This window comes from Quercus suber, unplaced genomic scaffold, assembly GCF_002906115.3.
Source record: "Quercus suber isolate HL8 unplaced genomic scaffold, Cork oak 2.0 scaffold_431, whole genome shotgun sequence".
NCBI lineage: Eukaryota > Viridiplantae > Streptophyta > Magnoliopsida > Fagales > Fagaceae > Quercus > Quercus suber.
In genome coordinates, this window is record NW_027069882.1 from 182,308 (window position 1) to 253,465 (window position 71,158).

Below are 71,158 nucleotides of genomic sequence, written 5' to 3' on the forward strand. Positions count from 1 at the left end.
GGAGAAAAATTACAAGCTACTCTAGCTAAGTTATGGGCGACTTTGTTACCCTGTCTTCAAGTGTGCCTAAACACCACTTGCTTGAAACGAGTAGCTAGGGCCTTTATGTCTGAAAGGAAATGACCGAAGCTTGTAGCTGAGTAAACATCACTCGTCATAGCATGGATGGCAATGTTAGAGTCACCCTTCAGGATGATGTGATCAAAGGTGAGCTCTTTTGCGAAGATAAGAGCCTTCCTCGCTGCCAACACTTCCACCATCTCCAACAAAGTGGGCAGAGGAATAACTTGTGTTAATGCAGCCATAACTAGACCATGGTCGTCGCAGATGATGATAACCAAACCTGCTTCATTCTTTTCCTGAAAGACGACGCCATCAAAATTGATTTTGAACCAATCCATGGGGGAAGGCTTCCATTTAGTTTGGGGACGAGTAGAAAGATGGGAAGGTTCAACCGTATGAGCATGCTGAAATTCCTGAAAAGCTTCGCGCACCAAAGAGTTAAGTAGACGCAAGTCGGGCACTTTTTCACCCATCCTTAGCTTGTTCCTTCTAAGCCAGACTTGAGATGTTAACATAGCCAGCAAATCCGAGGGGAGGCCGTTCTCCATGCACATTTTAAATGCTTCCAGGAAAGTCACACACTCTTTCGCTTCATCCCTTAGTGAACTGAAATGCACATTCCAGACCCTATGCAAATTCAGACAAGACCAAAGGGCATGTAATGTAGACTCCTGCCCAAGCCCACAAAGTTGACAGGTAGCATCAATGAGGACTTTCCTCTTTACTAGGTTGAGCCGAGTTGGAAGAGCATTCGAGAGAGCACGCCATATTAGCGTTTTAGTTCTACTGGGGACTTTCAGTTTCCAGAGCCCCCTCCATGTGCTCTTCGGATGGGAGGGAGGTAGTGGACTAACACTAGGGAATTGTGCATCATCAACCAGGAATCTGTAGCCAGCCTTGACCGTATAGGCCCCATCCACCACGCTCGGCTAGTACAACTTGTCTTCTTCATCAGTGAAACACAAGGGGATAGATTTGATCATCCTAGCTTCGTGCGGTATGAAGTTGTTGTCCACTGCATCTTCAATCTAGTAGCATCTTTCCCTATCAATCAGCACTGACACCTGCGCATCACAACCAAAGAAGAGGGGGGGAGATTGAATATTAGTGTATTAGGGAGTTGGCAGCCACCTATCCTAGCAGATGAGGATATTCTTGCCATTTCCAACCCTCCAATTGGCTCCCTTTTTGATGACCTCTCTTCCTTTGAGGATGCTTTTCCACGCAAATGAGCCACTACCTTCCTTTGCAGTAAAAATATTCCCATTTGGAAAAAAAAAATTTCCTTGAAGAAACGGTGAAACAAAGAGTTTTTATTCTCTAATAGCCTCCACACTTGCTTTGCCAACATGGCATCGTTAAATTTCTGTAATTCCTTGAACCCCAAACCACCACGTTCCTTAAGGAGGCAAAGTGTGCTCCACTTTGACCAATGAATTTTCCTTTGGTTCCCTCGATGGCCCCACCAGAATTTTTGGATTTGCTGCTCAATGTCATTGCACAGAGTGACGAGAAGTTTGAAGCAACTCATGGCGAACGTTGGAATAGCCCGCACTACCGCCTTTAACAACACCTCCTGCCCCGCTTGAGAGAGAAGTTGTCCCTTCCATCCTTGCAACTTGGCCCAAACTCTTTCTTTGATGAACATAAGGTTGGTTTTTTTGTTTCTACCCACTAGGGTCGGCAGGCTGAGGTATTTTTCGTACTGTTTGACCTCTTGAACCCCAAGGAAATTAGTGATCTGATCAATGGATTCCGTAGAGGTTGATTTGCTGAAGAAGAGGGAGGTTTTGGACCTGTTTAATTGTTGGCCAGAAGCTCTTTCATAGCTACACAAAAGATCTTGAATCTTATGGCATTCCACTAAAGACGCTCTACAGAAGAGCAAGCTGTCATCAGCGAAAAAGAGGTGAGTCAGCCGAGGACCTTTCTTACAAATGGAGACACCCCTAATTTGACCCGAAGCTGCAGCACGTTGAATAAGACTATGGAGACCTTCCGTACAAAAAAGAAATAGGAAAGGGGAGAGTGGGTCACCTTGCCTGAGGCCTCTGGCTGGGTGAATGATGGAAGAGGGCTCACCGTTAATGCAGATCGAGTAAATGACCGTGGAGATACACTCCATCATTAAGGCCACCCAACTGTCTGCAAAACCCATTCGCTTCATCACAAGTTCCAAAAAATTTCATTCGACACGGTCATATGCCTTGCTCATGTTGAGCTTCAAGGCCATGAAACCCGAATTGCTAGTTTGGTGATGCTTCATGTAGTGTAATGTTTCAAAAGCCATTATGATGTTATCTGTGATTACTCTACCGGCCTGGAAAGCACTCTGGTTTTCTGAAATTACTGAGGGGAGAATACTCTTAAGCCTGTTTGCTAAAACTTTAGACACCAGTTTATAGATTACAGTACGTAAGCTTATAGGACGGTATTCAGTAATTCTTCCTGGAGATTTAATTTTTGGAATTAAAACAATATGAGTACAGTTTATATCAATTGGAATCTTACAGTTTTGCAAGCAGTTAAGGATGGCAGAGCAGACATCCTCACCCACAGTGCTCCAGAAGGACTAGTAGAAAAGGGGAGGCATGCCATCCGAGCCCAGGCCTGTGATGGGCCCCATTTGCTTCATAACTGCTTCTACCTCCTCCCTGTCGATTTGTCAGAGCAACATTGAGTTCATATCCTCGGTCACTAAAGCATTGTAATGTACATGGATTTTAAGTAATTGTACATGGATCATTGAAAGTTTGAAACCATGAAAATTAGCTAGTCAATCAGTAATTATTTACTTTTAATTATATAAAGGCAAAAAGTCAGTAAAAATCATTGTATAGCTAACACCCTAGGAATTAGCATTTGAGTTAAAAACTTACTGTTAAAGTTTGATTTTAAGTAATTGTACATGGATCATTGAAATTTTGAAACCATGAAGATTAGCTAGTCAATCGGAAATTATATCCTGTCAATTTTGAATATGATGTAAAAGGATTCGTGAAAATGAAATTCCATTTATTCCATATTAAACATTGTAAACGCATAACATTTAGCACCAACTAAAGTTGGAGACCAAAGACAGGCAATAAATACATTTGACTCAGTACAAGGAAGCATTGTAATGCTTTTCTTGTTTCATATCAATATCGTGGCGGATTAAATGTCTCACCAATTCAAGCCTCTCTGGACTGCAACCATGATGTAATTTGCTTGAAATATTTCAAAATAGAGCCATTGAAAACAATTTAGTGACAATAGACAATTTGCTTGAAAGATTCCAAGTAGAGCTAATTTTGAACACAATTTAGTGACGAGACAATTTCTACCAACTTCATCTGCCCCCTCCTTGACAATTCTCATGATGCCATGCCATTGTGTCCTTTTTCCCGGAGCTCGTTTGTGAGAATTTATTTGCATTGAATTATTGGATTAGAAAAATAAGTTTAAGCAAAAATATAGTTCTACTTAGAAAAAGTAAAAGTTTAAAGTTGTATATAACTAGATAAGTTGAAATTTTCAGGCAAGAGATTGTAGCACTCAATATATATATGCTAGGCTGTTTTGACTGGTCAAGAAAATGACCACTTGTAATTACATTTTGCACTTCTAAGTACATCTTGTACCATAGTAAACAATGAGAATACCATTATTTAACTTACAAAAAGGGTATTCCCCTTGCTCTTCCCTGACTAGCAGAGTCAGTTTATTTTATTTTATTTTGAGGAAGCTTTGTTAAAGACGAGTAAACTGTACAAAGTGAGAATTTTAAGATATGCTAAATTGAAATAAGACTAGTGCATCAAACACTGAGCTTAGGGTGGAAATCAGAGCTGACAAATGGTGCGGTGAACTCATCCAAACAAGCCATCCGGATGCGTTCGGGTGTTGCAGGATTATCCAGAGGAAACCAGTCATTACAACCCACTTCTGCTCTTGCAGCTGTAATGGCATCTTTGATAGCAAAAAAGACAGCTGAGGCCAGAAAAAATGGAGGCTCACCAACAGCTTTAGATGAATGGATGGCCTTCACATTTGGATGACCCTGTCGATTGACAGATGCCATGCCATTGTGTCCTTTTTCCCGGAGCTCGTTTGTGAGAATTTATTTGCATTGAATTATTGGATTAGAAAAATAAGTTTAAGCAAAAATATAGTTCTACTTAGAAAAAGTAAAAGTTTAAAGTTGTATATAACTAGATAAGTTGAAATTTTCAGGCAAGAGATTGTAGCACTAGTTCTACTTAGAAAAAGTACAAGTTTAAAGTTGTATATAACTAGATAAGTTGAAATTTTCAGGCAAGAGATTGTAGCACTCAATATATATATGCTAGGCTGTTTTGACTGGTCAAGAAAATGACTACTTGTAATTACATTTTGCACTTCTAAGTACATCTTGTACCATAGTAAACAATGAGAATACCATTATTTAACTTACAAAAAGGGTATTCCCCTTGCTCTTCCCTGACTAGCAGAGTCAGTTTATTTTATTTTATTTTGAGGAAGCTTTGTTAAAGACGAGTAAACTGTACAAAGTGAGAATTTTAAGATATGCTAAATTGAAATAAGACTAGTGCATCAAACACTGAGCTTAGGGTGGAAATCAGAGCTGACAAATGGTGCGGTGAACTCATCCAAACAAGCCATCCGGATGCGTTCGGGTGTTGCAGGATTATCCAGAGGAAACCAGTCATTACAACCCACTTCTGCTCTTGCAGCTGTAATGGCATCTTTGATAGCAAAAAAGACAGCTGAGGCCAGAAAAAATGGAGGCTCACCAACAGCTTTAGATGAATGGATGGCCTTCACATTTGGATGACCCTGTCGATTGACACAAAAACACATGAGCCAGGGAAGTAAAATGTAAGTTGGTACAGATTTAAGTGAATACCAATAGCAAACTCTAGAAAAGCAAGGGAAGACAATAATTTACTTTTGACATAAAAATAACAATACAAAAAGTTAAATCCCTAATAAGTTACAGCCAAAGTTAATAGCTTAATATTATATACTTAATTTACCAAATGGGAAGTCATCATTATAATGGAGGCAATGCAAACATGGTTTGAAGGCTAGGTAACAAGCAGTCTAGCATTCACTTGGTTTATTGGATTATGGTCTTTGGTTTAAGAATATGGTCTTCTATAGTCTATCTAGGGTTTTCTTATAAATAACTAATGTTCATAATATAACAAGGGAGCGTTTTCTTGAGGTTCAATTCAAAACAATTTACTATGGATTCAGTAGTTCCATACTGGTTAAATAATTGATGTAGGAGCACAACTAGAAATTGTTTCAATATTTTATTTTGGATTTTCATTGGATTATTTCAAACTTTAAGTTTTTACTGTTTAATTATTTAGTTTTGAGTTATGATAACGCCCAAGGGTTACCATGTGACTGTTCTAGATGGTGAAGCTGCATCAATAACTAGATTCATCCTTTCCTAACAACTTAAACTTTTGGTACAAGTGATAATTTATAAATGTTTAAGTTGAATCGTTAATAAATTTGAGTGTTACTCTTCTTGTTCTTCTTTTTTCTATTGCAATCTTGCACCATTGATTTTAAACGAGCCAACACAATAGATTAATCAAAATGACATCACAAAATCACAGTTCTACAACCTTCCCTTGGACACCTTACCCATCCCTAAAGTGAAAGATAAGCCATGCCATAATAGCATCTCATTTTCTCTCTTTGTATTAAGATGCAGTAAGTTCAACACCTATTTTTGTGTTGTTCACATCATGTAAATAACCGTGAGCATTCTCATGTCTCAACTCATTTTTAAATCAAAATATCATTTCTTGTTAAATTTTTAATATTCATCCAAATCTCTATGTTCAAATAGGTTCTTCATTATAGAGGTGATTCTAAATCAAATAAAAAATAAAAAACACAACCCAGCCCACTCCCAACTCCCTAACTTCATTCCCAAAGGCATTTGAGAAGCAATTAGTTGAGTGTACCTTCAGAAGTGAAACATTGAATTTGAAGGGGACATCATTCATAGAGGGAATTTTGTAACTTCCAGGTCCGCATGTGTAAAGGCATCCTGGTGGGATCCACTTATGAGCTGCATCTCCCCACTTTAGTTCTTCTAGGGCTACCCAACCTAAACCTTGTGTAAAAGCTCCTTCAATCTGTTAGAAAAATCAAAGCATACACCAACTCATCAGAATATAAATTAAGACCATATTGGTTTCAAGTGTAACAAAATCCAACAGAAGAAATGTTCAAAGTGCAAATAATGATCATAAAAATGTCCACACAGCAGACAGAATATACGAATAATATCAGCAACTATCAAATAAATGGCACTGGAGTTCAAACATTAGTTTCCCAAGTTTACAAGACTATAACATATGAAGCAGGACTGGCATTCACCTCAAAGTCCAGAACAAAAGGATTTCAGTACATATATTTAAATGACTTAAGTATTAGGAGGCTGAGGAACCGATATATATATACATATATATACACAATTTAAAATATAATATAGGAGAAAATGAAAAAAGGAAAGTAATAACAAAAAGAAAAGAAAAGAAGAGTCTATCCAAGGAAAAGCACCTGTCCAACATCAATTGCTGGATTGAGAGAATATCCAAGATCCAAGATGACATTTGCCGCCCTTGTGTGAAAATCTCCAGTCAATGTGTCAATTTCAACCTCAGCAAATGCAGCACCATATGTGAAATACTTGAATGGGTTTCCTTTACCAGTCTTCCAATCAAAGTCAAGTTCAGGGGTGATATAAAATCCATGCGCTGAAAGGTCTATTCGTGCCATATAGCATGCATTCGCCAGCTGAGAATAAATGAAAACACAACATAATTTTCTCATCAGACTGCCCATGAGAACAAAGGCTCTCAATAGCAAAGAACATTCATACATCTAAAATAGCATTCATGTTAAATAACATATACTACTTTTTAAAATTTTGTTTGTTTCCTTAAAGAAAATATAGAACTCATTCAATCTGTAAAACAAATAGATCATACATTTGATGATTTGATCATCCAAAGGATTAAGGCAGTTATACAAAACTATGAAAACAAAGGTACCTTAGCAAACGAGTCAAAATTATCTTCTGAAGCAATAGGCGCCATACGTGCCTTTATTTGCTCGCATGCATCCAAAACTGCTGATCCATATATATCAGAACTTGCAGAAGCAGCTGTTGGTGATGAATTAGGGACCTGATTTGGCAGCACGACAAAAACAACATACATATATGTTTATAACTTTATACTGTATATGCATACATGCATGCAAGTATACATTTATCATTTATGTATGAAGAATAAGATGATTCAATACCATTATTTAATACAAAAGAAATCCGCGATCTATTTCTAGCTTTCACACAGAATCTTGGATGGTTTCATTTCCACTTTAATGTTAAGAAATGTTACCATTCCATGATTCTAATGGAGACTGATGAAAGAAAACATTCCAGGTTGAACCACTGGCAATATAGAGAGTTTAAGAATCAATTAAAAAGGCCAAGCACTTCTTTTTCTTTTTTCTTTTTTGAATTATTTGGAAAAGGAAAAACAGAACAAGTGGAAGGGGCTACTCCTCTCTAAATATGGGTTGCAGAAGATATTTTATGATGCTTGTTACTGACTATGAAGCACAGGTGCGTTTCCGGATTCGGGTGCGGGTGCGGGTGCAGCGGAGTGCGGCGATTAAAAAATTATTAAAAATATTTTTATTTATATTTTCTATATATTTTTACTATTAAAATATTCTTAAAAAATACATTACTATGCCTTGATTCACAAAACAAAGAAAGAAGAAGACAAGAAACCCAAAATAAAAAAGAAAACACAAAAGAAGTAACAAATATTCAAAATAAAATTGAGGAAGGACAGATTTAGGATGTGCCTCATTTAAAGCCGATTTCGGCTATTCCAGCATGATTCAAGGCCGATTTCAGCCTGTTTTGGCCGTTTCGGTCGCCGCCGATACGACCCAATTCAGCCAATATGGCTTGATTCTGGCCGAATCTGCCCAGTTCGGCATGAATCCATGAAAAAAAAAAAAAAAAAGAAGCACTCAAATGCGGCACCGACACGCGGGCAGCTGCATCAGACGCTGCACCCCGCATCGGACTCTGGTGTGGCACCTCCCAGCCACATCCGTGCTTCATAGGTTACTGATACAGCTGTCACACGTCAGATAAGTAATTATGCGGAAATCACATGTTTGATACCCTTATCATCTCACATTAGTCAATGTTTTTAAATATATATATATATATATATAAGGACAAGTATTTTACAAAACTTCCATTTTATTCATTTTTTCTAGCACTTTTGATAAAAGGATACAGCCATGCCAAGTCCCACCAGTGATACCAATGATTATTTTCTGCTGAACATGGTCTGGAGTAAATAACTAAACAAGACGTAAAACCTTTAACAAAACATCACTTATTACCTTGTCAGTACTTGTCTCAGAAATAAAGACAGAACTGAGAGGGATATTGAAGGCAGAAGCAGCAATCTGAGCAATTTTTGTGTGTAAACCTTGCCCCATCTCAACACCTCCATGTGTAACTAATACATTTCCATCGGTATAAACATGAACAAGAGCACCAGCCTACCGTCATTAGGCAGATTTACATAATCAGGATCTGATGACATGATTCTAGAATAAACATAAAATGCAAACCTCATAGCCCAAAAGCAAGAACGTCATAACAAATTCAACCAGTAATAATAGTTCAGCAATCTATAAATTTTCAAAACTGATGGAGTACCATGAAAGCAACCACTATAGACATATATACAGGGCATCCCAAAACAAATTCTAATATCCAAACATTAATTTGGCACATGTCAGATAATGCCAAGGGTACTTCAGTTTGGGCTCAGCAGTAATTTAGTCATCTATTTATATGGATGTAATGCTTTCTCTTCAAAGGAACAGAGTAATTTTTTTAATTTTCAGAAACAAAGAAGCTTTCTATTCAATGGTAAAATGTTAGTTTCAATTAATCCTAATTCTTTTCTCAAAAAAAAAAAAAAAAAATTCCTAACTGTGCCACCTCTTGCACAACTACTATTCATTTATGTAGTTCAAGCAGCTAGGAATAACTGAAACAATGGGGAGAATAAAAATGTAGAAAGGAATTTGCAGTGCGTCACCCTCTGTGGGAAGAGAAAATATTGAAGCAAAATTTTGGAGCAGTAGCTACTCATCTCCCAGTTCATATCCAAGGGAGTTTAATCTTGTTGTGCTGGCAGAGTTTACATAAACTAAGTTACAAATATTGGAACTTCACCCTAGAATTATCCCTGAAAACCACTCCCCTCCTCCCTTGCAGCAGGAACATAATCTCCCAAGTTCATATTACTTCTTTCAGAGCACAAACCAAACTGATCCTCAAAATGCCAGTAAAGTCCATATAGGCTAATCAATATTGTAGAATCAATTACACATACAGAAAACATGTTACCTGGTTCATGAACTTTGCCGTAAAGGATATGCCAAATTTGGTCGGAACAATAGCAATTCCACGCTTCCTCCACCGGTTATTAACATTGAACTGGTTAACTTCTTTATGAGCATTCAGAAAGTCACAAGATATTTTCAATTCATTCCAGACCTGGGACAATGTACAGTGTTGAAGTTGTTGGCCATAGTGCAGCACTGAACCTTCGCCTTGAAAATTAATTTCCTAAAAATAATTTCAAATGATGAATTTAATAGGAAGAACAATAACAACAGCAAGGGTAGCAATAATAAACTGAAGCCATAACAAAAGAAAATCAAGTTGAGAAGATAGTGTAACTTACCTTTATCTCTTCTGGGCTTTTCTTGAGTTCTACTGCAATTCTTTGAATCCAATTTTCAGCAATAAGCATACCTTGAGGACCACCAAATCCTCTAAAGGCAGTGTTACTGGGGTAATTAGTGAAGCAAACCCTTCCAACAATCCTCACATTTGGTATCTCATAGACATTATCAGAGTGAAACATAGCACGTTCGAGGACAGCAAGAGAAAGGTCCATTGAATTTCCAGCATTATTGTAAATTTCAAGATCCAGTGCAAGCACTTTCCCCTCATTTGTGAACCCAACCTAAGCCAAGTAATGACCTTTCATCATTTTTTTGTTCCATCACATAAACTTTCAAAGAAAAGTTGATGAGTGCAATCATAAAATACCCATTAAATCAACAGGAAAATTTTATAAGACAACTATACCACCAGCTATGCCATGGTATTAAAGATTGGAATATTAAGAAGCAATACTTCATAAAATGAGTGTAGCAAAAAACAAGAACTTAGATGAGTGGAAACTAGAGATACTTCTTTTTTTTTTTTTTTTGAGTGGAAACTAGAGATACTTAAAAAGATAGGTTGATGTTGGAAAGTATGTCACTTTACAAAAACTAAAGACAAAATCACGGAATTAATTGCTTGGAGTAAATCAAGGGATTGAATGAATCAATTATGTTGATATGAAATTCAAATTCAAAATACATGTAATAACTTGATAGTTGGCCTAATTTCAAATTCTATAAATCCCATTATAAGTCTAGGTTCCTTTGAAATGTGTTATCAATCAATCAAGCTCTTAGGCATTTGATGTTGGGGACATAGGTCTTAGTGACCAGTTCTCTTTATGTTTCATAATATTTCAAAATTTGACAATAAAAATAAGAATGATGTTGTAAACCCCTTAGGTGAAAATAAATAATATGGAAGAGTCACTTAAGATGGTTTGTATAGGTAAAAGTAAAACAAAGACCAAAAGGTGGCAGTGAGAACAGGTAGAAGGAAGCTTAAAACAACACGAGTAAAAATGTTGAAAAAAGTGCTAAGGAGGTCACGAGCAGCATGCTATTGCAAAGCCTAAAAAGACAGAAGCTTTCATTTTCCATACCCAGTTTGGTTGGAAATAATCCTAGTTACATTGAGATAATTACCTTAATGAAAAGGTTTAAAAAAACAAAAACAAAAAATACCATAGGAAAAAAAAAAACTGAAAAGAATTGGAGTAACAGAAGTGTATGATAAATTGAAGAAGTGAAGGAGGTAAATCCTTTCTTTACTTCCCTCTTCTTCTCCATTCTCTTCCCTTGAACCTAAAAAACTAAAACAAAACCGAAAATTTCAGCACATATCTTGCTTAGAAGGCACCTTAAACATTATATCAAGTGGGCTCGTGGCAATATAACTAAATTGCCAAACTTAAGTATACTGAAATATAGCTAATCCAATTAGAGTACCAAATATAATACCTTGTACTTTCCAAGAAAGCTATGCCGCTGTCCAGTTATCATCATGTCTATATCCCTGTCTAACGTTATTTTCACCGGTCGACTCAACAGATATGATGGAACAGAAGCTGCAGCAGCAAGGAAAGCTGATCTTGTCTCCTTCCCACCAAATCCACCACCAATTCTCTTGGTTTTACAAACCACTTTTGACATTGGAAGACCAAGAACATGTGCAATGTACTTCTGGTGCTTCTGAGGGGCCTGCACAAAGCATCTCATTGTAATCTTAGAATAGAAAAATGTCATGCCATAAGACTAACAAGCATCTAGGCAGTGAAGTTTGCAACTGATAGGTCACCATTTGTTTCAAAAGCTTGATCATTGTTCTAATACCATGATAGATTACCACTTATTTCAAAAGCTTAAGCTGATAGAAAATAGTAAAAAATGGATTAGTCGACCCAGTCTATGAATCTATTCTAACTATCAACTAATTCCTCAAATTTTAAGTGAAATGGGGATTGTTATTCTTTTCTTTTCTTTTTTTACAAGTAATAAAAATATATTATAAAAAGAAGTACTTTGTCCCTGAACAGTATACAGTGAAATGGGGATTGTAATTCTTTCTAACTGTCGATTATAATGACATGTCAAGGGGCCCAACTAGAAGGAATTGTCAGAGAAATTTGTGTTATATATGGAAATTTTTCATATATCCAAATCATGATATAAAACTATACTAAAAATATTGTACCAAGAGCACAAAGCTACCACTTCTATCTGGTCTGGTAAATTTGAATGGTAGGTAGACTTACCCCCAATTTCATTTTAGAGGGGGTAGATTCCTAGACAAGATACGGAACTTAACTATTTGTGTAAAAGGGGGGAGAGTGAGAGGATTTCTACTCTGACTCTCCAACGCTAGTTAATACATGCCGATGAATTTTTAGTCCCTATGTATGTACAGATATATGAATATTCAATCAACTGCAGTATAGAACAGACATGAGAGATGTTTTCATTTTAAAGTGATAACTAGGAGCAGTAAACAGCATGACATCCAGTAAGATTAAGGGAGATATCAGATGGATGTATACAGAAAAAAGGATTGGACCAACAAAGACCATTACATCAACCCATGTTAAACTGACACCAAATTATAATTCACCACGTGCATTGCAAAGAAAATTCTGTTGTGCCCAATTAGTCCAACTCACAAATTCAGTAATCGCAATTTTGATATCTTATTTATGCTTCACATATCCGATCCTAAATAAAAAAAACCTCATCTCATATAAAATCCCTTACTTTCCATAAGAACCATAAATATTCCCAATGGCTAAATATATCCAAAAATTTATATAAAAAACAGTAAAAAGTGGCTGAATTCATATCTATTTCACTTTACATTCAATACTCCTATTAAATCTAAATTGGTGTGGAGAAGCCCATGGCTAGGATAAGCATGCAGGAGAGGTGGCAAGCTAACTTACTTGAGTGGATGAGATCATATGAACCTCGTTGCCACAATCCATTGTCCATATCAAGCTGCTATTTGGCTCCAAGTAAAAGTGCTCCTGACCTCCCACTTGAACCTCCCCCTCCAAGATCTTGTCACATTGCCCTGATTGAAAACAAAGATCCACATTCCCTTTTCTCAAACACTTCTCCGTGTTAGGATGGAAACTTTTAGCATTAATGGCATCCTGTATTGATAATATGGCTGGGAGCTCTTCATAGTCAATATGGACTTTTCTGGCTGCTAGTTTTGCATTTTCATGCGTATCACCAACAACCACTCCTATAACCTGAATAAATTATACACACATAATTCCATGGATTTAGAAGGAAAAGAGTGAGGAGAACTGAAACATCCTACAGAAGGAAAAAGGGCAAGCATGCCAATGAAAAAAAATATTGTAGATTAAAAATTTTACAGTAAACTACATACCTGACCCACACAAGTGACAAATTCTGTAGCAAATAGTTCCTCATCTTCAATAACTGGTCCAATTTTATTATCACCAGGCACATCTTTGGCTAGAAATATGCCTGCAAACCCAGGTGAAGCTTTGGCTTCCGAGTCATCTATTGAAAGTATACGGGCATGAGCTTTTCTGCTCAATATTAATGCAGCATGCAAACTTCTAGGAGGAATTGGTACGTCATCAGTGTATTCTGCCTCTCCTGTAACCTAGAAACAGTCATGATGTTAACAATAATATCATGATGATACTCTTGGGGACCAAAAACAACTAGGAATAAGCATACAACAAATAATAATAAACAAGTTCAACATTTTAAACATATTGAAGATTAAGATGACTGCAGCCAATTAACATATGACAATATAATCTCCACATACACAGTCCAAATGTCCATTAGTGATATGGGAAGATAGCAAAGTAAAAGTTATGCTACCTAACAACAACAAGAACAACAATCATAGTCCCAAAAGCTATGCTACCTTGATAACTTTAAATTTTAAATTTCTAATATAAAATCAATAAAATCCAAAAAACAATGCACATAATTTTATATATCAGCAAGGATAAAACTCAATCAACTGTTACTCTTCCTACGTAAATACCTGAAGTCTTGACGAAAGATGAACCTCAGGAGAACCCACAGCAGTCCCATGTTTTATAACTTCATAATCCTGGCTTCCTATAACAGGTGGGCGGTGGAATGATTGTATAGCAGATAGATGTGATAATTCTATGCTCTCAACAGATTTCTTCCCATCCATTTGATGAGAAACCCATAGGAAAAATTTGAAGAAGAAACTAAGAGTTAAAGATTTCCGAAACTCAACCATCCCACCAGGAGCGTCTTCCTTTATGATGATATCCTTTTGTAAGATTTTCAGAGCATCCTGCAAGAGCTCCTGGTTCCAACACTTCCCAATGAGAAAATCTTTTGTTTTAAGTGCAGAAAGAGAGAGTGGAGCAACCCCACCATAAACAATGGATGCATCTGAAATCACCCACTTTTCACCTTTTTCCTCAAGATGAACACGCATTCCAGCATTTACTATTGCAATATCATCCTCTCGACGGTGAGCCTGCTTAAATTCTTTCACAAACTCAAAGGACCTAGTCCACGGTAAGAATACAGAAAGTAAGATTTCACCCTGTGTGAGATTCACCTTACGGTAACCCAGGAAGAAATTTTCAGCCAGGACTGTCCTGATGTTCCCTTTGCAATCAATAATTTGAAACTTTGCACCAGCAGCCATCCAGAGAGGGTTCAAGTCTGATATTGGACTTGCAGTACATACATTCCCACCAACAGATGCAACATTTTTAATCTGTGTTCCAGCAAACCACTTCAACTGTTCAATGAAGGCCTTACAAGAATAAGTTTCATCAACATCACGCTCTTTCACAACCCTTCTAAGAAAATTCAAGAGTTCAGAGAGCTTTACTGCAGCACCTATCTCTAAGCCATCATCCTTCACACTCAACACATTAAGTTCAGGCACATGTGTAATAGAGATCAAAACCTTATATTGCATTCTCTTCAACCGCATTTCAATTCCTACTTCAGTATTGCCTACCAATAACTTTGCATCTGGGTATTTCATTTTTAACTCTAGGACTTGTTGAAGTCTTAAAGGTCGATACCATTTAAGCGCACCAAAACCACTCAATTTTAAATAAGTTGATTTTCTCAATAATAGCTCAGGGGGGAAAATAAGTTCTTTGTCTGTATATCTGCTTCCATCTACCTCACTGTAAGAGACAGGTTCATACCTATCCCCACAAGTGACACTTTGTTTGTTGGTGTCTCTACCGCTTAGACTTTTTGATCCACATGAACAAGGCTTCCCAGTTGAAGGACAAATAATATTACCTCCTTGAAGGCTTAGTGAAGAGTCAGTGTACAGAACATCATTTGTTTTGGCAAAGACACGAAATGCATCAGCAATTGGTCTGTATCCTGTGCATCGACACAAATTTCCTGCAAGGCATTCTTCAATCAGCTCTTCACTAGGTGGTGTTTGACATGACCTCAGCAAGGCATACATGGACATGATAAAACCCGGAGTACAAAACCCACATTGCGAGCCATGAGATTGTGCCAATGATTCCTGCAGAAAATTTTGGAAACATACTTGAGGACCACAGTTAGACAAACTCAGCACCACAGAAAGTGGCTATAATAAATACAAGTAAACTACTGCAATCTCCAAAGCAGAGCAGCTTGATCAACTAAAATATTAGTTGATAGGCTTTCCTTTTTTATTATCTGGATCTAGCTACTAGGTTTACAAGATCTGAATAACTTGATCCAGAGAAGAATAATTGTCCGTTGAGGTGAAGAGCTAGGTTTTGCAGTTATATCAGGATGAATTGTCAAATTTATCATATCTTTAGCTAAAATTTATAAGCATTACATTCCGTTTTGATAATAATCATGCACATATATACTCAGTAACATATATACTTAGTTACTGCACATATTCAGATTTAATTCCACACGACTAGGGGAAAAAATGATATATTTTCACAGTGTATTATTTGTTTAGAGAACATTGAAAAAAGGGAAGTTCTAGACGATATCTAAAAAGATTAAGCTGATTGCTGGAATGAAGAACAAGTTGCGCAAAGCCACATTAGATATTAAGGGGAGAACATTTATTTTTTGCAATTATTATAGACAAGAAAAAGATTTGCCTTCCAAAAGGTAATCAAAACAGGGAAAAAGAACCAAGTGTTGACACCCATGGTAGAACATATAGATACTTCCTTGCCCCTCCAAAATTATTTTTGAAATTTACCACAAGAACCATGACCATAATTTTACTAACAAACTCAACAAAATACTAGAACCATAAAAGGCAAAATATATTACTTGAATTGGGTGCAAGCCATGTCTGCGGTTTCCTACTCCCTCCACTGTAATTACATGCATCCCTTCTACAGAATAAAGAGGAGCCAAGCATGCATTGATAGCGTAGTGCCTGAAAGAGGTTTGTCAGAGCTACATTTAAATTTCTGATAATTTTATGGGACACACCTCAGAGGAAGTAGGAAGCAGGAAGCAAGAGGCACTAATGAAGAAGTAGAGAGCAAACAAGAGAAAGAGACTCACATGCATTTCTTCAAATTTTTATCATAATGAGAAACCATAACAGTGCAAGCTCCACAACCACCTTCCCCACAGCCAAGCTTTGTCCCCGTCAGACCAATATCTTTATTGCCAAAATTACAAAAGTATATTAGATCAGAATTTTCCCATAAGGGATGAGGAAGTAGATACTTAAACATTTTGGCCAATAACAAATCAATGTATCTTCAACGAATTTAAAGGAACAACAAACAATCAAGGGTTAAGAGAGGAAAAGACCAAGCAATTAAGGGATGAGAGAGATCCAAAAAGGATTTAAAAACAAGACAAAACAAAAAACATTTAAGAAAATCTAAGATTTAACATATCCACAGCCAAAAACCTTTAACTCAACATTTGAAAGGCATATGAGTATATGACATAATGAGCTTAAGCCAGAACAATCAGACATGAAATTCAATGATACTAGAAAAAAATCTCTTTCAAAAGAAATACTGGTCACCATTATGAACAAATTCTTGTGGTAATGCAATTTCAGCTACCACATTTTAAGATTTTGACCTCAATCTAGTAGGAAATTAAAGACAAAAGACCACAATACATTAAAAATTGTTACACGATTATAACAAATGGATGTGGTTTGGGTCCAGTGATCTGGTGCACTGGACCCAAGCCTTGCCCATAACAAATATCATTAAAAAAATATCTAAACAGAAAATAAAGGAAAATTATTAATGACATGTTCCTTATCTTATATTAATAATTTGCTAGTCTATTGTGGATAAGTTGTGGGAAAAGTAGAAGATTGTTAAATCCAAAAAATATACTTTTTTTAGTATTGATGCATTGCGATTCAAAATTTCTTTTTTATTTAACTCCCTTCTTTTATCTTGCCAGAAACTAGAGGCAAACAAATCAACAACAAATTAAAAAAAAAAAAAAAAAAAAGTTCCTTTTCTCACATTTCTTAGCAACCAAAAAAAATAATATGATTCTAAATTAAATTCTGAAGAAAAGCAAAAGCAGAGGTTTAAGTTCACCAATAATAAACAGAACCCAGAAACAAATATCACTAACACATAATATTGAGCCTAATTAAGGCCAATGAACTCTATCCAACTGGCACCTCCTCCCCTTATAAGTTCGGGGGGGTGGGGGGGTGGTGGTGGTTACATCATGGATTCAAGACCTACTAGGGGAGTGTATAATAATAAGGTGAGTTGAGCTTCAAGAATGTCTTTCCCTCTCATTACTCTCTCCAATTTTCTTGGCAACAAAACAAACCAACTTCCAAGAACCCAATTCAAACCACAAAGAATTGAGTAATAAAGATAAATAAACAATAATAATATTAAGCCTAGTTAAAGTTGGGTCAAGCTTCAAACTTTCTCTTCCTCTATCTCTTTAGTTTCATTTTTTTCTGGGCAACCAAATAAAAAAAACTTCAAACTCGCGTTTTATCAAACAGTCAAAACTCATATTTTTCTCTCTTTTCGTTTCCTCTAATTTCTAAAGCAACCAAACAAACTAAACAAAACCCAAATCACAAAAAGTGTCAGAGAAAAAAACCAAACAATCATAGATTGAGAAAAACCATGTCGTTTGTACCTCTGAGATACTCAAGAAGAGTCATGTGGGCCAACCCATCAGGCAAAACTTTACGAACTCCATTGACATACAGTATCGCCTCCTCTACCACCGGTTCCAGCTCTTCCTCTTGGTTTTTCAACGACCCCATTTGCTATATTCGAATTTCAATCAGATCCAACTGGTTATTACTATCACTGCGATTGTTATGCGATTGTCAAAGCTAATCAAGAACAAGCTTAAAAAAAAGAAAATTATTTCTATTTTAGTCTCTGGATATAAAATAGAAACTTGAAATGGACAGGTTTGGAGGAGAATGAGTTAAATATACAGTATTATTTTATAGATTCGGTTCCTTGAGTATCTTTTCTTCTACTTTTCTACTTGCACCATTTTCGTACTTTCATTTTCAGACTTTTTGTGAACTCTATTAAGATTTTCAAGTCTGTGTGATCTTTATAGTGTACGTTACCATGAGATTCTGTGAAAGTAAAAGTTTTAAGATTTTTTTGGATTTATATTCATTTTCATTTCCCAAAACAAACCTTTTTTTTTATGAACCCCAAAACAAGGCTTTTTTTTTTTTTTTTTGAATAACACTAATTTTTAAATAATTTTGTTAGTTATAACGTTTTTAAAATTATTTAAAAAACTAACAACTTAAGTACAATAAACTCGATTTTGGAATGCCAAACTCAAGTTCGTCAGACTCATTTTCTGTCAAATTGAAATCAAGCCTTACAAACTCGATTTCGATACTCACTTAACAAAAACAACGAAGAGAAACAACCAAAAAAATCTTCTTCTCAAACAATCAAACACAACAACCCATTTCCAAAAGCTCTTCTTCTCCAACAATCAAACACAACAACCAAAGAGAAACAACGAAATCAACAAACCCAAGCAAACCCAAGACCCACCTAGGGTTTTGCTCGAATCGGATCAAATCTGGGTTTTGCTGGAGTTTGTTAAAGGTAAGAACTGAAGTTGAATTCTGAAATTTAAACGAAATCAAGTCCAATAGGCTCGAGTTCTATGACAGTCCAATGTTGAAATCGAGTTCATTGTACTTGATTTAGAACACTGAAATTGAGTTTATTGCACTCGAGATATTAGTTTCCTAAATAATTTTGAAAACATGTTAACTAACAAAATTGTTTAAAAATCGGTGTTATTTTGAAAAAAAAAATCCCCCAAAACAAACCTTTTTGATTCCATATTCTATATTTAGGTATCTCTATATATGTGTCATAACTTTTACCTTTTCTATTACAGGAAATCTATATTGCGAATATTTATATGGGTAACTTTTATCACATTTTGACATAGTCGATTGCTTTCGGATGGACTCACAATGTTTTCTCCACCATTCAAAACACTAGCAAATGCGATTTCAAAATTAAATCTATATTAAGAATATTTGTGTTGTAACTTTTATCACAATTTTGACATAGTCGATCACTTTCGAATGAACTTACAATTTTTTCTCCACCACTCAAAACGCTATTAAATGTGATTCCAAAATTAGAGCAAGTATTAAGTCCTTGGATTCATATTATTTTCTACTTGTTAGGAGGCAACATTATTTGACATGATCTGTGAACACAACACAAAGTTAGCTAATTAGGATTTAGGTTTTAACAAATTCATGTCAATATGAATTGACTTGTTTAATAAATAATTTAATTTAAGGAATCTCAATTGTAACTAGACTAGGTTTTTTGGAGTGTGGTGTATATGTGGTTAGCACTTTTCTCTGTTCATATAGAATATTTACTAGGTAGGATTCTTGTACTACAAATATGAAAATAGTAAACTATAACACAAATAGCTCTTCCTCCTACAATAATGGGATGAACAGTGAAGTTGTGGGTTTAAGACTCATTAGGTGCGTGTATAATTCTATAATATAAAAAGAAAAAGAGTGAATATGTTTGTAATCTATATATATATATATATATATAAACCAAAGTCTCTGCTGGCACCACAATTCCAATACTTATCTTCTTCTTTTTTGGATAAAACCCAATATTTTAAGCTGAATTTAATCTAAAGATGATTATTTTTTATTTTTTAAAATCTGCAATAAAAAGATAAGTATCCGATTGTAGGGACTCAATTTGGAAAAGCCCTTATAAATCAAAAGGAAATTCATTTCCCATAAGCCCAAACAATACATTTTTAGAAGGTGGGTTCAAGAACTAGGCCCTAACAAACGGACAACGCCCAAAACAGGACTTCCACCAGTTGAAGGTCGGCACACTAAGGTTACTCATCAAGGTTTCTCCTCGGCGTCGATCCGAGGATCCTACTCGAGGTCCCCCTTCACTGTTCTGTTGGTTCCCCTTATATAGCCCTCTTCTCACCATCTCTTTCTTCCACCTGTTGATCATCCATGCGCTTCCCTTCTAACCGTCTATCCCATCAGCTGTGTTATCAGTAATCATGTGATTTGTAGTGGCCAAGGTTGCCCTGTTCAAGAGTCACATCTCCATTAGTGCGGTCAGAAGATTAGGTGAGCGCATTTATTGTGGAGGTAACAACCTGTCCTGGGCTTGTTCCCCCACTTGGTGTTGTCCTCGATCCACCGAGGACAGGGTCATCCTCGGCGGGGTCCCTACAGCTCAGGCCTTTATACAACGTCCTCGGGCGATTTTCTATCCTCGGCATGGGCCTTGGGCCGGGTGTAAAATGGGCCGAGGCTATCAGACTTTCAGGCCCCACACCGATTTATTGCAATAAGCCCGAAAACAAAGTTAATTAATTTTTTAAAAACCCTACAACCAAACTTCTTGAACTCTACATTATAGAGTATAATTTTTTTATTTCAAAATCTTTTGATTATGCCTTAATTTAGTTTCTGCTAATATATATTAGATAACAACAAAAAATTAAATATATATTAACATATGCCGCACCCACACATACCATTATGTCCTAATGCTATTCAAACTCATAAATTTATTTGGGACTTGTAAGGTCCGTTTTTGTAGCCCAAAAGATATGGGTTCCATAGGCCCAACGAACCCAGAACAATGAATTTGTAGAGAGTGGATCGAAGGTTTAGACGCTCGCCAGCGTTCATGAAGCATTAACTACTTTTCTTTTATTGAAAGATACTAAGACCAATTTACAACTGGGGGATGCTCCTCGGCCCATGGCCGAGGAGGTTTTTCCTTCCCAAACTCTCGTCCCCACTTACTGAGTTCCTCCCCTCTTTCTTATATCCTCCTCCTTTCTTTCTGCTGATCATCCATTGGCCTCCTCTCTGACCCTCCGTCCCATCAGCGGTCTTGTCCGTACTCAAGTGGCTCACCAAGGTCGATGTTGCCCTGCCAAGGGGTTACATCCCCATTAATGCGGCCAGGAGAGTTAGATGAGCACATTCAATGCAAAAGTGACAGTTCACCTCAGGCTTGCTCCTTCGCCGTTCTCCTATCGCCGACGCGTGGCATTGGGCCCTCTCCTCCTCGGATATTCAAAGCGTTCTCTGGTGGAATGGCCCTCGTGTTCCCCCGAGGTCTCGGATGCCCGAGGACGGGCGCTCCTCGGATATGGTCCTCGGGAGTCGTCTTCGCGCTTTCATCCTCGGACCATTCATGAATCCTCGGCGTGGGCCTTTTGGGCCTGGCTTGGAGTGGGCCGAGGCCGCCCAATATTCTGGCCCCACAATAGCCCCTCAAAATCTTGCTGCACGTATCCTCGGGCGGGGAGAAGGATTTTGACATCCTTGGCCATACCCCCCGTCAGCACTGGGGTCCACTCATCTGTCCAAAGCACGTCCCTGACGTTTCGGAGCGCGTAACGTGCCCGTCATTAAATTCAGGCGGCTCTGTGCTCCCCACGTCCAATGAGGCATTACCAATCCAACAGTGCAGGTTTGTCTCGCATTTATAGGCGGGAAAACCCTCATGGCTCCTCGATTTGGGGTATAAATATCCGTACGAACCGCTTCTTCCTGTTCCTTACTTGTGATCAAGAATTCTCGTGCGTCCTTCCTAAGTTCAGCTACAATCTCATTTACATCTCCAGCACAAAAAGCCTGTCCGAGAAGCTCCTCCTCTTTCCAGTAAGTCGCTCTGTGTCTCTCTGACCTCTCTTTCTCTTTACCCTTTTTTCTACTTCGCCTGTTCTTTCTTAGTTCTTTTAGGCATCAACTGGGATGGGTAGGTTTAAGAAATACGTTGATAATGCGGAGGCGATGGAGAAATTCATCACCGACCACAGAATTCCTGGCAATGTAGGTCTGAGATATTGTGAGGATAGGGATTGACGTATACATAGGTAGGAGGGTGAGGTGGTAATTCCCATCGTCGCCTTCCTTGAAGGGGGGATGACGATTCCCATGGGACCGGTGATGAGGGACTACCTCACGCACTTCTGGTTGGCCCCTACCTAGTGTGGGATAAACGTCTTTAGGATTTTGGGCTGTGTGGATGCCCTGAATGAGAAGATGGGGCTTAGGTTGACCCACCACGACGTGAACTGTTGCTACAACCTTCAGCTTCTCAAGGGCAAGTCTTATTACCTAAAGACGAGGGATGACAGGGTGCAGCTCATCCAGTGCCTCCCTGAGTCCAGCAAGGGGCTGAATGAGGACTTCCTCATCGTGTTAGGGGAGTGACACGATGGCCTTCACTGCCCAACAACAGAGGGAATACCAGGTGGGGCGATAGGAGTAGGAGGGGTCTCAAGTTCTTTTGCCCCCTTTTTTTTTACATCCCTTTTTCCTTTTGCTAACATGGTGGTATTTTCCCCTTGCAGACCCGCACGCCTTTGAACACCACTTCCATTTGGTCAACCGAGAAGATTTGCAGAAGGCCCTGAGGGCGTCAGTTTATATAAACGAAGACGACAATCAGGTTAGGGCTGCCTACATAATTTTGGGGTATAAACCTGCCCAGAAGTCGTTTCCGGTTCCAAAGCACGTTATCCAAGCCAACGATCCTCGGCTTCAGAGGATTATTGTGACCGAGGACGGATTTTCGTTCCCCGAGGAGCCCTCCGACCAGGAAGCTGTCACGCTAGCCGTCCCCTCCTCTTCCCAACCATTCGCCGAGGCCGCCGAGAAAGGTCCAAAGAGGGAAAGGGACGCGTTTGACGTTTTCGCTCAGCTCAATCAGTTCGAGGACCCTCCTAGGGACTTGGGTGATCCTAATTTGACCGAAGCAGACCTTCTTGCTTCAGAAGCACCTCCTTGGCCGAGAATGGGTTACAAGAGGAAGCCCTCCACCAACTTGCTGGACCTGATTGAGGGCCAGCCGGGGGAGTCCCAACAGAAACTTCCTACTCCACCTCCGAAGACTAGGTTAACTTTCGCTCAGCAGAAGCTCCCTCCTCCTCCTTCTCAGACGCGCTCACCCTCTGGGTCCGTGCCTGCCGGCCCTAAAAAGAAAAAAGATAAGGGTAAAAGGCCTGTGGAGGATAAGACGGTGTCCTCGCAGGAGGAGGACACTCCTCTGCGGCCGTCTAAGCAGCTCAAAATAGGCGACAAAAATCAGGAGAGGCAGGTAGTCGACACCACTTCTTCCGAGGCCCAAGCCTGGCTCCCAGCCCCGATGCTCCGTGGGGAGCCCTTGAGGGATAACGCCTCCCTCAGGGACTTTAATGAGGGCGAAGGTGCGCGCGTGGCCGACGCGCTGGAGAGGAGCCTGCTGCTCCCGGCAGACATGGCCGAGCTTAACTCTTTGACGAGCGAGCAGGTCTTCCTCAGCCTCAAGCGATATGTGGGGATGGTAAGGGCTATAACTTCGACTCTTCTCCCACTCTTTTTCTTTTATTAGGCTTATAGCGCATTGGTTATTCTGACAGGCTGTCCAGGCTATCTTTATGTTAGAGGGGGCGGCGAACGACCAGAGGGATGCCCTCAAACAAGAGCGTGATTAGCGCTTTCGAGCCACCGGGGCTCTGAAGAATTCTGAGGCTGACCTCGCCAAGGCCCGAGAGAATTTGAAGGCGGTGACTAGGGAGCTGGACAGTGCACTGTCTGGTCTTGAGGGTGCCCAGAACCAGGCCAAGGAGCAGACGAGGCGCCTGGGCGAGGCGGAGGAGCAGCTGCAGGTCGCGAGGGATCTGATTGCAGACTTGCAGGCTAAGGTGACAAAGGCCGAAGGGGTCCAAAGGGAGGCAGAATGGGCCAGAGAGCAGGCTCGGCGGGCTAAGGACGAGGCTGACTATGGCAGGGAGATGGCCCTGAGTGCCAAAGAGGAGGCTGAGACCGCAGCCTACGCTGATGGGGTGGCTGCGGTAGAAGCCCTCTACAAAGGTCAAGTCCTGGGGGTGTGTAGGCGATACTGTTCCCAGGTCTGGGCTGAGGCCCTCAAACAAGCTGGGGTGGAGGCCACGTCCGACCTATGGAAGGCGGAGAGCGTGTATTACCCCCCCGCTATTCGTGAGGCCGCCCCGGAGGGCACTAAGGCCGGAGAGATTGTTGAAGAGATGGGGGCTGCTGACCTAAGGGAGCATTCGAGCGAGGGAGTGCCCCAAAAGATAGTGGAGGTCCCGTCCGATGATCAAACCCCCACCACCGAGGAAGCAACTGCTCTTGCCTCACCCTTGCAGGCCGTCCCCTCAGGTCAGGGCTCGGAGGGGTCAGGGGTTGCCCCTGTCCAGCCTGAGTAGAAGGAGTAGACTCCCCGGCGTCTCGGCTCGTCCTACTTTCACGTCGTTTTATTTTATTTTGTTGTGCTTCTCCTCTATGTACTGTGGCTCTTGCCATGCAATTTTTACGGACTCATTATTGTAATACGAATTTAATTTCCCTTTCTATTTATTTCAATTGCTTATTTGTGCACACGCTGCCTGCTTTTCCTCTTTTCCTTCGATCTGCACGATTTTAGCTCGAATTGTATGTCGGCCAATTGCACCAGTAACGATGATAAGGAGAGAGAACGTATGTATGGGCAGCCCTTTTGTGTCTCAAGGGCTAGGTGGGGCTTGATCCTTTCCTAACTTGTGACATTTTATAGCTAGTCTCCCTGTAGGCCTGAGTCCGAGGACTGTGTAATGCCCCTGTTCTGTTTAGCACTCAGGTGTAGTTGTGTGATTAGTTTCCCCATAGGCTTGAGTCCGAGGACCATGCAATGCCTTAGTTCTGTCTAACGCTTCCATTTCTCTGTAAGTATCTAGTTTCCCCATAGTTTGAGTCCGAGGACCATGCAATACCTTGGTTCTGTCTAGTACTTAGGTATAGCTGAGCGGTTAGTTTCCCCATAGGCTTGAGTTCGAGGACCATGCAATGCCTTGGTTCTGTCTAACGCTTCCATTTCTCTGTAAGTATCTAGTTTCCCCATAGGTTTGAGTCCGAGGACCATGCAATACCTTGGTTCTGTCTAGTACCCAGGTATAGCTGAGCGGTTAGTTTCCCCATAGGCTTGAGTCCGAGGACTATGCAATGTCTTGGTTCTGTCTAACGCTTCCATTTCTCTGCAAGTAGGGGTTTATCCTCGGACCGCTTTATTGGAGACGATTCCTCCTTGGGTCGGACTATGATCTTACACGTGGCGTTGACCTCGCCTCCAGCTCGAGTCCCCCATCTTTTTCATTTACGAGGCGTCCCTTAGCCGTTCGCGCTCCGCGCTTAACATTTCGGTGTGCGAGACGCGCCTTCATTAATGTCCTGGTGAATTAATACAAATCCAACGGTCTATGGTCCCCTTGGAATTTGGTAGCTTCGTGATTAGCATTGCTGATAATTCTCTTTTCGAATTCTGTGTGGATTAATTCCTACCAGTCTTCCTCCTTTGTATAAGGCTTTTCCGGGGGGAAGGTTTCTCCACACTCCATGAACTTCCCAACGCAGTTAGAAACACGTCCCTTCAATTCCCCCAGCACCTTCAATAACCTCGCCAGGATTGTGACCAGAGTTGGTAGATATGAGGCGGCTTTGGGCGGGTGTGAGGACACCCGGGCCAGGGGCCGTTGTGGCCTCAGCCCCCACTGGGCTTCCGACGCGGCAAAGTCTAGGCGTAACACTGATAGTGCCATGTCCGGTGGCCAGGAAGGATGTCGCTGAAGTACCTAATGTCTTTCCCCAAAGCGCACCCCCGACAGAGGAGACACGCGAACACATGTCATGGATGGTGCCCGAGTGTTGCCGTCTCCAACGGCCAACGCTCATGAGGATTGGAGAGAATCAAGAGAACATCACAGGGGAGGGCATCTCGGTGCCCCTGCATCTGCTCCTCGCTTTGTTCAAGCTCCGCCGCACCGAGATTGGAGTTGTTGGTGGCCTTGAAGCAAGCCAGCTTCAGCCCCCTTTCCCCCAGCTAGTCTTAGAACAAGCCCACCTGAGCCTCCGTTTATAGGATTAGCTTGTAAGAGTAGTGCTTTAAAGCACGCCTGCCTGAGCCTCCGTCTGTACATTGTAACTTTTTGTTTAATAAAGTAATGTGCAGTTTCTTTCCATTTCTGTTGAATCTTCTATTTCGAACTTTTATCTTTCTGCAATGTTTGTTTGGTAGTTTTTTTTTTTTTTTTGCATAACCACCAATCTTCCTTAGAATGATTACTTAGAACGATCGCCTGTTGCGCCGGCTAGCGCACTAATCCTTTCCTACAGACGGCGCCAATTGTAAGGTCCGTTTTTGTAGCCTAAAAGATATGGGTTCCACAGGCCCAATGAATTTGTAGAGAGTGGATCGAAGGTTTAGGCGCTCGCCGGCGTTCATGAAGCATCAACTACTTTTTTTTTTATTGAAAGATACTAAGACCAATTTACAACTGGGGGATGCTCATCGGCCCATAGCCGAGGAGGTTTTTCCTTCCCAAACTCTCGTCCCCACTTACTGAGTTCCTCCCTTCTTTCTTATATCCTCCTCCTTTCTTTCTGCTGATCATCCATTGGCCTCCTCTCTGACCCTCCGTCCCATCAGCGGTCTTGTCTGTACTCAAGTGGCTCACCAAGGTCGATGTTGCCCTGCCAAGGGGTTACATCTCCATTAATGCGGCCAAGAGAGTTAGGTGAGCGCATTCAATGCAGAAGTGACAGTTCACCTTAGGCTTGCTCCTTCGCCGTTCTCCTATCGCCGACGCGTGGCACTGAACCCTCTCCTCCTCGGATATTCAAAGCGTTCTCTGGTGGGATGGCCCTCGTGTTCCCCCGAGGTCTCGGATGCCCGAGGACGGGCGCTCCTCGGATATGGTCCTCGGGAGTCAGTCTTCGCGCTTTCATCCTCGGACCATTCATGAATCCTCGGCGTGGGCCTTTTGGGCCTGGCTTGGAGTGGGCCGAGGCCGCCCAATATTCTGGCCCCACAAGACTCTAATTCTATTGTTTAATATTTTTATATAATATAATTTTCTATCATATATATATATATATCAAACTATTCCTACCGTCAACTTTTTATCTTCAGCAATAGTTAAGATAATTTACAACAATCTCTTTTTATTTATTATGTCAATTGATAAAAAGTTACTGCAATTTATATATCTATATATATAATAGTTGAAACTGAGAGAAAATCCAATTAGATTTCGATTGAATTCTCAATTTTATGTCACGTGTCTTTTTTTTTTTTTTTTTTTGAGTTACTGCATAATTAAAAGTTTTATTGATTTTGCTGTCAAATTGTGAAAACCAAAGAGACTACAATTTTTATACCGAAGAAATGTGTCGGCTCCTCTCTCGTTTGGAATTTTTTTCCAAATAATATTAAATATCAAAAAATTTAGTTAGTTGTCACGTTCCAAAACAATGTTGTAAACTAGCATCTCGAATGTCCAAAACTCGAGTTTCAAGATAAAACTCGAGTTTTTAAGTCTCGATTTGTAAGTGGTGGGAGTTGAAGTGGAAGAAAATCCACGTACTCGAGTTTTTAAGACTTGAGTTTCACTTTTAAGACACAAGTTTCACCATTTTAATTACTTCTTCTTTCTCGCATTCTTTTGAGTTTTGAACCAGCGTTCTTCTTTGTGCAAATCTGAAGACCAAATCGTCCAATCGCCCACCTTGCGTTCAATCATCCAATCGAAGCTCTAGCGTTCTTGGTTTTTCCTCTGTTCTTCGTCAGATCATTCCTCTATTCTTCATCGACAGATCATTCTTCTTGTTCTTCTTTAGGTCTGTTGTTCTTCAAGAACCAAAATTGAGTCTTAGAGACTCAATTTTGCTTTTTAGAACTTGAGTCTATAATACTCAAGATCTATCTGGCATCATATTTCCAACTTACCACGTGGGAATCAAGTCTTTAATTCTTGAGTTTTAGACTAAAATCAAATCTATAAAACTCAAAGATGCTAGTTTGCAATTTTCTTCCGACCTCATGTTAACTTATGATTTTCTTTCTTCACACTCTGCTAGTCTACAAATTCCCTCCTCCTGTCTGTTATTCTTCAATTCTCTCCCCTTTTAATATGGATGAATGCCGTGGAAATAAAACAATCCAAACGCCAAAAAAGGAAGCCACAAAATTCTCGCTTTACTTTCTCCACTCTCTCCGTCACTTCACCTCCTTTCTCTGATTATCTCTCTTTATCGCTCTCTCTATCTCTCCAAACGGACCAAACCTGAGCATCAGACTATTAGAGGGCATCAAAACAAAAAGGAACAACGGATATGAGTTTTGTGATTGCGATTTTATCATTTTTGGCAGGAGTGGTCCGATTAGGTTCCTCCTAAGAGAAGGTGGAGTTTAAGGATAAGGATAGTAATCTCTCACATCCACCTTGAAAATAGAGATCTTTCACTTCTTTTTGGTCTCTTCAAGCACTGATCTTCTCCATCCAGCAAGCTCTGATCTTGGTGCTGACTCCGCTTTATATAAAAAAATGATCAAATAAAAAATTGGATGAGAATGGGGAGAGAGTCTTAAAGGGCACTATGAGGGAGAGAAAAGGTCAACAAGGCAAAGAGAGATTTGAAGGCCACCACCATGTCAGACCGTCATCTACTTTCAGCCCAGGCTCCCGCCACCGTTATATTCCACCTGAAACACTACCAGTAGAGGTATTATTAAACAACAAAAAATGATATCAAATATGGTTTAGCTTTTGTTATTTTGGGTTGATTGTTATTAATTTAGGTATTTGGGTTATTGGTTTTGAAGGAGGTTGAGTGATGAAGAAAAGAAGGGCACCATCGAAGATATCTAAAACCCATTTTAGCTCAGATTTGACAGCCATTAAAGGTATTACCTCTCTCTATTTCTCTTGCCTTCGTTTTCTTTATTTTATGGTTGGATTTACGACCATGGAAGGAACTCTCTTTCTTTGTATTATTCTGCTCTTTTTTCATTTGTTTAAATTTTGTTTTGTTGCCGAGAAACAAGGAGTTTTCTTTTGCTTAAACGTTGTTTGGTTGTCGATAAAACAGGATGAGAAAAATTGAGCATTTATATTTTTTGTTTGGGTCATTATTTTAGCTTTCTTCTATTGGTTGAAGTCTGGTTGGCTGGTTGCCGAGAAAACAGAGAAGAGAAATGGGGATTTTTTTTTTTTTTTTTTTTTTTTAATAAATCTATCAAAATACAACCCCAAAATATAGCACAACATTTGATCCCAGGAACTTAAGAACAAATGAATTCAAACCCAAGAACTTAAGAACAAATGAATTCAAATCAAGCATGTATACAATCCCAGGAACTTAAGAACAAATGGATTCAAACCCAGATGTATATTTGAAACCCCAATTTCAAATCCAGACTTCTCAAACCCAGAAAAATTAGATGGTAGAAAACGTGACCCGCGGTCAACCAAAGAGAAGAAATGAATCAAGTTGAGTCAGTTGTCCACAGTGGCAGATTGGTTTCAGTTGAAACTGGGAGCAACGGCGATGAAGAGAGATGCAGGAAAACTTGTCGGAGATCACGAAATCTCCACCTGGTCGAAGATCAAGAGATCTCCACCAATCTGGGCAGTGATTTGGATGGAGATGGGTTTTCACAGTCGGATCGAGTCAAGTTTGATTTTGGAGGAGACCCACCACTTGACCTGTCGTTGTTGAGTTTGGACACCCACCATCGACAGCCAATGTCGTCGGATCAGGCGTAGGCGTAGGTTGAGTTGGATCAACCAATATCCTCTCTATCCTTTCCCCCAGCTTCGTCTTTCACCAGAGGCCATTGGATCTCATCGGCGACACGGGCGAGGACAGCGACGACGTCATCGCCCTGGCGGAGATGGACGACTATGAGATTGACGGGGATCTTGATGAGGACCTCTTCGATGGCCTTCAGCGGAGCCGTGGGTGAAGTTTGGTGGTCGACTGTGGGTTCCGGGAAGAGGTTACTGGCGAGATCAATTGGGCTATTTGGAATTTTGAACAACAGTATAACGTGTATAACGTAAAAAGATCACACATAAAAAAAGAAAAAAGAAAAAAAGAAAACTGGGCCTTATTTGTTGTGAGAGTGTTTATTGTTATGTCTTTAGTTTTTAGTCTTTAGTCTTTATTTTAGATTAGCTTTATTTTTTAGTCTTTAGTATTTATTGCTTAGTCTTTAGTCTTTATTGTTTTGTGATCTTTATTATTTTGGGGATGTTCTTCATGTTCTTCATGTTTAAAATTTGAGTGAGAGTGTTTTGATCCATTTTGGGGTTTGTTTTTTACTTATTCTGTGTTAGAGTAACGGAAAGTGGAGAGGTGGGTTACGGCACACTCACAGTGAGAATCACAGGTGGGTAAAGTGTCAAAATTGAAACCACGGGTTGGCACATAGAATTAGAGGCAAACCACAGGTTGGTAATTTGTAATTATCCCTAAAAAAAATGATCAAATAAAAAATTGGATGAGAATGGGAAGAGAGTCTTAAAGGGCACTATGAGGGAGAGAAAAGGTCGATAAGGCAAAGAGAGATTTAAAGGCCACCACCATGTCAGACCGTCATCTACTTTCAGCCCAGGCTCCCGCCACCGTTATATTCCACCTGAAACACTACCAGTAGAGGTATTATTAAACAACCAAAAAAAAAAAAAAAAACTAAGCTACGCCAGACTCAAACCTAGCAGAGTTAGACGAAATGCCCAAGCCTTACAAACTGAACCATCCCCTGTTGGCTGATTTCTGCTTTTCTTTGTATATATTTTATTTGCTGCATTATATATTGGTAATGGTAGTTGTGTATGTATACGGGCATATAGATGTTCTGCCAATAATTTGTTTTAATATGTTTGGACTGGGTTTGCACTTTGCACTAAAGTTATTGTTTGATATGTTACCAAGGAATTCTGTTGACCTACGGCATTTTTGAGATAAGGTCCAATAGCATATGTATTCAAGTATCTTCTAAATCTCTGGCTATTGATCCACACTTGACCTTTCCCATGCTACTTATGTCAAACTCCAAAGTCAAGAGCTTTTCTTTTTTGAAAGTAAAGTCAAAGGCTTTTCTTCTTTTGGTGTATCAAAATGTAATTGTAAGGTTTCAAGTGACAGGTAAACTTTTCAAAGATTTTGAATAAACTTTGAGAACACCCCTAACCCAATAAATAGCATAAAGAAGGAAAAAGAAATGTTTAACCCTTCTAGCTGATCAGTGGTTATTGTTTCCCTACCACTATAGACTTTTGCATCCGCTTAACTAATTAGATAGAGTTTTGATAGCCTAGCTTCAGGGATTTAGATCAACAAATTAAGACTGACGGTCCTTATCAATCTATTTCAAAATTTAGTCTTTCAACATCTCTTCGTTATTGTTGAAATCAAGCAACATCTTGGACATGCAAAAATTCATGAAAAAGTACCATGCAATCCTGGCCAATGTAAGCAGAGTATTATCGTTTTACTTTCTATTTCCATTCCATAGGCAAAAACCCAGACTATAGGAAACACATAACAACCAGCTCCGATAACCCTTGAACCTTAAATGTAAATGGTCTCTTCACTATTGGCAACTTCCTCAATCAAATAAAAGATGCAAATTCCAATAGCATTCCTTATTCACACAAAAAGGGACTTGTTTATCTTAAGCTTACAATGCTCAAGTTGCTTATAACAGTTATGAAAATCACAATTTCCTCTTATTCCATTGTCTAATTTTTGTTGTTTGGGCATTTAATTCCTAACATTTTTTTTTTTTTGAATAATTCTTCATAGGTTGTTGCTGTTGCACTAAAGTGTGAAACAACCTAGGCACACTTTGATGACATGGCTACCAGGTGATGCCTTTGGCCATGCAATATCTAATATTTATCATTTTCATCATTTTCCCTATCTAATAGTGTTTTCTATAATAGCCTTAATAAATAAATAAATAAAAGTATTTGCAATAATTGTGAATTGAAAAATTACATGAGTTCTACCTTTGTCTTCTTTGGCTCCCATACCTTCTCAGTTGGCAAAGGATTATGGTTCTGTATTTATTAGAATATTACATTTACACTTTTAAATCTAGCTTTCTATTAAGTTGTTCACCTCATCATTTAGATGTTATACTTATTTCTTAAAATCTACAATGTCTTTGCAGTGAAGTACTTATTGATCTTTTGAGTGTGTTCTATATCAGCAATTATTGCTACTTTTTTTCTCCCCTAATCTAGGTGCTCCAAGAACTCTTTTTGGTCTAAATTTATACACAGATTTACCAATTAGGTATGTCAAGACTTTATTTGCAAATTCTTCATTTTTGGTCTAAATTTTAATAACTATTACTTGAACCATACATGAGATAGGAAATGCTTCGATGGATTGTGGAGCTTGGGTAATTTAGATATTGTCAAAAAGGCAATTGAAAGGCTTGAGTTGTTTGTTATGAAATTAACAAATAATCAAAATACCATCTAGAGTTGCAAAATTGCCACATAATCAGCAACCAGCAGTGTCTTAATGCCCAAAAACATACGCCCACCCAAAGAGATTGGACAATGAATTGAAACTTTGCAAGCATGGAAACTGAAAGAAAGAGAATTGGTTTCATTGGGATTAGGCCATATTTTCTTAAGCATCCCCCCTCCCCCCCAATCTTAGGTACTATGGTGGTTTGCATATCTTTTTCGCCATACTAAATCTTATTCCTACGAAAACCAATAGTCTAGGAATAATTGAGGTGATTGGTGTTACCATTCAGCTTGAGTCCATCTATTTGAATGATAATATTAATTTTTGAAGCATTGACAGGAATATAAAAGTGACCATTAGTAATATATAACTAATTAGGTAGAAATTTTAATATGCATCTATTTTTTAAGTAATAGTATACACTCATGCATATTTGTGCCTATTCTTCTTGTCAAACATATTGTTTTGCGCAGCATTATTTAAAAATAAAGATAACACTAACCATAAAACATCTCTATGTTCTTTAACTATCAACTTAAGAAAAAAAAAAATCTGATGATAAGCCTAGAAAATTAAATTATGAGAATAAGAAGAAAATCACAATAGGCAGTTTAGGCAGCACACTGGGAAGTTCTAATTGCACCAAAGGTGCCCAATAATAAACTTTTCAATTGTATTCCACTTTAATTTTGACATTTTAACCTTCCATTATCTTATTGATAATTGTAATTGGGCAAGCCAATTTTTTTCAGTAATATAATTTATGTGAATTGTTGCATTGTAGATCTAGAAGATATCCCAAATGCCCAAAAGTCACCTGGGATAGGACACAAAGAGAAAACTCATGGCGTTCTAGAAAAAAAGAAGACATTATTTGGAATTTTTATTTTAGCTTATTTGGCTTATGACGTTGTCTATAACTATTTAATGTGGTTTATTACATTGTCAAGAACTATTTTATGTGTTTTATGATATCTGAATATTGAAAAGGTAATCTTAAAAATTAGTAGATTCAGACTAGATTATTAAAATTTATGACTTTTGTTAATGAATTTGTCACATGGCCAATGTGCAAGGTTTTAGTAAGTTCACTAATAAGCTTGTGTAATATTTGATAGTGTGCATCATCTATTATGGATTTGGTATACTGAACTTTGGTTGAAACAAAAATACCATGGTTATGCAACACAACAAAGGTTCACTATAATATGCTTGAAAATGTTCGACGATAATTGATATTTTTGTTATGGGTGATTATTAAAGCTTAATTTTACTCACCAGATGGTCTACATGTAGTCAACTAAGTTTGATCATATCATTTTTCAAACTTTTTGTATATATTTCTTAACTTACTGACTGTAAGAGGACTTGGTTTAACTTCATGGCAAATGTGTATAATAATTTTCATGGTATAAAAAATAAATAAAAAAGTGTGAAATCCAGATGAGTTTCAAATGGTTTAACCGTTTAAGCAACTAATAACCATTTTTTGCTTTTTTTTAGAGGATTGTTTAGGCTGCCAAGTGCCAACATTTAATAATCCAAGTTAACATCAATAGCACCACTACAATTGATCATTCCCATGCGTAAACATGAGTTACATACTAGTTTTTATAAAGAGTCCTTACTTATTATTATTCATTTTTTTTAAAATATTATTCTTCTATTATTTTTCATGTGAGAGTCCTTTTACCTTATGTTACCTAACCGGCACTTTCATATAAAATGTGAAACTCAGAAACTCTAAGCAAATCAAAGTAAAACTCAACAACAAACGTTTGAAAAAAAAAAACTCTTTTTCATCCCAAAAACAAAGTTAATTAACTTTTTAAAAATCCTACAACCATGCCACAAAAAATGTGAAACTCAAAAACCATAATCAAACCAAAAGTCTTTGAATTAACATGAAACTCAGCAACAAACGTAAAACCCAAAAATCCAAAAACCCTACACTTACAATCCAAAAACGGTCACAACTATCCTCTCTGTCGCTATTACCTAGCCACCCATGTGTGGGCCACACTAATAGTAGCCCCACTATTGCTATAGTTTTTTAGGGTAACCCATTGTTCTGTTATATCTTTCTATAGTGTAATCATTTTTTTTTTTTAATGTTTCAATAATTTCCTAGCTCTAAATCTATTCTTTAATTTTTGGAAGTTTTAACATTTGAATTTTTGGAATAATTTTTTGCTCTATTTGAATCTGTTTGCTAGATTTCAATGACCATAACCATGAATTATTCTTTTGAATGTATCTTTCTCTTATGTCTCTCTGTGTAGTTATAGTTTTTTTCTTTTTATAATTTGTAGGCTCTAAATCTTTTAATTCTTTAATATATTTTTTTTCTTTTGAAAGTTTTAAAATTTGTAGCAGATTTCAATAGAAGGTGACCAAATTTTCTCTTATATTTCTCTATTTTGTATCCACATATGTTTTAGCTTCTGAATTTTTTAGTTTTTTTTTTCTTTGGCATGTGTTTTCAGCAAATTTCAATAGCTTTAGCCATGAATTATTCTTTTGAAAATAACTCGTCTTTCTCTTTTATTTCTCTATTGTGTAGTTATATATATATATATATATATTGTTTGATTTTTGTAATAATTGAAACTGTCTTGGAGATTTCAGCAACTATAGCTATGCATTATTCTTTTGAGGGTAGCTCATCTTTTTCTTTTTTCTTTTTTCCTCTTTTGTTTCAATAATTTATAGGCTCTGAATCATTTGATTCTTTAATTTTATTTGTTAGCACTTTGAAAGTTTTAACATCTACATTTTTGTATTAGTTATTGCAATATCTAAACATGTTTAGCAAATTTCAACAATTATACCATGAATTATATATTCTTTTGAAGATAACCTATTTTTCTCTTATATTTCTCTATTGTGTAGTCATATATATATATATATATATTTTTTTTTTTCAAAAATTTCTAGGCAATGAAACCAATTGGTAGATTTTTCGCAAGATATAACACGTTCAAGCAATGACTTCTTTATCAAATCATAACAAAAATTAAAGTGAAACAAGAGAAATTTATGCAATGGTATAGTTTTATAATCAATTTAAAATTTTATATAATTATTTTAATCCACCACACAAACAAGTAGGATCCCGTGTCTAACACAGGTTTGCAACTAGTTGGAATAAAAAGCCAACACTAATTATACAACCTGAAAAAGGCATATAGTCTTCACCTGAAAAAGGCCCAACAAACTCACATGTAAGCAATGCACAATTATTTATTCAACAGTGGAATCTGCCCTAATCCAAGAAAAGTCAAAAGAAGATCTCAGAGAACTTGCTAGGCAAATAACGTTTCAAGTCACCCAAATGAGAGATGATCAAGACAATGCTTCTCCGGCTTCTTCAGAAGCATCCTACTCCAGTAAACAAGCCAAAAGAACTGAGCCCAACCCATATCTCAATTCACTATATATCACACTTCCTAAGCAGCATAACAAGCTATGCACATATTCTACATTTTCCAATCCAGTTAACTAATGAGGGTATAGGTAAAATTGTTGATTTCATGGACGATATCAGAAGATATTTATGATCACAGATGGACTAGACACCAATTACTGCTAAATCTTGAATTATTTCTGAAGAAGCTGCTCCTCCACTGGATCTTGTGTCAGTATATTGACAGGTGTAGAACGCTCTGACTCTGAAGATTGGATGAGAATGTGCATAAGAAATGTAACAAGCACCAAGAAGATCACTAAAAATGCAATGCCTTCCAATGAGGATAGGAGAGAAGACCATTGAAAGAATTTGACGACGCCATAGACAATGAGACATAGCCAACAAATGACAACCTGCGTGTAGAACAGAGAGAGACTACAGATGAGAAAAAGGATAGTACATTAACTTTGTTCAAATTATTAGAATGTTGTCTTACAAACAAAGACTTCTTTGGTCGACCAATGTCTTTCTTCTGTAGGTCACTGAATGAGCCCTTATATAAGTATTTCTCCAACAAAGCATCCTGGTTGGTTAGAGAAATAAATAAATAAATTATATGCATCAATTAAAAGGAACAAAAAACTGAAGGCTGTCTATGATTACAATAAATGCATCTTCTTATAAAGGCATGATGAATGGGAGTTGGAATATTACCAAGTAATGCAAAATATGTGCTAAATAAAACGAATACAAGGACTCTAGTAAAACAACTTGTCCAAAACTTCTTGTAGCTCTCTACATTATTTCCAAGTTAACTTCATCTCTCTCTCTCTCTCTCTCCAATTTGATAGTGGGGTGGGCTGGCTTAGGAGCTTTCTCAAGTGTAAAGAAGCTAGTTATCTTCGCGTCTACATGGATATTGGCAATTTATGTTGAGCACATAATCTTGAATGTGTTAATTGTATTTGGCAAATATATGTTTTTTATCGGTTAATTGAATACAAGAATTTTCCAGCAGCCCCTCAAAATTTATCAGGCACTTCTTCTTTGCAATTATATTGAGACATCAATACACGTACATACCTTCGTAACAAATGCATCTTTACACCATTGTGAGATGCCGTCAGCTGTTTCTGGCAATTCCAGCATTGAATGTCTCCTGATGTGCACCTTTACCTGTATAGTAAGAAACAATGACACCTATTATTGATTTTGTGAGAATAGCATTACTCCTATATATCAAGAACATACATTGGCCTCATTTTCGTTCCACAATAATATTCATCTGGATTCTGGCCTGTACTAGTAGCTGGAAACAGACTCAGTTTGTTCTTGTCAGATTATAGGAATTTCTTCTGGTTTCTATAGGGTTCAAATGAGCATAACAGTATTAAAAACTAAAACATTTCTCATACAAGATTAGGTTTTCAGACCCAGTAAAATCAATCATTCCAATACTATCAACTAAAAAATTAAGCTGTTAAATGAAGTGGTCAGGGTTTTGTTTTCCTACCACAGAAGATTTCCCTCTAAGTATTCTCAACATTGTAGGTGGAGGTTGATCTTTTGGAACAGCCACTGTACAGTCATAAATTGCTGGAACAAATGAGCGCATATGACTTACTGCTGAAACAAAACCCTGAGAGCAATTTAAATCAATATCAAGGGTATGTACATCAGACGACAAGAAAAATTAAAAATATATACATGTATATAGATATATTGGGAAAAATCCATGTGCTATTGATATGGCAATAAATTGTTTAGCAGTAATCAGATAGCCTCTACTATCCCACATAAGTTTATGCCTCAATCAAAAACTGGGATGGTTTTTATTTGAGAATTAAAGCACTTTACCTACTCAAAACTGAAAGAAAATCCCCTTAAAATCTTTAACAACGTGCACTAATATGACCAAAAATAGGATAGTATGAAAATCTGAGGAAAATTTCAACTAATAGTCTGTTTGGATTGAGGAAGAGGAAAGGGGAGTAGAGTAGAGTAAATTTAGCACAAAATTAGTTTATTTTTAGTCAACTCTATTCTACTCCTCTTCACTCCCCCTTCTTCCCCCCTTCGTCCAAACAGGCCATAAATTCACCTTAGTACGAGGAATCAAAACGTTCCTAGGAACAGGCAACCCTTTTGAAGCAGCATACTTCTGAGCTGCAAAAAGCTTTGCCTCTGTAAACCGAGTTCCCTCCACAAAAAGCGCCAGCCAAAAAGGAAATGGAAAATCCTCTAGCTGTCGAAAACCTGACTGCAGCACAGAACCACATTAGACATGAACGTGATAAAAACAATTAAACTATGATGCATTCATGTTTCTTTAAATGCATTAAAGGATACCTTCAATGTGTTTTCATCCTTGGCCCAATTTCTTTCCACAAAAACATAACCAGAAAACCACATTGACCAACCTATGACCTGCATAAATTTACCATATCCTTTATCTCTTTATCTTCATAGAAATGTCAAATCTGACCTACAACTAAAAACAAGAAACTTGGACAAAAAATGACATAAAAAAACCCCAGATGGAAAGAATTTCCAACACTCAAACTGGACTGTGAAGGTAATATTTAAGCAACCTATCATCAGTAATTCTATTAAAAATTTTCCACTAGTGACAATCTAGTTTCCTGGTGTGATTTTTCACAACAATTGCAACGACAGTGATGATGATAATGAAGGTCATGATGATTCTAACATTTAGAAGAACTTGGAGAAGAGTGAGCAAACATGTCACAGCTAGCAATGGTAAAGAAATCTATCGGAAATTTGAAAAGAAGCCAAATGTCTTACATTGGATAAGGAATAGTAAATAAGTGAGAGAAAGTGAAGCATACATAAAAATACTATCAGTGGCATAGTAAAGTGTAAAAAGGCTGCAGAATACATAAATCAGGGAAAAACTTAAAGCTGTACTTTGTTGCTTAGAAAACATACAGAGATAAAAGGGAAATTAAATAACTTGGTATATTTATTCTTTCAGCCTCCAGAAAAGGGAGTTCAACTGAGCTAAGCCAAATAATTTACTTATGCTTAATTGGACTTCAGTGTAGGTTTGAGGTTCCACAAGTTGCAACTACTACAACTTTGAAGATGCAGTTCTTTCAAATCAATTTGATTAATAACATCAATATGTCAAGAATAAATTGATTTTCTCTTTCACTTCAACAATTATGTCCTTTCGTACTTTCCTTAGGTATTCCTACTAAAATATAAAATTGTAAGGCTTGAAACTCTTGCATTAACTATCTTGAGTGCTACGACCTTTGTCAATGAAGCTGGTGTTGCAAATGCCACTCCACTAAAAACCTTGAATATAGCATTTAACTAATAAATGAATCAATGACTCGCCCCATTCTACAACAGAAGAATATTGGTTAGATTTAAAACTTACAGGAAGGCTTTTTACTGCTTTCTTCATGATGGCTAGTGTACTACCAAGGCAATCCAAGCGCTGTCATAGGTAAGACCAACCAGATAAAAGAAGCAATAAGCCAAGTGTTTAGTAAAAAAACACATTTTCTATATGAAAACAAAGCCTATTAATGACTTTAATTATAGCAATACAAAATTATGTGCACTGTACTAGAGAATACAACATGCACATGTAAGTTTATGAGTATTGATGTACACCCGCTGGTTTTAAACGCTCACCAGCTATTAAATTCAGGTTCAGCATGAAGAACCAAATGAGATGAAGGTACTTAGCTCAAATTGATAAAGCCAACTTTACCTGCCCTTGTGCTTCTTCAGACAAATGGAGTGTGTGGGAGTAATTTTCAAGAAAAGTGATTTCATTGTGAACAAAATTTAGTTAGGATATGCTGACAAAAGGTTATGCAGTACTCAGCAGATCGCCTCAGCAGAAACTCCAAAGTTTATTCATAAATTCAGACAATTCATGACAGTCTTTTTATGAAAAATGTTAATCTTAAAAGGTATGGACACACAACATTGTATGAGAACTGCCTCTAAATTAGAGTTTGCAAAGGTAAGCACCTGAGCCAGGACCCATCCAACAAGCCAATCAATGTCACTCCTATGATTGCATATGAAAAGTGCATGTTCTTTACCTGAAAATATCTCAAATAAGATAATTTGATATATGTTAGATTCATAAGTGTTTTCAAGACTAATATCTTAAACCTTTACTATTACCAAAAAGGAAACCAAAATTGATTACCCATCAACTGAAAGGTTTCTGAATCTGTGTACAGCTCAATCTGCAGCCAGAAGGTCTAACTAGTCAGACTGCAATGTGGATACAAAAATCCAAGTACACACGCATTTTCAAGGAATGCTAAGCATGTCACTGGGTCAATATGTGAAAAACTAACCGCAATTATGTCAAACAATTCAAAACAAACTAGTGTTAATAGAGAATACAAACAGAGTTTGTATACAAAACAAAACAATATATGAATTCCACAGCATACTTACCTTCAACATATTGGCAAATTAACAAATTCAAGAGACAATTTTTTTTTAGGTACATATCCTTTCTCTTTTCTTTTGATTATTGGCAAGGCCAGTCAAAATTTCCTTGAATCTGTCTTTTTGCAGAAACCCTAAAATTTCCTCTCTTAGCTTTTCCCCCTATATCCCTGGATTTAAGGAGCTCGCAGACTCCATTTCCATATTTAGGGATTTTCTCGCCTCTCCTACCTCAAGCCATGAAACCCATTTACAATTTATAGGCCTACTTTTTTTAAAGTATGGAATATTCTCAATTGGCTAGGAATGCTCACCTCAGCAAGATGTGGTAGCATGTTGAATATAAGCAAACTATTTACTTATTCATGACAATTACGGAAGATGATTTTAGCTTCTTTTTTTTTTTTTAATCACTACTATTTTAGTACCATACCATACACCAAACAAGATTATAACTTTTCTTTATATAAGCAAAACAAGATTATAACTTTGAAAACAGATCCTTAAAAGATGCATACAAACAAGCAATTGAATATACAGTGTTACAAAACAAATTCATCACCTTGACACCAGCCCACCAATCAACAAGACATATAAGCTCCAACCACAGTAATTCTGCAACTACTTTGTTGATCCTTCTGTACATGTTTTTTGACAGTGGACGAACAAGGATGAAGAAAACTGCCTGAGAAAAGAAAAAATATGTGTAAAAGTCGGACAAATGTATTCCATAAAGTAAAGCATAAGTAGAAATATATCCAAGTGAGATAGTTCATTTGGAATAAAAGAATTTTTTTAATGAAGCAGTAGGTGTAGGCTACAATCTACTTGATGGATGACGGCCATTTCTCAACCCATGTATTTAACTCAAAACCTCAGTATTAAAAGGGAGAGATACCAATTAGCTACAATGGTTGGTGATAACGTTACAAGTTTCTAATAAGTAAGCAAAATCCCATTGAAAATAACCAGCTAGGGAACTAAAGTCAGAGGCTTTGTATTATAGTATCCCCCTAAAATTACAGCAAAAAATGTAGAAGATCCAAAACATCCAGCAAAGACAGTGGACAATTGTTATCCTTAGACACAATGGCTCCACATTGCCTTGACAATAGCCCTTGCCAATAGCTTCAATTCTAATTGTTTCTTCTTCTTTTTTTTAGCAATGCCATGGACAAAAATAAATTTCACAGTTTTTTTTTTTCACATTCCCTCGACAATTTCTGATTAGAGTAGCATTACTTTTACATGGATCCACTATTGACACAACTTTTATTAGCATCAATCACAATATACCAACTCAACATTTGTGAAAAAGATTGCAATCAATTTTTATTCAACAACCATTTTGTCTTACTTACAATAATAATAATTTGAATTTAGCAATTAGCAAACAACATAAAAAAATAAGAAAAATGGTTCTTCAAAAGAAACCCAAAAGGCAAGAAGCTGAAGCCAAAAGCGTGGCAAAAGACTAACATTGAAACATTGTTTGAAAAAAAGTATTGGAACAAAATTGATATTATACTAAATATATGCAATAAATAAATAAAAGGCCAAATGGATTTGATAACCAAATACCTGAATGAGATTGACAAGAAGGCCTGAGAGAATGAAAAGTAGGCCCACAGGAACTACAACAAGTACAGCCGGGATCCCCATGGCAAGCTAGCTTTTCTAACCAGCAATGGTGTATGCACGTAGTAAATAATGATAAAAGAAAAAGAAAAAGGCAGAGACAGTTGCAATGTGTTTTGGAAGATGGAAAGAACAAACAAGAGACTGTTGCAAAGAGAGAGAGAGAGAGAGATGGTTTTGGGGGCTGTCAATGAACAAGACACTGAAACCATGCGTGTATGTTGGTGGGCCGTACGCCAGCTATGAGACCGATTTGAGCGGGTTTTAACGTTGCAAATGTTGCAGTTGCCTACGAACAGCTTCTTGATTGTCATTGCATAACATCATGGTTATTAGTAGGGAAATGCAGTATGTTATTGGATGATACGAGTCGGCAAAAAATTGATTTAAATTATGAATTCAAATTGTAACCTATAACAACTTACCACATATGATTTTTTGTAAAAGTGTTGTGAAAATATTGTCGATATAACAATTCTGTTACTAGTTTCCCATGATATTAGGATCCCAAGATCTTACATCCCTTAAATATCTTAGATCTCACAAGGATTTCTACTAAAACAAAATATGTGTGGGATCCCGATCTAAATTTAGGATTTTATAGGATATAGCAATACTAGAGTTCATGTGCTATAAAGGAAAATTCAAAAATAAATTTTTATTTTAGGGCTTCAAATGGAGCTCAAATGCCTCAAACTGATAAAAAAAAATTGATTAAAAAATCATATATAAAAAAAAGCACAAAAAATAAAACTTTAAGGTTCACGTCGGTAGTTAATAGTCATCTTAACCTAATAAACAAAATCATACAAGACAGAAGGAAAAAAAGAGACTAGACTACTAAAGACAGAAGCTGAAAAATCTGATGATGACACCACTTTGAGAAAGACCATTGACAATGAAGGTGATTTTTTTTTTTGTAATTCCACTTACAATTACAAGAATTTTGTTTATAATAATCAACCGTACTATGAGGAACTCATCTAAGATATCCAAAACTTTAGTCTTGATGATTGAGTGTGTTTGTGGTGTTGTTTAAAACATTGTTGTTTGTTGTGTTGTTTAGGTGAGACATTAGGTATTGACATTATTATTTGCTTTAGATTGTTTATGTGAGACATTATGTATGCTTCGAGTTGTTCAACTTAGAACTTGGTATTTATGAGTTGTATCTTTTTCACTTTATTTATGTATTTGTAATTTGGTACTTTGCCTTTTATTAGTAATTTCATTAATTTGTGTAAAAAAATTACTTTTTTTCAATGGTCTCTTTAATATATATATATATATATATATATATTATGAATTATAATTATAGGTATTTTAATTTTACATGTAGAATCAGAATTGCGAACATTCTAAAAAAACATGTACTTTTTTTTTTTTTTTTTGAGAAACAGAAAAAATATGTACTTTAAACGTATAGAATTGTCTACTTTTTTTTAAAATGTGTACATTGAATATACAAAATGATGTACATTCGTTGAAAAATTATGTATATTGAATATACAAAATTATGTACATTATTTGAAATTTTGTGTATGTCAAATGTACATAATTGTGTACACTCTATGAAAATGGTGTACATTGAATGTAGAGATTTGTGTATATTATTGTATGTTGAATATATATATATATATATATAATTGTATATATTCTTAAAAAAAATGTGAAGTTAATTGTACAAAATTGTCTACATTCTTTAAAAAATTGTATGCGTTTATTGTATAAAATTGTGTACATTCTTTAAAAAATGTGTATGTTGAATGTATAGAATTATCTACATTTTTTGAAAAATATGTACGTTGAATGTATAAAATTGTGTACATTTTTTAAAAAATTGTGTACATTAAATGTATACAATTAGATATATTCATTGAAAAATTGTATATGTTGAATGTAAAGAATTGTGGGCATTCTTTGAAAAATGTGTGCATTTTGAATGTACATAATTGTGTACATTATTTGAAAAAAGTGCACATTGAATATATAGAATTATGTACATCATTTAAAAATTTATGTATATTGAATCTATATAATTATGTACATTTTTTGAAAATTTGTGTATATTAAATTTAAAAAATTGTGTATGTCTTTCTTTTTTTTTTGGATAAACAAAATTGTGTATATTGAATGTAAATAATTGTGTACATTCTTTTGGAAAATGTATACATTGAATGTACATGATTGTGTACATTCTTGAAAATTTGTGAATGTTGATCGTACAAAATTGTGTAGGTTGAACATACACAATTGTGTACATTATTTTGAAAATTGCATACATTGAATGTACATGCTTGTGTACACTATTTGAAAAATGTGTATATTGAATGTAAAGAATTACGTACATTATTTGAAAATTTGTGTATATTAAATCTACAAAATTATGTACATTGTTTAAAAAATGTGTACGTTGAATTTATAGAATTTTGTATAATTCTTTGAAAATTGTGTGCGTGTTGAATGCATATAATTATGTACATTATTTGAAAATTTGTGCACATTTTTTGAAAAATGTGAGTAAAATCTACATAATTGTGTACATTTTAAAAAAATTGTATTTAGAATGTACAAAATTGTGAACATGCTTCGAAAAAATAGATTAAATTCTATAAGGATGTAGTGTAAAACTCAAGTTTTACCCCTCCAATCCTAACATGCCACATAATTATATTACATATTAAAGAAAAAAAAACTTTCTCAATCAATCAATTCTACCACTCATTTGAAAATTCAACTTAACTGTATTCATTTGAAAATCAATTCTAATATCCATGTGTGTAATGTTGAATGTACAAAATTATATTCATTGATTGGAAAAAATTGAAAAATATATAATGTTTTCAAATGTTTTAATATGATATACAACACTATATCATTTTATTTTATTTTTTAGAAGGACTATATCTAATGGTTTTACCTAAAAAATAAAAAATAAAATTGAAGTCGTGTTTACTTTAATTACAAGTTTGCCACAGCTTAAATTACACAGTACTTTATATCAAGGAAACTAGATATCGTGTAACTTTTTTAAAAAGCTTTAATTACAAGTTTACCACCGCTTTAATTACCATGTAAACACTGTCTTTTCTCTTCTTAATCTTTAATTACCGTGTAAACACTGTCTTCTCTCTCTCTCTCTCTCTCTCTCTCTCTCTCTCTCTCTCTCTCTCTCTCTCTCTCTCTCTTAGAATTAGAATGAGTTGTTACTTGAAATCTATGAGGCATCACTACAAATCTCAAAGCTAAAGCAATCTTGATCACCACACAGGGGTGTGGCTTAATGGTAGAAGTTCTCGTCCTGCACCCAAAAAGAAGCGGTTCAAGTGATAGCCCCAGCAAGGCTCGTGTGGTACACGTGGTATTACCTATTACTGTCACATAGCGTGGGGTCGATGAGCCCATACTGGAGACCCCCTTTTTCATTTAGCAAAAAATAATAATAATAAATAAATAAAGCAATCTTGATCAAGAGCCTTTCAAACACCGCTTCCAAGTTTGATAACTTTATGTAACATGGCTAAGATTTTCATTTTTCAAAAGGGTTGTGCACACCAAAAGCAAATTATACAGAGTATTTGTTTGACAAAGATTATTTTTGTCAATTTATTTTACTATTCGGCTTATTTTTGCTATTATTTATGGGTTTCACCGCATTTTTTAATACTATTCATGAATTTCATTGTACTATTTCAGTTAACTTTTACATTTATCTGCATTATTTTCAGCAAAAAATTTTCAATTTTAGCAAAATAAGCAGATTTCAAACGGACCAAAAGTCCATCTGGTCCACTATGGTTTTGCCGCTATGGTCACGTATAACATGTCGGCATTCTGATCCTAATCCCTCCTCTTCTTTTTGCTGAATTGATCCCAATCCCATTTGTATTATTTTAATATAAGGGAAGTCTTGTCCATATTTGACTTTTAACATGCTCCAAAGTTCATCCATTAACTTCCATGCAGTCAGGTCCTCCCAAAGTATGTCATGGCTCTTGTCATTTTATGTAGACTGTCTTCTTTTGGATTCTAGAATTATCTTTTTATGTTCTATATAAGTTGAAGAAGAAATTCAATCAAATATCTACTTTTCTTAAACTACTAGTGGGGGCATGTGCTTGTCATTATATTAAATAATAATTTATTGTTATCATATTCATGTTCAGTGCACAAAACTCCCTTTTTTACAAGATTTTTGGAAGAATTATGTTACAATTTACAAAGTTTTGGAGAGATTACGTTAAATAGCCTTACTCTTGCCCTTACTCTTGCCTCAATATCTTGTCATTGCATTGAATAACAATATAATTTCAAATATAGAAACTATTTATAACACAACCAATATGTAAATCATTTTATATCTGAAACGCCTAAATTTTTTACCATCAGTATTTTTTAAATGTGAGGAATGGAATATAAAGTTTTATTTTCTATAAATTTGTGAGTACAAAACACAATGGGGATATTGACTTAAAAAGGGATATTGACTTAAATTTGTGAGTACAAAAAGGGAATATAAAGTTCATACTGCAACCCACCCTCAACATTACCTTCATACACAGCTTTCTCCATATGTATGTGTCAAAATCTACCTCTCCAAACAAGGCAGAGATGCTACAGGGAATTGCTTAAGAACTAATCATCAATGGTAACGGACTTTTAAACAAATTATATTCATAATGATAGGACAACAAATGAATTACATGACTACATATAACAAATTAAAACAAATCAGCAAAACTTCTCAGTAAAAAAAAACAGCAAGAAAGAAAATAATAATCCACATGCAAGATGAATCCATCTAGAGAAGGTACATCTAAATGAAATAAATATAATTTCATCTAATAAAAAAAAGAGAGATGAAATGAATAAGCTAAACCAAAACAAAATCTCCATCTTTGTTAAAACAAACCACCAAGACTTTCTTAAAATAAATAAATAAATAAAATCAGTAAGCAAGAAAATAATAATCTACATGCAAGATGAACCCATGCGTAGAAGTTACATCTAAATGAGATAAATATAGTTTCATCAAATAAAAAAAAAATTAATGAGCTAAACCAAAACAAAATCTCCACCTTTCTTTCTCTCCAACTTTCTTCTTTTTTATCTCTCACAAACTCACTATTTCTCTCCCTGACCGTGTTTGTGGGCCAAAAATGGGAATTAAACCTGTTGTCAAACACTAAAATTAGTAGCACTGTTACAAAACTATATTTTTTGCTAACATCTCGAGTTTATAAAAACTCGATTTCAATGTTCTGATCACGTCTGATTTGGCATTTTTTTTTCACCTGGTGTCCCCCTGGAAATCAGTCTCTAAACTCGATTTATAAGCCGGCCCAAGTAAAATGTTTTAAGTCTGCATCTTCAGCCTCCTTACATAGTTACACACATGTTCAGCTCTCCCATCAACGGCCTCCGTTCCATCACCACCATCACGCTTCTTCTCATCACCACTATTCCCGTCACTCCGTTTTACGAATCTGCCATTGTAAGGCTGGCGCCGTTAACTTCCTAGAAGACCATTACTTCTTCGGCATGGAAGGAGAAGCTGATGTCAATAGGGAAAAGGCTGAAGTTGCTTCTTGGTTTTTTCCGAACTCAAATAACAAGGTTATGGAGAGTACGGATTTGAATACGGGTCAGTTTTTGTTACCGTTCTAAAGTGGATTATTTGGATTTAGAACTCTAATGTGTATGTTGGCAAACCATGATCAAAACAGTTCTGGTACTGATAGAGTAGTACCAGCATAAAGCAAGAATGTTCAACCTCCATTTCTTAACGACCACTGCTTCAACATGGAATTCTCAGCCTCCAAACCCTACTCCTATGGCTATAACACTCAGTGCCTCAACCAGAGTGTACGATCCTTAATAATTTTCCTTCTTAGATTTGTGTTTGATTGCTTCGATTTTCTGATCTGATATTGTTTTGAGGTTTTTATTTTATTAATCTGGATTTTAGGTAGTTGTTGGGGATGGATTATGTTGGATTTGTGTTGAATTGTTGGATTAATGCTCAGATTTGTGCTTGTATTTGGTGGTGGTTGATCTATGTTTCCAAACACTTGAAAATCTTTTCACTGTAAATATAAATCAAGTCTCTAAGACTCGATTTTCAAGTGGACACCATGTGGAAAAGCGCCAGCTTGGATCTAATCAAAACACGAAAACTGAATCTTTGAGACTCGATTTAGGGCCTTTGAGACTCGATTTATAGGCCCTAAATCGAGTCTTTTTAGACTCGAGATGTTAGTATAATATATACTTTCACAATAGTGCCTACTAATTATATTGTTTGGCAGACAGGGTTAATTCCCAATTTTGTCCATGTTTCTGTCTATCAGTAAAGTGGTTGGGTGTGAAACAGGTCAAGCAAAGAAAGAAGACAAGAAAGGTTGACCGAAAATGATGAAACTATCTAGGCTTGTTCACTCTTTTGATTTAAAGTTTTAAAGGATAAAAACGTCAAAGTACTTGTACATGTGGGCCAGCTAGCAAGATTTTTTTTGCCATTTAGCAACAATTTCGTTAGTTAGCATATTTTTGAAACATTTTAACAAATTAACGTCTCGAGTTTTTTGAACTTGATTTCAATTAAAGAAATTGAGTCTCACGCACTCGATTTTGTTTTCCTAATCTAAGAAACAAACAAGAAGAACAAAGAAGAAGAATGAAGCAAACAGAAGGAGAAGAAGAATAAAGAAGGAAAAGAAGAAGAGGAAGAAGAAGAAGAGACCCACCCCATGAAGTCACTTGCAAAACCAAACCCACCCACTGCAAAACCAAATCCACCTCTCAGCATCTCTACCTACAAAACCAAATCCACCTGCAAAAAACTCTTTCTTTTTTCTTCTCTATGTTTTCTTCTTCTCTAGATCCAAAGTTTAAATAGAGTGTATTAGACTCAAGATCCACATGTACAAAAAATCCACATTAGCCTTTGGTAAAGCATAAATCGAGTGTATTAGATTCGATTTCCTTAGTTTGCTAAATTGTTATGCTAAAATGTTTCAAATATATGCTAACTAACAAAATTGTTGCTAATGGAAAAAAAAAAAAAAAATCCAAGCCAGCACAATAAATATGACAATAAAAAAACTAAAAAAGGCCCATTACTATCCAGGCTTGTTCACTCTTTTGATTTAAAGTTTTAAAGGGTAAAAACGTCAAAGTACTTGTCCATGTGTGGGTAGCCAACACTATAAACATGACTAGAAAAAGACTAAGGGTATGTTTGGTACACTGAATGCAGATTACATTAGGAATAGTAATCTTTATTACTAAGAATAGAAAACATTATAATGGAATAACTATTACTATTCATAAGTTTGGATGTTACATACGGAAAGCTTGTAAATGATGATATATAAGGAAACTTTATATTTTTGGAAATATATTAATTTTAAAACCTATTATATGCATTAAAGAATAGCTATTACATCCATTTTAAAGAGGAATAATTATTCTTTAATTTAAAGAATAGTTATTCCAATGTAATAATTAATACATGTAATAAAGATGCAACCAAATGACATAATTGCTATTACACATGAATAACTATTCCATTACATGAGCTATTACAGCATACCAAACATACCCTAAAAGGGGGCCCATTACTATCCAGGCTTGTTCGCTCTTTTGATTTAAGGTTTTAAAGGATAAAAAGGTCAAAATACTTGAACATGTGTGGTAGCCAGCACTATAAACATGACAATAAAAAGACTAAAAATGTAGGGAAAATTAAGTAATCTCAACGAAATGTTGATGTTTTTTAGAGTTCTTTTGCTGGGCTTGCCGTTTTAACACATGAGAAGTCACTTGGTAAGTCGTTTTGTCAAACATGGGTAAGCCATTTCAAACCAACTTAGCTCTCTTTTGTCCGTTGCGTGGCTATAAATTTGTTAGACACAAAATAACCAAGCAAGGTGCTCGACAGTCGACAAAAACACCATTCGCAAGCGCATTCGCGCTTTTTATATAGGTAATAGAAATAAAAAAAATTGTGATGCAAATATTATATACAAATTTTAAAAATTTTATAATTTTTTTATTCATAAAAAAATTTGTGACCACTCTAAATTTTTTTAAGCCCAACATAATTAAACTTTTGACACATTTTGGCAACAAACTTGGTTGTAAATTAATATGACAACTCCATTCAATATATTTTTTATTGAATTTGAATTTTGACAAATCTACAATTAAATTACATTTTCTTCTTATATCCTCCATATTTGCAAAATTTCAAGAAAATCAAAGATCAATTACTATGTCATTAATCAAATGTTTGAATTTCGAGTTTTTGTAGTCTAAAAATACATATAAAAAATAAGTTTATAGAACGAATCGTAAATAATATCCGATTGATATGAAATTTGATATGTGTTTTAAGAACATAAAGAATATGTAATTCAAAAGTTAGATTTTCAAAATATGTAGTTATGTTAATTTTTTTAGTAAGAGTTGTAATTTTAGGTTACAACTAAGTTTGTTGCCAAACTTTGTCCTTAAACTTTGGTACCCTTAATAATATATTAGGTTCTTACAAATAAAAAGAAAATGCCCAAGAAAAAAAGTATTTAACTAATGTTTTGAAAAATATATAGTTTGCAGTATTGATAATATGACTATCATACAATGGTTTTAAAATAAGAAAATTCGTATAAAGAAATTGTAAAATTTATGTATTTGCATGTTTTTATTTTTAATAATTTTTGTCAATATATGAAGTTCTATTTTTATTAGATTTTATATAATTTAAGTTTCTTAATGACCACTTTAAAAAAAAATTCTTAGAGCCACTCCTGATTATAATTGGATAAATTCTTTAAAAATTTGTGTAAGATGAATGCATAGAATTATATACATTATTTGAAAAATACGTATTATTTTTTTAGAGATAGTATCCATCTATAACACTCGTTCATGATAATTACACTTTTATCATTAGACCAAAATATTAATTTTCTTTTTTTGTATATACAAGAATTGAGCTCCAAATCTCATATTAAATTATAAGCAACTTTACCAACTTTACCAATTAAAATATCTCGAGAAAAAAAAATATATATGTGAAGGGGTGGAACAAAACAGTTCAAGTCACACAATAACAAAAACGACAGCGTTGTGGCGTCACTGTTTTCACTGTAGGTTCACCCTTTTTCAGAACCGAAGCTTTGAGAGAGAGAGAGAGAGAGAGAGAATAATGCAGTGGGTGACGAGCGCGCAAGCACAAGTGCATGTACAAGACGCATCGACATCACCAACGATGATGACGACGTCGTCTCAGCCCAGCTACCATCAGCCTACTTCCGTCGAAGAAGTCCGCACTCTCTGGATTGGCGATTTGCAGTACTGGGTCGACGAGAACTACCTCCATAATTGCTTTGCTCACACCGGCGAGGTCCTCTCTCTCTCTCTCTCTCTATCTCTCTCTCTATATATATATATATATGTATGTATGGGTGTGTGTGTGTGTGTGTGTGAATTTGTTTATTTATGTGTTATATGTGTGTGAAGTTTGGTAATTGTTTTCAAATTCGAAGACCCAATGGAAGTTTGAAAGTGAAAGTTTCGATTTTGAGTTGCTTGTTATCATCTCTGTCGATTTCCTGATGTGGGTTCTTTTGGGGTTTCTATTTTTTTTTTTAATGTATCCATGTGTATGTGCGTGTATTTGTGTGTCAAATTTGGAAATTGTCTTCAAATTCAGAGACCCAATTGAAGTGGGAAAGTGAAATTCTCAGTTTTGAGTTGTTTGTTATCTTCTCTGCGGATTTCCTGATGTGGTTTTTTTGGGGTTTATAATGCTCTTTTGAGTAGGTGATGTTTATGAGTGATAGTAAGTGTAAGAGTGCTCTGATTGTAGAATTTTTCAGTGCCCTATTAGGTGTTCAATCATGCCCTGTTAAGATTGGTGTTTGAAATTTTTTTTAGTGTGGAGAAGGAAGCTTCATTGTCGTGGTTGTTCAGGGTTATTGGGTCTGAGAATTTGAGTGTTTGTAGAATATGAAACCAATTGATTAGGCTAGTCTATAAATTCATAATTGGCGTATGTGAATTATGTTTTATAGATGAGTTGTGAATGTGTTATGGGGTGGCTTTGCTCTGCTTATAGGGTGTGTGAGCTTGATTCGAATTTGGAGTGCATTTATTCTTTGTCTGATCATGAAGAAACATTGTCAATAGAATAAGAGAGAAGGTTTTTTTACTTTTATGTTGTCATTGACTTAGAAGAAGGTGGAGGGGATCTTCGGTTGAAATTTTTTTTAATTGATTATGGCTGATTGCTGCCGTTTGTATTTGAATGTTATAAATATACTTAGATTCTACTTTTTCTTACAAATTAAACACCTCTATTCTGAAAACTGACGGAGTTCACAACAAGAGAGATTTGTTGGTTTGAATGATTTTGGGAATATATTGAGTGTTAAATTATGACTGGAGCTTCATCCCCATACAAAAATTAATAATTAAATAGTTAGAGCAAGGTAAAGATTTATTTTTTGGCTTCAATGTGGAGATACCAAAATCACTGTATCAAGTTGGTACTTTCATGGCATCTAGAAAGGAGAAGAAGTATCAGAGTTTGAGTTCTTATCATACACATATGTACATTGAAGATCACTCACATGATTCTTATTTTTGAAACATTATAAATAAGGTGATGTAGCTTGACATTTGGGGGTACCTTTGGAGAGGGAGTCTGACGTTGGAATATTAGCTTCACATAAACTTTTGAGGATTTTGAGAGTTAGAGGCAGTTGGCTTTTGCACAATTTGTTCTTATATTCTAATTTGCCTTCCAGTAGTGGAGATGACAAGATGTGGTGGTGGAGCATGGTGACTCATGAATTTCTTATATTCTAAGTTTTTGCTGGTTTTAATGTGAATTAAGCTTCATTTTGGTTAACAGTGGGTCGGTATAGCATAGTGAATTGTGAGTTGCAAACAAGAACAATGAGTCATTGTTAAACACTTGCTAAATTTCCCGCCTCCTCAGGTCTTTAAGTCTGTTAATGCTAGATTATGGGGTGTTGAACTCTGACAATGTGGTAGTTTCCCATTCAAGCTTGTAGTTCTGTGAATCGTGAGTTGCAAACGTGAACAATGAGTCATTGTTAAACAGCTGCTAAATTGCCCACCTCCTCAGGTCTTTAAGTCTGTTAATGCTAGATTATGGGGTGTTGAACCCTGACAATGTGGTAGTTTCTCATTCAAGCTTGTTGTTCTGTGCTGAAACAGATGTTATTAACTTTTTAAATGGACACTTCTCTTTACAGGTTATTTCAATAAAGATTATACGTAACAAGATCACTGGCCAGCCTGAGGGTTACGGGTTTGTTGAGTTTGTTTCCCATGCAGCAGCTGAAAGGATTCTGCAGTCTCACAATGGCACTCCAATGCCTGGAACTGAACAACCTTTCAGGTTGAATTGGGCTTCTTTTGGCATAGGGGAAAGACGTCCTGATGCTGGGCCTGAACATTCTATTTTTGTGGGTGATTTAGCTCCTGATGTTACTGATTATCTGTTACAAGAGACCTTTCGAGTTAATTATCCGTCTGTTAGAGGTGCCAAGGTTGTGACTGATCCAAATACTGGACGCTCAAAGGGATATGGATTTGTCAAATTTTCTGATGAGGCCGAAAGAAATCGTGCTATGACTGAAATGAATGGTTTATATTGTTCAACAAGGCCAATGCGTATTAGTGCAGCTACACCAAAGAAGACCACTGCGTTTCAACCATATGCTACACCCAAAGGTTATTTATATCTTATTAACTGTTATAGAACTAATGTCATGTTACAGACTCAGATAAGTCTCTCTTATTGTCTGGAAAAGCCATTGAGATAAGAGACTTTAAATTCCTGATTAACATTCTTTAGTCTTCATGCTGAAATTAGTTTCTGACACTGTTTTAGCCTTAATAAGAGATCTTATTTATGGACTTTTCTGACAACAGTATATTCAGTTGCAGCAGCATATCCCACACCAGCACCCGCTGTGCTTCCAGCAGAAAATTATGATGTAAATAATACTACGGTAAGTCAGACAGACTAAAGTCTTATTGTGTTCATTGATCTCATCTCTTATTCTTCTTCTTTTTATCTGCTGCAGATTTTTGTTGGTAACTTGGATCCTAATGTCACAGAAGAGGAGCTAAAGCAAACCTTTTTACAGTTTGGTGAAATTGCCTACGTCAAGATTCCTGTGGGCAAAGGATGCGGTTTTGTACAGTTTGGGACGAGGTTTGTCAGTTGCTTGCATGTGAAATATTTGTTTGATTTTCCTGATATTTAACAGTGAATGTAAAACTTCTCCCATAATTTTTGTTTTGGTAAAAATGTCTCATAAATATAGTGACCATTTTTTCTCTTTTTTCCCTTCTTCCTTTTACCTTCTTTTAGAAAATCATTGATTGTTGTACTAGATTGTTGACGTTTTAGGGCCCATACTACTTTTTGCATTGACAAAATGAATCATAAAAAAATGAAAGCATGGAAGAATGCAAGAAAAACCTGTAGTCCAAAAAGGGCAACTCCTTATTATACAATGTTTTTGTCAAGTCTTTTTATCACTTTACCTTTTTTGGTGTCCATGGGTTCCTGATTTCTTTTATTATAATTGTCTATATAGAGCATCTGCTGATGAAGCCATCCAAAAGATGTCGGGAAAGATGATTGGCCAACAAATTGTCCGCATTTCTTGGGGTAGGAGTCCAACAGCTAAACAGGTGATTGCTTTTAACTCATCTCTATCATATGCTCACTTTGATATAGTGATGAAGATATTGTTTTCCATTTGTGCTTCCAAGGTGATGCTCTATTTCAAAGCCAGGAACACTTGATTAGACAATTGAAGTCTGATGATGTGACAAACCTCTTGTGGAATGGTGGTAGATTAGCTATATTTTGTCTTAGTACTATGTATGAACAAAGAGTGAACTTGAAGGGTTTTTATCAAAGAACTCACTGACAGTCATACTGAATTTTAAACACATTTTATTTTCATCTGCTCCCCTACCTGTTAAGGCATGGTTGATAGGTTGAGATGAACACAACATCTCTGGTTAGCTTTCTTATATGGATACCCATTTGTTTTGTACTTGAATTTCCCTTATATAGCTAATTTTTTAGATACATTAATCTAGATATGGTTACCCATTTGTATTGATACTGGAATTTTTCATTATATGGTTAACTTTCTAGATACAACAATCTAGCCTTACAAATTTTTTGATACCGGCTTATTGTAGGACGTACCTGGTAGCTGGGGTCAGCAAGTAGATCCAAGTCAATGGAGTGCTTATTATGGTTATGGACAAGGCTATGAGGCCTATGCTTATGGGGCTACTCAGGATCCATCATTATATGCATACAACTCATATGGTGGCTATGCAAATTACCCACAGCAGGTAAATTGTTTTGACATTAGTAACACTTGTTGGTACTGATGCTATTGAGATGGATGCTGTATTAGTCAACAGAAATAGAGCCACTGTTTCTTTTTTTCTTCGGCCTTGTGAGCAATTGTTTCTAGTATCAACTAAGTGAATATCATGTGGGAATAACACAAGTTGAGCACTGAAGTTCTCAATAATTTTTAGAAGATTTAATGAGACTTTTGAAATTGGAAAAAAAGAAAAAAAAGAAAAAAAAAAGAAGTTTTTTAATCCAAAATGGGGTTTTTCAGATGTGTGAACTCATATATTATTATTACCCTTCCAACATTCAATAAACGGGCTTATTTGTAGATATGAAAAGCCATGCATCATTTTTACCCATTTTACGTTTGCACACAACAGAGAGAGCAAATATAAAGAAGGTGCTTGAACTCTTCTAGATATGTTTGAGCATTGTAATTTGAGAGTTTGATTGTAATTCTCACTGAGTACACCCCCGGTGTACTTGGTTTGGTTTTCTTTTAATAAAAATATTTGTTACTTTTCAAAAAAACCAAAAGGTGCTTGAAAATAATTCTATACCTAAATGGTTCATTTACAGGTTGAAGGTGTTCAGGACATGGCTGCTATGACTGGAGCCGTGCCTGCTGTAGATCAAAGGGAGGAGTTATATGATCCCTTGGCTACACCTGATGTTGATAAGTAAATTCTCTTCTTCTCACTTCTTGCAATGTAATTTAGGAACCAAACTACCCAAGCCATATATTGATTTCTTTTTTATTTGTTTTAAATGTTGATTTCTAGGTTAAATGCTGCTTATCTCTCCATTCATGGAAGTTCCATTTTAGGACGACCCTTATGGCAGAAAACCTCATCACTCTCACAGCAAACTTAGGCATCTCCAGCATAACTTGGTTAATATTCTGGTTTTGATCCATGTTTTCTGGAGCTCTACCAGATTAAAGTGTTCGTGAAGTTATGCAGTCAGCATGCAGTCTGGAGAAAAAGCATCAGCTGTATGTTTCACGTTGGTACACCATGGCCACAGTTGGACTATGATATTACAATCTGGAGTAAAAACATTCAGGATGCTCTTCAGCATACCATGCTCTAGTGGAATTTGAGAATTTTCTTTTTATTTACGTAGTTTTATTCTAATTTTTATTACACTTTCATATTTTGTGGGCTGTGGATGTCAATACAGGAGACTGCCCATTGGCAAATTTTCAAGTACAGATATACTTTGAGCCACATTTTAGACTGTTGCTTGTTTTATGTTATCAATTGCAGATTAATCGACTCCTTTTCTGCCTAAAGTTGTCCATTGTATCTTCCCAAGTAGCTAACATGTAGCTAACATGAAAATACAAGCTACGATTCCTAGTTTTTATTTATTTATTATATAATTATACAGATGCTTCATATATTCTTTTTCCTGGCACCTATTGCACGATTAATGTGCCATTCCCTCGTAGAAAATTGAAAGCATTGGGTCACGACATCATCAATAGAACAAATAATACTTACACCAGTGCAATTGCATGATTATACATATTTACTCTTATAGCAACCAAGTCAAAGGTTTAAGTGCAAACCATAACCCCAATCCTTCTCCAAAATTCAAGTTCAATCGTTCTTCATTTAATTTTTGTTGCTTTGGAAGTGGGAACTCATGCAGCTTGTAACCAGAACAAAGGAATTTGGACAAGTTAGCATTTGGTTGGTCAACATTCAATCTATGTATGAGGGGAAAAAAAGGAATTGCGGAGTGACTACCAACCATCATGCTTCAGAGAACTTATACTCAATCGGTAGAATCTGGCAAGATTATCATATTACTGAGATTTGGTAAAATAACTACAATACACCAAATCTATGCATTCATTGCAATATGGTTGCAATGTAGGTTATGTACTGTCGTTCACAAAACCATCACTAACACTGGGACTCCTAAGCCAGTGGATATAGTGCGTCTAGAACTTCAGGATTTTATTCATATTGCACAAAACTCCAATCAAACCAAAAATGTCTCCAGATTTCCCCTTCACGCTGTCCTTTATCAGCTCACCAAAGTAGTAATATGGAGAGGAATGATAGGACATTTTTAAAATAGTACAGATTGGCAATGTTCCTCAGATTCTAATTTTGTACTTCTCACTTATTAGGGAAGAAAAAAGAGATACAATTTAAGATTATTTGTCTCAAAGTTTCTAATAGAAAAATAACAGGGCCTCAGGAACAAGATACAAATTCTCCAAATGAACTCAAAGTTTATAATAAAGGAACAAAGGAAAGGAAAAATGAGGTATCCAAGTCTGGAAAGAACATAAATCAATGGGGATTTAGAATTTAAAAAAATTGAGAGCAAGTAAAAATTTGTTGTTCTGAACTAAAAATTGAATATGAGTCTTGAATTATAGATACTTGGCCAACCAAGGAACCTCCTTGCTGTCTTTCAATGCAAATGACACATCATCGCTGCCACAGAACATAATGAAATTATTCAAATTAGGATACTGTCAAAATTTTCTGATACTAAGATGGCTAAATGAAAATTTTTATAAATCAAACATTAGCCGTTATACATATCTGACATTGAAACCGGGGATTATTCACAACATTACATTTTACAACAAAATGTAGTTATAAGAATCTAGAGTATGCAGTAATGGTTATTAGCTATTACTGCTGTTATTTGTTTTTATAAGTTGATGACAAGTTATGGTGTTGTAATGGTAAAATCTCACGTGCCAATTGACATTGTAAGGATTTGAATCTTTAGAGTGGCTACCTCATGAAAAAGAAGTTGAAGGGTAGAACTGTATCAAGCCATCCTCCCAAGACCTCGCTTTTACCGGGGTTAGCACTGGGTAATGAATCTTTTTTATGACAAGTTATGAGGCTAGAAAGAGACTCTTACTTTTGTCTACTGCAAATGTAATAAAAATCCTAATTAACCAAGGTTCATGCCCTGTGGTCTTCAAAACTTCTACTCAATATATCCGCACGCTATGTGCAATGTGGTGGCAATGGCAATCCCAATAGTAAAAACATTGTGTCTAGAAGGCTAACGAATTTTTAGGGATTGGACAGAATCCTGCAGGACTAGCTTAGACGTCAACAAGAACCCTGTCTTGTCCTAGTAATTTCTAATAGAGACACAAAATTTTAAGGACCAATTTAGGATAGACTTTGGCAAATCATTTTGGACCATCAGAGTAGACCATATTTACTTTTTACAGTCACATATACTAGTGGCTCTTGCATGTGCAAATATATAGAGAACACCAAGAGAGTCATGCTTGGCATTAGAGTTCATATACAAGACACTTTCCAGTCTTCTATGATTAAATTGCTTTAATTGAGATCAAATGCCAAAGTCAACTGGGTCCAATCAACTATGGCAGTGGGCTTGTTAAAGAACTAACCTCGGAAAATTGAGCTGCAACTTTTGCAACCTGTGTTTAGAGCCTGGCTCACATACAAGAATTCTGCATTCACCAAGCTTACAGCTGCAGAAAAAGAAAAGAAAAGAAAAAGGAAGTTCAGTTTTCACCTTAACACATAATTTATTAGCATCAATGCAACTAAATGAGCTTCATATAATTTTATAAGTAACAGAAAGGGTCATCACTAATATGGTCAGAAAATCATCCTGAAATGCAAAGAGAAAAAAAGAGGAATATGGTTTCACAAACTATCATAAAATAAAGCAGGTAGCAAAACATTTCACACAGAAGGAGATGTATACATAATGTATGTCTCTCTATACACACACACACACACACACACACACACACACACACACATATATATATATATTATTTTCACCATGGTTTCGATATTCCATGGCAGCAAATAGGGCTTGGACTTTATTTTTGGTCCTAAGTGCAACCCATGCCTTTTACACCCTAATAGTTCATCAAAGAAAGGCCTCTGAAGTATATGTCAAACAGAGACCATGTCTCCCATTGATGTCTATAGAATAAATAATAGAAAGAGTCTTACCCAACTTTCAAGAGTGTGTCATATCCAGGAAATGCTTCTCCATTGCTTGTACAGAGGCACGAGACCGTCAGGGCCAACTGCAATAAAATAAAATTTCAAGATAAATATCTATACACATGTATTCTTAACATTAAATTTCCTGCACCATTAAGAAGTTTTTTTGTAGTTCTGGATGATGGTGAACTAAAATTGTCCTCCTTCAGTTACTACCAGTGCTATCCAGTTATTACTAGCCGAGGATTTCACATAATATTTTCATGTTTGCAGAGTCCTCTAGCTGAGCTATTATGCAACAAAGAAGCAAAATAAAGTACGAAGAAATCTTGAAGTATTAGCAATTAATTCCTGCCCACACTTTATGTGAAAGATTCTGGGTTCAGTCCTTGCCATCTTCCATCAAGGAATCATTTGTGGGTGCCCACTGTGCAATTGCCCCAAAAAGAATTACAGAAACAAAAAAAAAAAAAAACAAAAAAACAAAAAAAATCTTCAAGATTTCCACTAGTGGGCATGTTCGATGAGTTAAAAAGGTTTCTTAGTTTTGAAATTGACAAAAACGTTTCTCAAATGTCAAAAACGCAAAGAAATCTAAATATCACCAAACCAACAAGAAAGAACACACAGATATAGAGAGAAGCTTAAGAAGCTGACCTTTTCAAAGGTGGTTTCACCCATTCCTGTTTTATATAGCTCATGCACCATAGCCGTCAAGAAGATTTTACTTAGTTTGGAAAAACTTTTCATTACCTGGAGGAAAAAAAAGATTATGAAGACATATTCCAAGATCATAACAATATTGTTGTCATTGTGCAAGATGTACAATATCTGAACAGACATTCTTGTCACCCATGTAAGAATGATAATTGCTGAAGCTAGAGACTAGACACTGGATCTTGTTTGTACACAGATGTGGCAGAAAAAAGCATGCAAACAGTGGTGGTTATTCAATATTTGTGCTGTGTGATAGTTTGGTCCTGTAAGAGTAGTTTTATTGTTGTGAGTTACAGTTCTTAATCAGGGAAGCACTTATATTAGTTCATAAAAACTCTAAGTGACATCATGTTCCACAGTTTCAGAACAAAAGAGACAGCTCCCCAAATAGAATTCTGTTATCTCAATAGTTTCTTCTCTCAGCATAGTACTGTTTAGATAGTCCGTTTATCCACATATAATTTGCCTTGTAGCAGGACATAACAATCAAAATATTACATGTCTCATTTATCAATTTGATATCTTCTTCCAACATGTTATCGTTCAAACAAATGGAGTATAAGTGTCAATAACAATTTAATCATAATTCAATGTTAACATATAAACTAAATTTTAAACTCACCTGAATATGAGGTGCCTGGAACATTTCTTGAATGGCTGCTTCAACATCAGCCATACCAACAAGTGATTTTCCTAGAAAGCAAAGATTTATTCAATTAAATTAGTGAGAAGAACAAACAAATGCTTCTTCTCATGATGTAAGGTCTTACTTTAAGGCTACTAGTGAGGCAAGGTTCCATCTTACATTGGATGCATAATAAGGACTGATTACGAGTGATGGTTTAGATAGTTTGCCTAGTCTTAAACTCACTCTTTAGATTAGGGCCCTGGTCTAAGGATGATGATTCTGGCCTATCAACATAAGTTTTATGACAAATAACAGCCCTAAGTTTCAAATTCTGTAGAACTCAACAGTGTATGACATTTTAAAATATAAAAAAGCGAGACTGCAAAACATACTTTGATGTTTTTGTCATTATTTTGAAGAAAATACAATGTGGTGACATGTTCCTATGTAGCAGAAAAGGGTTTGCAACTTTTTGCAGCATTTCTTTGAAGTGAAATGCAAATTTTAACACCAAACATCACGAGGCCTTCTTCTACAAGTGTGTATATGAGTCCTTGTCCTTCATAGCTTTTAACCATAAACATTTTTTTTTATTCATTATTTTCCAGCTTCTAAGCAATTGATAGTTAAAAGAAGCATATATTTTCAGTTGTTATGCCTGCATGATTCACTAAAAGGCTGTAACAAGAATAAGTTGGACAAGCACCATTGAGCAATGAATAATATATTGTGGGTGAAAGTACTGTATAACATCTCATATATCATCATTATGTTAAAAATAAATAAAGATATCAACCTGGAGCAAGCTGAAAGCATGCAATCATTGGAATAGCTACAAATGTTGCAAACATGGGTTTTTTTAATAAAAAAAGAAAAAAGAAATTAAATTATCAAGTAAAAGTGTTGCAATCATGGTGAAATATGATTACAACTAAGGATGTGATACCCTGTTGTCCCCATCACAGGGCGGTCCTAGGCACATCCTTCTTCACACAGATTTACTAGTCCAATTGATACTGAATATTTACAATATCTAGGCAAAAGAAGAAAAGAGGGGAAAAGGAGAGGAATGTATTTATAAAAATATGAAATCAAATAGAGATGCATATATGTGCCCTAAATAATTTCAACACCAGACAGATCAGATTTGGTATAACATTTTACATGTGTGCATGGGCACGACGGATACAAAAACAAAACTTTAACCAATGAATAAAAGTACAACCAAGTTTCCACTTCTCAAGGGATCTTCCACTGATTTTTTTTTTTTTTTTTTTTTTCCATTGTTTCAATATGTGAATAAATTAATGTGCATATACCTGAACAAACAGACTTAGGAGCTGATTTTAGTCTTTTGATATGATAATCTTTTATTTCTGCCGCACGCCTGCATATCTCTAGTGCACGTCGTGCATCTCCTGATATTGCTGCAACCTAAAGGTATGTACAGAATGTTAATATTGAGTTTGAAAAATTGGGAAAAAAAAAAATCTCAGATTGGAGTGTTTATCACGTGCAACCAATTTAGCAGATGAGAAATTATAGAGGCAATCGAGTTTCATGATAAAAAAAAGAGAAAAATGCTGACCTTTCTTGAAGCAAATTCTATAGCTTGTTTTTCAAATGCATCGATTCCTTTAAGGCGACTTGAAATGATTTCTTGAAGTTGCTGATAATTATAAGGGCCAAAGCAAAGCCTTTGCATACCCATACGACTTGCAATACGAGGAAGCAACTTTTCTGGAAGATCCATGGTATTTGCTATACCTGAGTTTATGTTCATTACAAAGAATAACATCAGTCATCAACATTGTCATCAGTATATTTAATAAATAGATTGCCTTGGCATCTTATTGTGACAGATAATATCATTTATTTGCTAATTTTGTGATGATAGATCTGTCAGCTGGGAAGAGGCCTTATCAACATTAAACCATACCTATCACAATTAATTTGGAATTTGGCCTAGTAGGCCAATCAAGAATGTTGTATAGAACCTGTGACAAAAAGGGTATGAATATTTAACTTTCTATACTTCACAAAAATCTAGAGCATATGAACTTAAAATATTTGAAATTATTATCACAAATTAAACCAGTTACCGACTGATTTCTGGTTACAAGAAGATCAAGTTCATCTATGAGCAGAATACAAGGCCGATCATCCTGTTTACCAACTTTCTCTCCATCCGAAAATCGTTCGTTCAACAAGTGGAGAGCCTTTTTCCAACTGACTCTATGCCCACTTAATGCTTCATATATAACCTGAAAGAACATATGGTATGCTATGGGGAAACCAGAGAATGCAATCACAAAAGGAGAATAGGATCAGCTTGTCATCTTTACCCTGTATATATTCTCTGGTGACGCCAACTTTAGACCATTAATCTCCACAAAACAGTATGGTCTTATACTTCCTGCATCAACTTCTGACCTCAGATTTCTCATTACTGCTAGTACACTCATTGTCTGCAGTTTCATAAGGATAAGAAGATCAAATCTTGTTTATGCATAGAGAAGATTAGAAGAGAGCTATATTTTACTCATTACAGCCAACAGATCCTACCTTGCCAGTTCCAGGAACACCATGAATGTACAGGCAACGTCCCAAACATTGATCATCACAGATCGCGCCTTTGATGAATGCATTTATCTCCTCCATTTCTCTGAAAAAACACGTGAACTTTATTAGAAAGGACACAGGAAAGGCACATCAAAGAAAACCTATAAAATTTCAATTTTAACATACTTGTTCCTGCAAGGCGGAGATTTAGGTAATGATGCCAGCAGAAGTGTTGCCTTTGCTCTTTCAAGTTCAGTCTGTTTGTGGCATCTTACATGCTCTGGGATTTTCTTTGTCCCTATCTTTTGAAGTCCAAAAAACTGTCCCTTCCTTGAGTTCTGTATTAGTTACACACACACTAATTTAATTTGGGCAATCACAAGCCAAAAGCCACAAGTTTGTAATAAAGAATAGTGTCATACTGCAGCCAACTCATGAGCTGAGGATTGCTTGGTTGGTAAACTTTTTAAGTTCTCATCATCATATTCAATGTCTTCATCTGTATCAGAATTTGAATCCTTGCCAAGTTTCCAATCTTCATCACTGTCATCATCTTCTTCACCATCCTACCAAATGGCAATAAACCCATAATTTTAAATGCTAACTCAATTTTGACACTATAATAACCACCAAATACTGCCTCTATTATGTGAAATGCTGACCTCTTCACCATTATCAATCTCTGCAAGACGCTTGAAACTGTGCCAATGAATATCATATTCATACTCGCAAAGAAAAACATCATCTCCATAATTGGCCTTGGCATATTCTTTAGGGATCATGACATAGCAATGTCTAAGAACAGATTCCATCTGCAGCAATTTGCATGAGCATTATTAAAGACTTAAGGATGACAAGCAAGAATGAATGGAGACTACAGACATGTGCAGCTAGCTTTAAAAGCTACTTCAAAGTATTAGGGAAACTTAGCAGTTTTACGCTACTTTCCAAAATTGCAGAATGAAACTGACCACTTAACATAATTGCTTAGTGGACCATGAATGTCAGAAGCAATCATAAAAAGGAATGTTAAAAAAAAAAAAAATTGACACGCCATGTGTTTATGTGCTTGTAGGGGTGAAATCAACTAACCTGCCAATTGAAACAATCGGAACAATTTTGATGAAAGCTCAACCCTCAGTTTGGAAAAGGTGAGGTATTTCTATTGATTGTAATGAAAAATCTATATATAAGGCTTAACCAAATTGGCTTGTTAGAAAAATACTAGGGAACGTTAAAGTAGAGAATTTGGGCTGTCCTTCGAGTGCTAAATCACAATATCTAAACGCATAAAATTCACATCCACAATAGCAGCTAAATCTTTCAGTTCCTCTTATATACTTTTTTTTTTCTCCCTACAACAAAATTTGTGTACATGCTAAGGGTCCTCTTACTTATTTGATTTAATAAACAGTTTCAAGACCCCCATTTATAAACACAAACAAACCATGTACCATATTACTACACAACATAACTGTAAGAATGTCAAAGACATATTACTACACTACAGTAGTACATACCTCAATGTCAGCGAAATCATTTGTTCGATATAGCTCCCTCCTCAAATTATGAGACTGCCTTCCAGCAGCAGTCTCTTCCGGGATCATATACCAACGAACCCGACACCAATAGATACCATCCACTTCTTTCCATATACTGAAAACCCACACACACATTAAAACAAACACAACAACAACAACATTACGAATTCACACAATTCAGTTCAATCTAAGCAACAAAAAAGGAAGTTGGTACTTGGGGTATCACTACCTCTCAATACGTGCAGCCCACAAATCACTCGAAAGCAGCCTCTCCCTCATCGTCCTCGCCAGCTTCTTCCCCTCCGGCGGCACTGGAAATTCAACCTCCTTGCCAGATTTCCGAGCCTCGCAAAACCCGCATACCCAATCCCCTTCCGGAACCACCTTCAACGGCGGCTTCAAGCACTTCAAATGAAACCCACCTAAGCAATCATCGCACTCAATCATCACAGACTTCCCAGCCTTAAAGCACACTCTACACTCCTCAATTTCCTGCACCTCGTCGTCGGAACTCGCGTCCTCTCTCCTCTTCACATACACGTCATCCCCTACGTCAAACTCCCCTCCATCATACACAACTTTCTTGTAATACACTCGCCTTTTCGGCACCGACACCGCCGACTTAGCTCTCGTGACCACTTTGCTCTCTTCTTGCCTCTTTCTCTTCCTCTTCGACTCCAATTGCTCCGGAGAAGCCGGAGAAAAAGACGAGACATCGGCTTTTACCGAATCTTCCTTATCTTTCCGCTTCAATTTCGGTAATTTTTCCGCCGAATCTCGGGGAGTGTTCGGATCGGAAGTGCGGCTCGTTTTCTTGCCGCTTCTTGGGGTTTCCTTTGGTTCTTCGATCGAGACTGGTGGATCGAAAAATGGAGAGTTTAGGCGAGAGGATCTGCGAGGGGTTAGGGTTTGGGTTTGAGGAGTTACAGGAGCGAGAGGCGAAGGCGAAGGCGAAGAAGGTTTTGGAGTCGATTTCGCTTGGTGTTTGGAGCTCCTCGGCGACTTGAGGAGGTGCTTCTTCGGAGTCTCCGCCATGGATGGACGGAAAATACAGTGCGATGGAGATGGCGGCGGCGGCGGCGGTGGTGGTGCTAGGGTTTCGAGCACGGAGAGAGAGAAAGAGAAAGAGGGTTAGTTTTTGTAAGAGAGAGAAAATTGGCGGGAAAATTTCCCTCCTAATTTGGAGAACTTTTTGAACCGTTGAACAACGTATATAATAAAAGGCCTTTTTGGGGTTTCGCTAAAAATGTTTTAACGGTAAAATTTCTTTTTCCTTTCCAATAATTTATTAGTATTGTTTCCTTTTTTTTAAACATTCTTTTTCCTTTTTTTTTTTTTTTGAGAAAGTTTCAAGGTGTCTACTCTTGGTAATAGCTCATTTATTATTAGACCAAGACATTGATTAGTTTTTGGTATAGGCGATGATTGAACTTTAGATCTATTATTCAATCATAAAAATATTTACCACTTGAGTTAAATAGAATCTACATTCTTTTTGGTATTGATTGAAGATTGATCTTCATTTTCTTTAATAAAATTTGCTTCCTAAAGTATCTTAAGGATGTAAAAGGTTTTCTTTTGTAACTATCAAAAAATACTATAACATAAGAAGAAAACTTATTAGTGTCATATTTCAATTGGTTGTCACTTTTTAGTATTTGGAAATAAAGCGTTTGAGGTAACAGTAATACACACCATTTGATTGCATTATCTCTATTCATCGTGCTTGTCTCTTTTTTGTTTTCTTTTTTGAAATATTAAGCTAATTCAAAGATTATACAAGATTAATTGCAATTATCCATCCTAAACTAAGGACATATTTGTAATGCACACCATAAAATATATATATATATATATATATAAAAAATCAATTGAAACCCTAATTCAAGATTAATTTGTTATATCTGCACCATCATTCAAGTCAGTGTCGTAATTAATTGATTAGTATATGGGTATCTACCATAAACGATTGGAGTATTTATAATGATGAGTTTCTTTTTTTCTTTTTTCTTTTTTTGGGAACAACTTTACCATGACAACTTAAACTAAAAGAAATGCTGCAATTGATACTTGATTTGAGATTAATTTGGTATTTAGACACTCATTGGGACGATGATGAACACTACAAATATTGATGGTTGCAAAATATTGTAATTTAGAGTGCATATTGTAAATACACCATAATTTAGAGTGAATAACTACAGTTAACTATTATACATATATACACAAATTTAGATTTGGTGCAATAGCAAATTAGCAACTATAGTACATTTGTCTTTCAAGGTCTAAGATTACAAGTTAAAAAGTTCATTTTTAATCTCAGCCCTTGTATCATAAATTCTTTTTAACCATTAAATTTTTTACTTTTAACTTTTTTTCTCTCACATCAAAGGTATAAGTCAGCTAATGTAATAAGTAATAACCCTCGCTTGTCCAAAAAAAAAAAATCCTATATGTGTATACCTTTTGTAATGTTCCCCAATAGAGAGAGTGTGGGTTCAATACCTATGATTAGTCCCCTTAAATATATATTTGTAGTGAAAAAAAAAATAATTAAAACAAATTTTAATAATTGGTATTTGGGGATGACTCTTCCAACTATAGCACACCAAATTGCCAAATGTGTCTTGACTCAATGACATTGTCCAATCTCTCCCATGAAGTGAAATTTTATTTTTATGTATTTTTTAGATAGATAGATAGTGGGGGAGGGAAATGTGGGGTTCAAATTATACGACTAGAATACTGCAAATAATGTCATTATTATTGGGCTATCACGTGACCTCCATAAAATGAACTTGAGCTCATAGACAAACCACAGAGAAAAGGAAATAGGAATAATTGAGTGATACCTTGATCTAGGCTCATTATTGAGACATACACGACAAAACTTCTTAATTGGAAGTTATAACCTTAGAATTTCATACATAAGAGTAAACAATAAAACATAACCCCAATATATAAAATAAAAACATAACTGTATTCTATTAGTAATACAGACTTTTAGCCTCATAAGAAATTCTTGCTAACTCACAGGGGGAAGCAGAAGCATATCCTCAAAGCTCCCATTGCTTTATCTGCTAAATTTAGAGCGCAACAATTTGCACACAATGGTTATTGATACTATAAATAATAACACTTTCAAATGAATATCTGAATGTGATTCCTCTCGCTCTCTCCCTCTCTTCCTTTTGGATGAGCAATGTACATCTAATAAAAGTAGCTATATGTCATTTAATCCTTGCCTATAACTCTTCAAGCCAAGTATGACAAGGACTAATCCAAGATAATCGTAATTCAAAGTGGATGCCAAGAGTTGAAACTTGTGATTGTTCCATGGAGGAAATCTAAACCAAAATTCAGTAAGGAAACTTCTTCTTGTAACAGCTTTCTCATGGCTGAATGTGTCAAATGAGAACTTTCCATGGTACCTACCAAATCCACTTCCACCAACTCCTCCAAATGGGAGGGTATCAGCTGCATACTACACATAGCCAAATGCATGCCTTCAGACTGAGAATTTAGAAGTTATAAGCATTGAGGACTATTATACTGTTTTTTGGCCTTTGTAATGAAGTGTAGTTTAATATTCACTCATTGAGTACAGATTAGACAGTTTTGTTTACTTGAGAAACTAAAACTAGTGCAGACAATTGACTTATTGATAACATACTTGAATAATTGTATCGTTGAATGTCACGCTTCCAGATGATGTTTCAGAAATCATCCTTCTTTGGAGTGTTTTATTTTTGGTGAAGCAATATATAGCCAGTGCTTTAGGCTTTGAATTTATGAATTGTATACTGTCTTCAATCTTCTCTAGCTGTCAAACAAAGAAAAGAATCACTATAAATGTGCAACATGCCTTACTGAGTACTCAGTTTTCTTGAGCTACCACCACATTAATAAATATACTGCCCAGCAAGGCAAGTAAAGAAACCTATTAAATAGTACATATTTCTGCATGTGTGTCTTACTGTAATTATTGGAAGCAATGGACCAAAGATCTCATCTGTCATAATTTCTGCTTGGAGAGGGGGGTCCACCAAGATTGTTGGCTCAATGAACCTGAATGGAGATCAATAACAAGCATATTAAAACTAATACTTGTGAAACATACAAATTAGAGAATAAGACAAGCTGTCAAAGAAAATTGTCCTAATGATAAAAAAGGAGTTAAAAACAGAAGCTCAACTTTCTCTTTTATACCAAGCATTTGTCTGTTTTCAAATCCTCAAAATAGCACAATGGAATAATTTAATATAGGGGTTAATCCCATATAAAAACCAATTTATTGAATATGAACACTATGAATTCATATATAACCAAAACTTCTTTAACAAAAAGGAAAAAGGGAGGGTGGGTTTTAAAGAGACAGAGAGAGAGAGCTTAAATCATAAGGTCCATATTCACAAAAGCGATTAAATAATGTCATTTACAAGTTATCTTCATCCACTGAACCACCGAAAACAGTAGAGGCATCAACATGTGGATTCTTAAGAAGATTCTTTAGTCGTAAGAGATGTTGTTTATTTATTATCCTTGCAATGCTGTGTGATTCCTTTGGATTTTCTCCAAACATTTCCTTGATCATGCTCTTCATCAACTCCACCTGAAATAGAGTATCATTGTTTCAAAATGTTGTTGCATTACAAACAAACAAACAAACAAAGAAATTCATATAAGATTCAGCATAAACGACTACTTTCATACCACAGTGCGTGTAAATTTCTTTTCAACAAGGATATAGTCTATTGCTATGCATGCTTGACCAGCACAGCAACCAAATTTCCCATAAACAATTCGCTTTACCGCCACCTTGTGATTAGACAGCACAAAAGAACTCAACTTAGCATATTGTCATAACATAGACCAGAAATGCATAAATGTGTAGGCCAGTTCTGTGACTAAAAAATATTATAGTGTAACACACTAAGGCCAAACTTACCTTTATGTCCCAAGAACTAGAAAGGGAATCAAGAACGGCAGGGCATTTTCCACCCAACTCTAGAGTAACAGGTGTTAGATGCTTCACAGCAGCAGACATGACAATCCTTCCAACATGTGCACTTCCTAAGCATTAACATTAAGATTGAATTACTTAATCTTTTAAAACCAATGGTTAGAATAATGATTAGGTGAATAAAATTCATTATTGCATATCAGTATAAGTTTTTGGAACAAGTGTTAGTTTATCATAATGTTAGAGTGAGTGATCATAAGTTTGAACCATATCTTCACTTTAATTCTCATTTAAAAAGTTATATTGAGCATGAGTCTGGGTCCACATGCAAGGGGGAGTGTTAGAATGATGAGAGACTGATTTTACCTGTAAAGAAGATCTTGTCCCATCTTTGCTGTAGTAGTTGTTCACCCACAGATGGTCCACCTTGGATAACCTTGACAGCTTTGTTGTCCAAGTAAGTGGAAATTGCAGTTGCTAGAAGAGAAGCACTAGCAGGAGCCAATTCAGAGGGCTTTAGAACTACTGTATTTCCAGCTGCTAATGCCCCTATCATTGGTTCCAAGGACAGTCCTATATTTTGTATTAAAATGACAACAATTCAATCATTATTAAGGATATGGGAGGAGAAAAATGAAGCAAACTATTTTTTTCCCCAGTTATGTTAGAATAATGGTTTAATGATTGAATTCATCATTTACAAACTGTAGGGTCAGTTTTTACGGCCCAAGCCCAAGGAGGTATGGATTCGGAGCCCACCGAGCCCAAAACAATAGATTTTGTAGAGAGTGGGTAAAAAGGGCTAGGCTAATAATGAAAATAACAGTATTAAACAACAACACCAATGGGAGGAATTGAATTAATGTGCTCTCGGACTAATAAGTACTCCGTCCGAAGAGATGTTTTTCATTGACCATCTAAGGTTACAATTCCTGGGGCTACAACCATCTCATATATCCTTTTTCTCTCCTGTTTTTCGATCTCCTTCTATCAGAGGCACCCTTCCCTTATATAGCATTGTCTTCTTACATCTCCTCCGTCCACTTGTTTATCATCCAGGCATCCACTTGAGTGCATGTCCCATCACCCCACTTTTAACCTTATGTGAGTGGCGGTAGCTGCGAAAGCACTGTTCAGAGGTCCTATCCACATAAATGCGGCCAAGAAG

The 71,158-nt window shown here is 36.2% G+C and overlaps 5 protein-coding genes, 1 long non-coding RNA gene and 1 other non-coding gene across 10 annotated transcripts in view; 2 read left to right on the forward strand and 5 right to left on the reverse strand.

Moving 5' to 3' along the window:
- Positions 1-4,352: 4,352 nt before the first annotated feature.
- Positions 4,353-18,390, reverse strand: LOC112010557 (xanthine dehydrogenase 1). The gene is made up of 14 exons (XM_024042905.2): positions 17,980-18,390; positions 16,396-16,495; positions 16,156-16,264; positions 13,889-15,391; positions 13,250-13,492; positions 12,792-13,106; positions 11,320-11,559; positions 9,870-10,154; positions 9,530-9,751; positions 8,509-8,670; positions 7,128-7,262; positions 6,634-6,870; positions 6,033-6,206; positions 4,353-4,881 (listed from the first exon to the last, which is right to left on the reverse strand). Exons 1-14 carry the CDS (start codon positions 18,107-18,109, stop codon positions 4,639-4,641), a joined length of 4,098 nt encoding a protein of 1,365 aa, XP_023898673.2. The 5' UTR covers positions 18,110-18,390; the 3' UTR covers positions 4,353-4,638.
- A 9,447-nt stretch (positions 18,391-27,837) lies between these two features.
- Positions 27,838-33,663, forward strand: LOC112002118 (uncharacterized). The gene is made up of 4 exons (XR_010624341.1): positions 27,838-28,906; positions 29,007-29,087; positions 31,994-32,055; positions 33,459-33,663. It is a non-coding gene; the product is annotated as an uncharacterized LOC112002118 (long non-coding RNA).
- A 2,047-nt stretch (positions 33,664-35,710) lies between these two features.
- On the reverse strand, positions 35,711-42,586 carry LOC112010333 (1-acyl-sn-glycerol-3-phosphate acyltransferase 2). Of its 2 annotated transcripts, XM_024042675.2 has the most exons (11): positions 42,111-42,586; positions 41,092-41,214; positions 40,279-40,318; positions 40,095-40,168; positions 39,490-39,549; positions 38,433-38,510; positions 38,185-38,343; positions 37,597-37,722; positions 37,167-37,259; positions 36,580-36,666; positions 35,711-36,496 (listed from the first exon to the last, which is right to left on the reverse strand). In XM_024042675.2, exons 1-11 carry the CDS (start codon positions 42,189-42,191, stop codon positions 36,275-36,277), a joined length of 1,143 nt encoding a protein of 380 aa, XP_023898443.1. In that variant the 5' UTR covers positions 42,192-42,586; the 3' UTR covers positions 35,711-36,274. The 2 variants fall into 2 exon arrangements, with proteins under 2 accessions (XP_023898443.1, XP_065617917.1); XM_065761845.1 differs by lacking the exons at positions 41,092-41,214; positions 42,111-42,586 and adding an exon at positions 40,536-40,776.
- An 8,703-nt stretch (positions 42,587-51,289) lies between these two features.
- On the forward strand, positions 51,290-56,893 carry LOC112010334 (polyadenylate-binding protein RBP47B'). 2 transcript variants are annotated; one of them, XM_024042677.2, is made up of 8 exons: positions 51,290-51,576; positions 53,456-53,936; positions 54,147-54,217; positions 54,293-54,423; positions 54,812-54,908; positions 55,431-55,589; positions 56,179-56,279; positions 56,382-56,893. In XM_024042677.2, the coding sequence occupies exons 1-8, from the start codon at positions 51,379-51,381 to the stop codon at positions 56,470-56,472; spliced, it is 1,329 nt and encodes a 442-aa protein (XP_023898445.1). In that variant the 5' UTR covers positions 51,290-51,378; the 3' UTR covers positions 56,473-56,893. The 2 variants fall into 2 exon arrangements, with proteins under 2 accessions (XP_023898445.1, XP_023898444.1); XM_024042676.2 differs by having other exon boundaries at positions 51,292-51,576; positions 54,138-54,217.
- An 816-nt stretch (positions 56,894-57,709) lies between these two features.
- Positions 57,710-66,221, reverse strand: LOC112010339 (origin of replication complex subunit 1B). Its single transcript, XM_024042684.2, has 16 exons — positions 65,257-66,221; positions 65,007-65,142; positions 64,149-64,298; positions 63,909-64,052; positions 63,673-63,824; positions 63,490-63,589; positions 63,270-63,392; positions 63,027-63,188; positions 62,864-62,921; positions 62,513-62,691; positions 62,244-62,358; positions 60,919-60,989; positions 60,237-60,332; positions 59,586-59,662; positions 59,006-59,089; positions 57,710-58,055 (listed from the first exon to the last, which is right to left on the reverse strand). The coding sequence occupies exons 1-16, from the start codon at positions 66,060-66,062 to the stop codon at positions 57,992-57,994; spliced, it is 2,517 nt and encodes an 838-aa protein (XP_023898452.1). The 5' UTR covers positions 66,063-66,221; the 3' UTR covers positions 57,710-57,991.
- Positions 64,164-64,241, reverse strand: LOC112010371 (small nucleolar RNA snoR28). Its single transcript, XR_002882738.1, has one exon. It is a non-coding gene; the product is annotated as a small nucleolar RNA snoR28 (small nucleolar RNA).
- A 1,690-nt stretch (positions 66,222-67,911) lies between the features above and the next one.
- The window catches only part of LOC112010329 (aldehyde dehydrogenase family 3 member F1), a 6,854-nt gene continuing 3,607 nt past the window's right edge, over positions 67,912-71,158 (reverse strand). For both annotated transcript variants that reach the window (XM_065761848.1, XM_024042670.2), the window contains 7 exons: positions 70,357-70,563; positions 69,976-70,100; positions 69,741-69,845; positions 69,467-69,639; positions 69,005-69,095; positions 68,701-68,850; positions 67,912-68,511 (listed from right to left, as the gene is read on the reverse strand). In XM_065761848.1, coding sequence (XP_065617920.1) covers positions 68,251-68,511; positions 68,701-68,850; positions 69,005-69,095; positions 69,467-69,639; positions 69,741-69,845; positions 69,976-70,100; positions 70,357-70,563 — 1,112 coding nt within the window. In that variant the 3' untranslated portion in view covers positions 67,912-68,250. The remainder of the gene's footprint in view (positions 68,512-68,700; positions 68,851-69,004; positions 69,096-69,466; positions 69,640-69,740; positions 69,846-69,975; positions 70,101-70,356; positions 70,564-71,158) is intronic.

Coding starts and splice junctions, on each gene's coding strand:
- LOC112010557 (XM_024042905.2), bottom strand. CDS start 18,109: ATGGGGTCGTTGAAAAACCAAGAGGAAGAGCTGGAACCGGTGGTAGAG. Junction 8,671..9,529: donor CGGCAAAGTTCATGAACCAG/GTAACATGTTTT, acceptor TAATGACGGTAG/GCTGGTGCTCTTGTTCATGT. Junction 6,207..6,633: donor CAGCAATTGATGTTGGACAG/GTGCTTTTCCTT, acceptor TTTTTCTAACAG/ATTGAAGGAGCTTTTACACA.
- LOC112010339 (XM_024042684.2), bottom strand. CDS start 66,062: ATGGCGGAGACTCCGAAGAAGCACCTCCTCAAGTCGCCGAGGAGCTCC. Junction 63,825..63,908: donor CAGCTCATGAGTTGGCTGCA/GTATGACACTAT, acceptor TAACTAATACAG/AACTCAAGGAAGGGACAGTT. Junction 63,393..63,489: donor GTGTTCCTGGAACTGGCAAG/GTAGGATCTGTT, acceptor ATGAAACTGCAG/ACAATGAGTGTACTAGCAGT.
- LOC112010334 (XM_024042676.2), top strand. CDS start 51,379: ATGCAGTGGGTGACGAGCGCGCAAGCACAAGTGCATGTACAAGACGCA. Junction 54,218..54,292: donor ATGATGTAAATAATACTACG/GTAAGTCAGACA, acceptor TATCTGCTGCAG/ATTTTTGTTGGTAACTTGGA. Junction 55,590..56,178: donor ATGCAAATTACCCACAGCAG/GTAAATTGTTTT, acceptor GTTCATTTACAG/GTTGAAGGTGTTCAGGACAT.
- LOC112010333 (XM_024042675.2), bottom strand. CDS start 42,191: ATGGGGATCCCGGCTGTACTTGTTGTAGTTCCTGTGGGCCTACTTTTC. Junction 38,511..39,489: donor AAGCAGTAAAAAGCCTTCCT/GTAAGTTTTAAA, acceptor AAATTTATGCAG/GTCATAGGTTGGTCAATGTG. Junction 36,667..37,166: donor AAGATGCATTTGTTACGAAG/GTATGTACGTGT, acceptor CTAACCAACCAG/GATGCTTTGTTGGAGAAATA.